The 52,233-nt window shown below is 44.5% G+C and overlaps 1 protein-coding gene and 2 pseudogenes across 1 annotated transcript; 1 reads left to right on the top strand and 2 right to left on the bottom strand.

The window, feature by feature from the left end:
- Positions 1-540: 540 nt before the first annotated feature.
- On the bottom strand, positions 541-28,628 carry LOC123997647 (annotated as a pseudogene).
- On the top strand, positions 24,130-28,066 carry LOC123996436 (annotated as a pseudogene).
- A 613-nt stretch (positions 28,629-29,241) lies between the features above and the next one.
- LOC123997115 (rho GTPase-activating protein 45-like) lies at positions 29,242-42,903 on the bottom strand. Its single transcript, XM_046301181.1, is given in 23 exon segments — positions 29,242-30,214; positions 30,345-30,459; positions 30,628-30,859; positions 31,019-31,254; positions 31,360-31,497; positions 31,644-31,832; positions 32,003-32,166; positions 32,255-32,356; positions 32,473-32,562; positions 32,690-32,811; positions 32,969-33,165; positions 33,334-33,471; positions 33,695-33,865; positions 34,096-34,287; positions 34,434-34,495; positions 34,620-34,827; positions 36,300-36,353; positions 36,355-36,373; positions 37,398-37,482; positions 37,603-37,746; positions 40,390-40,532; positions 40,534-40,796; positions 42,235-42,903. Coding segments are annotated over 23 exon segments (3,630 nt in total). The 5' UTR covers positions 42,352-42,903; the 3' UTR covers positions 29,242-29,765.
- Between the last annotated feature and the right edge of the window lie 9,330 nt (positions 42,904-52,233).

Below are 52,233 nucleotides of genomic sequence, written 5' to 3'. Positions count from 1 at the left end.
TTGCATCACATGGAACAACCTTGTCCACATCAACTCATGGCAAAACATCGGCAAATCAAAACTCGTTACTAACAGGGACCATGATTTTAGTACTGTTCTACTTGTGTACTGGGAATTCAATACAAAAACAGAAAGACGTAAATAACTAAAAACATTCCTTACCCCAGGACACTTCAACCGATGACTACCCCGGAAATAAATTAGCACTCTTATGCATAAATCTGAATGATTTATTAACGGGAAATACAAACAGGCTTACGTTTCGGCATTAACACCTTCATCCGAGCCTTGTGTAGGAATAGGTAAGAGGCACCATAACCTCCACGCGCCATGTCAATCAAACATGTCAAAATGATAGCAACTAGACATGGGCTATTAAAAACAAGTGTGAGTAAATTGAGTATAATATTTTGGGGATTTAAGTCCCTCAGTCAGTCAAGCACCTGATTCTTTTTTTGTTATAGCTGGGCTGAAGCACGTTTACACTTGTTTTTTTACGTTGAAAGATAGAATTCCCCATAAACACACTGGACAACAGAATTAGCACAAAAGTGTTACGTTTATTATGGAATATGACACTAAGATCATATTTTCAGGGGGTCAGGATTCTTCTCCGGTGCTGGCTGGCTATGCCTACAGCAGGTCCTCCCAGGGGATTGGTTGCACGCCGTTTTCATCAGGTCTGTCCTACCAGCCAGGCTGGTTTGCGGACAGACTGTCACTGGTCTGGAGAATGGACCCACTCCCAGGCATTGGCTCACCGGAGAGGGAGGTATAGATGCAGTATCAGTGCATTAGACAGACAGTGATGGAAGAATTACAGGTACGTGGGAAGATCCTTCTCCACCGCCTGAAATGGAGAATAAATAGTTGTGATGAATTGCATCCATGCCTTTTAGTTTCTCTCCTTATATGGATTTAATATAATTCCATTTCATTTGTTAGGTAAGAGCTGAACCAGTAGGCCTATCTGTGCATTAGACATCTCTAACACAAAGAAAGCTCAGATTCAAATTCCTATTCAAATGAAATTGTATTTGTCACATGCGCCAAATACAACAGGTGTTGGTAGACCTTACCATGAAAAGCTTACTTACAAGCCCTTAACCAACAATGCAATTAAGAAAATAGAGTTAAGAAAATATTTACTAAATAAACAATGAAAAAATGTAAAATAGTTTAAAAAAGCAACAAAATAAAATAACAATAATGAGGCTATATTCAGGGGGTACCGGTACCAAGTCAATGTGTGGAAGTACAGGTTAGTTGAGGTAATTTGTACATGTAGGTTGGCGTAAAGTGACTATGGATAGATAATAAACAGCGAGTAGCAGCAGTGTAAAAACAAAGGGGTGTCAATGCAAATAGTCCAGGTGGCCATTTGATTAATTGCTCAGCAGTCTTATGTTTTGGGGATAGAAGCTATTAAGGAGGCTGCAAATGAGGGTTAGGAAGGAACAGACAGAGTATTCCGTCTACCACACAACGACGTTGCTACAACGTATCCAATTTACCAGCAGAGACATTCTTCAAAAGACTCGGTTGGGAAACACGGCCTTCCATCTACCACCAACCTACCGAAGCCCAGTTCAGAGTAAATATTTATTGCATTTTCTTTTTCCAAATGGGCTGTAATTTAGAATGCATAAGATACTGTATTTACAATAGCACAACTTCGCCCTTTGTTCCTCAGTCTTCCCACTCTTTCACTCAAACCCAGACCCTTTTCTTTTGTGTAAGCAGCTGTCATATCTGTTCCGAACGATTGGGACGTTTTCCTTTATGACGTAATTTGTAATCAAGTTATGATTTAATTCTGTGTATGTGTAATTCTGTGTGATTAGTTAGGTATATAGTAAATACATAATTAAACCCAATTTTGTATTGTTGATTCAACTTGTGTGCCAGGGTTCGTGCAGATAACCAAGAATTTACAACTTTCAGATGAGACTGAATTAAGATGATGATTAATATTACCTGCTATTGATGTAAAATATTACTAGGTAATTAAAACATGTTAAGGAAGCTGTGAATTTTCGCAGCTTTTTGTTAAAAATCGCGCAACATTTCAGCACGTTGCTACTCATGCCAGGAATATAGTATATGCATATAATTAGTATGTGTGGATAGAAAACACTCAGACGTTTCTAAAACTGGTTAAATCACGGCTGTGACTATAACAGAACGTGTGTTTCATCGAAAAGTGCAGGAAAATCTGATCACTGAAAATGGAAAAAAATATCCATGCGCCTCTTCAACCAATTGTTAAAGATGACCCAGATTAAATGAGGTCGAGGTTGCAATACCTACAGCTTCCACACGATGTCAACAGTCTTGTCATTTGCCTACGATTTGTTTCTTGGTCTAACGAAGAAGAGACAGCCCTTTTCTTCAGGTATCCGACCGGATATTTTGGTTGAGATTTACCCGGACATTATTTCCAGACGGACACCAATAGAATATACATCGCCTCGTGATCAATTTTATCGCTTATTAACGTGTACTAATACCTAAAGTTGCATTACAAAAGTATTTCGAAGTGTTTTGTGAAAGTTTATCGTCAACTTTTTTTATTTAAAAAAATAACGTTACGTTAGAAAACGCTATTTTTTACGTTGTTCACACAGTCATCATAGATCGATATCTAGGCTATATATGGACCGATTTAATCGAAATAAGACCCAAAATGATGTTTATGGGAAATTTAGGAGTGCCAAGAAAGAAGCTCGTCAAAGGTAATGAATGTTTTATATTTTATTTCTGCGTTTTGGTTAGGACCGGCTATCGCAAAATCTGTCGTTAGGTGACGTTGCAGTATTTTGGGGGATACATGCTATCAGATAATAGCTTCTCATGCTTTCGCATTTTACAAATCTGACTTGGTGGATTGTTTCACAACGAGTGTAGCTTTAATTCAGTACATTGTATGTGCATTTTAATGAAAGTTTGAGTTTTATCAAAAACTATACGTGACGCACTTGAAATTTCCGCTGATTGATGTTCCCACAGCGGGAGCACTTCTCTAACAAGTTTAGTCACAAGAGTTTATTCAGAAGATAACAGCTCTATAAAAATTATTTTGTGGTGCCCAACTCTAGTTAATTACATTTACATTATTAGCTCAATCAGGTAATATTAATTACGGATAAATTATTTTATAGAATAGCATGTCATATCACTTAATCCGGCATAGCCAAAGACATGATTAGTGATGAGCTTTGGGGGTACAATGGTGTTGAACGCTGAGCTGTAGTCAATGAACAGAATTCTCACATAGGTGTTCCTTTTGTCCAGGTGGAAAAGGGCAGTGTGGAGTGCGATTGAGATTGCATCATCTGTGGATCTGTTGAGGCGGTATGCGAATTGGAGTGGGTCTAGAATTTCCGGGATGATGGTGTTGATGTGAGCCATGACCAGCCTTTCAAAGCAGGTCATGGCTACCGACGTGAGTGCTACGGGGTGGTAGTCATTTAAGCAGGTTACCTTAGTGTTCTTGGGCACAGGGACTATGGTGGTCTGCTTGAAACATGTAGGTATTACAGAATCGGTCAGGGAGAGGTTGAAAATGTCAGTGAAGACACTTGCCAGTTGGTCTGCTCATGCTCTGAATACATGTCCTGGCTCTCCGTCTGGCCCTGTGGCCTTGTGAATGTTAACCTGTTTCGAGGTCTACAGAGTGTATGATCACAGTCGTCCGTAACAGCTGGTGCTCTCATGCATGCTTCAGTGTTGCTTGCCTCAAAGCGAGCATAAAAGGCATTTAGCCCATCTGGTAGGCTCGCATCACTGGGCAGCTCGCGGCTGGGTTTCGCATTGTAGTCTGTAATAGTTTGCAGTGTCTGCAAGCGTCATGTCAAAATAGGTTCGTTGATCACCAAATATGGCGTTTCGCTGAACAACGATTTTCATTTACTCCCGTAACTGCTGGTATTTACTTCCAAAAAAAGTTATACAATTGTTTTTACAAGCAACTTAAAAAATGCCTCTTCGACACCTCCAATGTATCGAGCTGTTGTAGGCTAGACTTCCGACCTGTGAGTGGAAGTAATGAAAGATTGGAGGTGCCGAATAGGCACTTTTTCGGTTGCTTGTACATTTTTATTTACACCTTTTTTGGAAGTACATACGGGCTGTAACAGGGGATAGATGAAGATTTTTGCTCAGCGAAACTCCATAATTAGTGATCAACAAACGTATTTTCACATTATTACTTGCTGACCACACCGCCCGCGTTGCAAAATACTTTTATACATACAGTCGGGAAAAAAGTATTTAGTCAGCCACCAATTGTGCAAGTTCTCCCACTTAAAAATATGAGAGGCCTGTAATTTTCATCATAGGTACACTTCAACTATGACAGACAAAATGAGGGGGAAAAATCCAGAAAATCACATTGTAGGATTTTTTATGAATTTATTTGCAAATTATGGTGGAAAATAAGTATTGGGAGAATGGGAGTTTTAATCGCAGCTTCCTAGGTGTTAGAGAGGTCTCTAACGCACATATACTGGTTCAGGTAAGAGCCATGACAGTAGCAGCTTGCTGTAGGGACATTATGAGATACTATGTCTGCCCTATATTCACATTGTCTGCGTGCTTGATAGAGGATTGCTGCCTGATCCCGATGCCAACACCCCGCTCATCACCCTCACATGACCTTCCAACCCCCCCGCTACAGCAACACCCCACTCTGTTCAACTGAGAAAATTCATAACTAACAACAATTGTATGGTGTTGTGAGCACATGAAATGGTCAATAATGCATGCTTTTCAGAGGCAAAGAAACAAGGTATAATGTTAGGGAGGGTGATTCCAGGCCGGGCCTGAGTTTATGGTTGAGTACTGCTGTCTTACATGGATGTGTCAGTTAGTCCATCATAGGCCTATGCTGTAATTAGATTCAATGTGTGAGAGTAAAAGTCATTGACTTACGCTGGGATCACCCATCGGTCCGTATCTCTTCATAACCTGGCCCTCTCTGTTGATTAGGAACTATAAAGCCAGAGAAAAGGAACTGAGGGTTGGACATTTAAACTAATTCTGCATTTAACATCCCGTTTCTAGCTGCAAAAACTGGTAATAATCAAAATGTCTTGTTTTCGATTTCTTAACCCAACAATTCATGAATCTTAAAATAAACCTATAACTAAAGCTAGAATCCTTCATTTAAACAATGACAAAGTGGGCACCCTGCCACTGGTTTGATTTAAAAGTAAGGGTATGTGCTATGGATGCAAAGATGGACCATCCATGACATCAACATGTATAGTTTTAATCATGTTTTGAGGCTATACAGTGTTTGTTTACATTTACATTGTTTACAAACAAGGCATACACAAACTTCTATTTTGGGGTTTGACAGTTGAACTATGCTAATGAGGCATTTATAAGTTATATTTTTCAAGAATCAATGGGTATATACAGTACCAGTTAAAAGTCTGGACTCACCTACTCATTCAAGGGTTTTTCTTTATTTTTAAAAACTATTTTCTACATTGTAGAATAATAGTGAAGACATCAAAACTATGAAATAACACATATGGAATCATGTAGTAACCAAGTGTTAAACAAATATTTTATATTTGAGATTCTTCAACCCTTTGCCTTGATGACAGCTTTGCACACTCTTGGCATTCTCTCAACCAGCTTTACCTGGAATGCTTTTCCAACAGTCTTGTGGGATATGAGCCCTTGTTGGCTGCTTTTCCGTCACTCTGCTGTCCAACTCATCCCACACCATCTCAATTGGGTTGAGGTTGGGTGATTGTAGCGGCCAGGTCATCTGATACAGTACCATCACGCTCCTTCTTGGTCAAATAGCCCTTACACAGTCTGGAGGTGTGTCATCTGTTCATCTACTCTGTGTCTCGCAGAGATACGGAGGTTAGAACCAAAAATCTCAAATTTGGACTCATCAGACAAAAGGACAGATTTCCACCGGTCTAATGTTCATTGCTAGTGTTTCTTTACCCAAGCAAGTTTCTTCTTATTGGTGTCATTTAGAAATGGTTTCTTTGCAGCAATTCGACCATGAAGGCCTGATTCACACAGTCTCCTCTGAACAGCTGATGTTGAGATGTGTCTGTTACTTGAATTATGTGAAGCATTTATTTGGGCTGCAATCTGAGGTGCAGTTAACTCTAATGAATTTATCCTCTGCAGCAGAGGTAACTCTGGGTCGTCCTTTCCTGTGGCGGTCCTCATGAGAGCCAGTTTCATTGTAGCGCTTGATGGTTTTTGCGACTGCACTTGAAGGAACTTGAAAAGTCCCAGGTAGACTGACCTTCAAATCTTAAAGTAATGATAGACTGTCGTGTCTCTTTGCTTATTTGAGCTGTTCTTGGTCTTTTACCAAATAGGGCTATCTTCTGTATACTAGCCCTACAGTACCTTGTCACAACACAATGCATTTGAGCCAATCAGCTAAGAATGAAAGAAATTCCACAAATTAACTTAACAAGGCACAGCAGTTAATTGAAATGCATTCCAGGTGACTACTTCATGAAGCTGGTTGAGAGAATTTTATTTTTATTCATCCTTTATTTAACTAGGTAAGTCAGTTAAGAACAAATTCTTATTTACAATGACGGCCTACCATAAGGCAAAAGGCCTCCTGGGGCTGGGATTAAAAATACCAAAAGGGGCTGAGATTAAAAATAATTAAAAATAAATATATCCACGACTGAGTCTTTGAATGAAAAGATTGAGATAAAACTGTCCAGTTTGAATGTTTGTTGCAGCTCGTTCCAGTCACTAGCTGCAGCGAAAAGAGGAGTGACCCAGGCATGTGTGTGCTTTGGGGGACCTTTAACAGAATGTGACTGGCAGAATGGGTGTTGTATGTGGAGAATGAGGGCTGCAGTAGATATCTCCGATAGGGGGGAGTGAGGCCTAAGAGGGTTTTAAAAATAAGCATCAACCAGTGGGTCTTGCGATGGGTATACAGAGATGACCAGTTTACAGAGGAGTATAGGGTCCAGTGATGTGTCCTATAAGGAGCATTGGTGGCAAATCTGATGGCCGAATGGTAAAGAACATCTAGCCGCTCGAGAGCACCCTTACCCGCCGATCTATAAATTATGTCTCCGTAATCTGGCATGGTTAGGATGGTCATCTGAATTAGGGTTAGTTTGGCAGCTTGGGTGAAATAGAAGCGATTACAATAGAGGAAACCAAGTCTAGATTTAACTTTAGCCTGCAGCTTTGATATGTGCTGAGATGTACTGACAGTGTACCGTCTAGCCGTACTCCCAAGCACTTGTGCGAGGTGACTACCTCAAGCTCTAAACCTTCAGAGGTAGTAATCACACCTGTGGGGAGTGGGGCATTATTCTTACCAAACCACATGACCTTTGTTTTGGAGGTGTTCAGAACAAGGTTAAGGGCAGAGAAAGTTTGTTGGACACTAAAAGTTTTTTTGTAGGGCATTTAACACAAAATCCGGGGAGGGGCCAGCTGAGTATAAGACTGTATCATCTGCATATAAATGGATGAGAGAGCTTCCTACTGCCTGAGCTATGTTGTTGATGTAAATTGAGAAGTGTGTGGGGCCTAGGATTGAGCCTTGGGGTACTCCCTTGGTGTGACAGGCAGTGGCTGAGACAGCAGATTTTTCTGACTTTATACACTGCACTCTTTGAGAGAGGTAGTTAGCAAACTAGGCCAAAGACCCCTCAGAGACACCAATACTCCTTAGGCGGCCCACAAGAATGGAATGGTCTACCGTATCAAAAGCTTTGGCCAAGTCAATAAAAATAGCAGCACAACATTGTTTGAGAATCAAGGGCAATGGTAACATCATTGAGGACCTTTAAGGTTGCAGTGACACATCCATAACCTGGGAGGAAACCAGATTAAATACCAGAGAGAATACTATATCCATCAAGAAAGCCAGTCAGTTAATTATTGACAAGTTTTTCCAACACTTTTGATAAACAGGGCAAAATAGAAATAGGCCTATAACAGTTAAGCTCAGCTTAATCTGTGTGTGCAAAACTCTCATCAAGACAAAGGGTGGCTACTTTGAAGAATCTCAAATATAAAATATATTTTGATTTGTTTGGTTACTACATGATTCCATATGTGTTATTTCATAGTTTTGATGTCTTGATGTTTTGATGTCTTTCATAGTTTTGATGCCTACACTATTATTATTATACAATTTAGAAAATTGTAAAAATAAAGAAAAACCCTTGATTGATTAGGTGTGTCCAAACATTTCACTGGTAGTGTACATATAAAAATCATGAGCTGGCGCACACCTAGAAAAATTATTTTGTGTGGAGGTGCTGACAACACTCCATATACAGTATAAACTCCCAGTCATTTATTGAATAAATCACCAACGTTTCGGCATCACTGTGCCTTCTTCAGGTGATGCCGAAACATTGCTGATTTAACCAATAAATTACTGTGAGTTTATATATGGAGTGTGTGACGCTCTTTAGTTTTACTGTACATATAGTGTTCATTTAAAGTACAAAATGGATGTAGCAATTAAGGATGTAGCAATCTAGCTTTAAGTTTGTATTTGTATTACTCTAGGCCCAGAAAGACCACGATAATACGACTACCTAATTAATTTATTTGTAAACAAAAATAGACATAGGGCAGGGGTATTCAATCAGGGATCCAAGGAGGTACAGTGGGGGGTCTGGAAAATGTGCTTTTTAAAATAAATGTTTTATGAATATCGCTATCAACAGAGAATAAACACATTTATTTACATACCTAGAGTAGAGAATATGATCATTTCTTTCCAATGATCAACTTTATTTCTTTACTCCTAATATTGAGCAAATTACTCCCACTGGAGTACCTGACATAGGCTTTGAAAAAGTCCCCGTGAATAGGCTGCTGGCTGCTGGTAAGCTTTCTTGACTTGGACATTCATTTTTGCCAACACATGGCTAACCTTTTTTCAACCAGTTAAACAGCTGCTCTTAGTGAAAATACAGTGCATTCAGAAAGTATTCAGACCCCTTCACTTTTTCCACATTTTGTTACATTACAGCCTTATTCTAAAATTGATCAAATTATTTTCCCCCTCAATCTACACACAATACCCCATAATGACAAAAGCTAAAACATGTTTGTGGAAATTTTTGCAATAAGGCTGTAAAGTACCAAAATGTGGAAAAACTGAAGGGGTCTGAATATTTTCCAGATTAACTGTATGTTTGGAGTTAGCCTATTAGCTAGAAAGGTATGTTAGAGTTTACACTTCCAATTATAATGTGGGGAGGTGAATATAATGAAAAACTATCTAACAAATCTATTCCGATTTTAAAATGTTGATTACTTTTCCTTGCCGTTATCATTCACTTGATGATAAGACATGCGAAAAAATGTGTGTTTTGTCAACGTATGATTCGTGTCCCTGGGTTTTCCTGGGAGGGGGTCCCTGGGCAAGAAAAGGAGGAAGAACCCTGACATAGGCAATAACGTTGAACTCGATGGGCATGGCACTGAGCAACCTTTTCTTTCACGAGGGATATAATCTTGGCACAAAACTCTGGGTTACTCCAACTCAGCTGTGTCAACTTGTTCTGCTGGGAATAGCCGATGACTAATAAGAGATACATATATACCTTAGTGAAATTCCACTTGATGCCACTGATGAGACAAAAAAACAAGATCATTAGATGAAGCAAACATTAACACAGTGACAATAACCAAACTCATACACGTTACATTAGAACATCTACTTATATACTGCATATAAGCCATTATGCTTATCTGAGCAATAGTAAGCAGTTGTAAAAAATTAGATATCATGTGTTTTAAGTCTTAACATATGGTCAAAAATAATCATATGTGATGAGTCTAACCACTCCATTAGTAACACGTCTCTTCAATACGTCTCCACTTACTTTCCCAGGAAGCTTCTCCCCTTGGGCTGCTCCTTCAGCCACTTCCACATGGGGTGGGCGTTGGGCCCGTTCACATTGATCTTACTGAACATTGGGAAATCAGCATTGTAGGACTTGACAAAATTCTTGATCTGAGATTCAGTGCCAGGTTCCTAAAATTAACACAAAATATAACATTGTAATAACATAATAATAATCATGTTGTAAAAATGCTTTAGGTGTAGACTTGAGACTTGAAATAAATAAAAATGAGATGTAGCTACCTGTCTCCCGAACTGGTTGGAGGGGAAGGCCAGGATGCGTAAACCTTTCTCAGCGTACTTCACGTGCATCTCCGCAAACTGAGAGTAGTTTACTGGGGTTTTACTTCATTTAGAGGCAACATTGACGATGATAACAACATCGCCCCTACACACACACACACACACACACATTAAAACACAGGAGATAACAGGTTCAGGGCTTTTGGAAGGGGTATGGAGAATGATGTATAACATGATTGTGGTTATTTAGCAGGGCCAGAAACTAAACGAGTATCGCGATACTCTATAGTATAGTGGCAAGGAAACACTTCTAGAGGAAAACAGTCCTAATGTTGGAAACAAACAACACAATATTTAACATACAGCAGGTTAAGGGACCAAAGAGTTGTTTTCATTTTTGCCATGAAAAATAATATTGCAATACTGGTATCGTCACAGCCCTATTATATAGTATTTTGGAATGCCGAGTAACTTCTTCCACCTTCTCACCTGTATTTCTCGAGGGATACCTCGTTGCCATCAATATCCTTTGCAGAGAAGTCATAAATAGACGAGGCCGTCTGCCAGTCCTCTGTCGGAGCAGACTGGGAAGGAAGAGAATAAAAGAAGAGTGAGTAAAATATGAATATGTGTCCTGTTTGGTGCTAGCTCATGAATACCTGTCTGATGTGCGTGCAGGTACATACGTGCGCTTTCTCACGTTCACTGTAAAGACTAACTAAGCCTGAGCCAGAATGTCAGCGAACCTCACTCTCTCTCAAAGTGATATTAAAAAGTGATATTAAAAAGTCAATATTCTAATAAAATGCCTTGGTGCTCATCCATTCTACACCGAAATCTGTCACACCCTGATCTGTTTCAACTGTCCTTATTTTCCCCGGTGTATATATCCCTGTGTTTCCTGTCTCTCTATGCCAGTTCGTCTTGTTTGCCAAGTCAACCAGCGTTTTTTTTGCTCCTATTTTTTTCCCAGTCTCTTTTGTTTCTAGTCCTCCTGGTTTCGACCCTTGCCGAACCCACCTGCCTGTTCAAGTCTGCCTATCCCCTTGTACTGTTTGGACTCAGATCTAGTTTTCTGAACCCCTGTCTGGCCTGACCTCGAGACTGCCCTTCGTCTGGTACTGTTTTGGACTCTGACCCGGTTTATGAACTCTCGCCTGTCCCCGACCTACCTTTTGCCTACCCCTTGGATGAATAAATATCGGAGCTCAAACATCTGCTTCCTGTGTCTGCATTTGGGTCTCGCCTTGTGTCCTTATAGAAATCCATGGAATAACACATTTGGAAAAGGTGTTTGAATGACAGAAAAGCAGCAATTCATATGTGTTAACGTTACTGATTACAAGGGTGTATTTTCCCCTTCAGCAATAAACACTATGCACTTGGCATACGTCCAGAGACAGATTCAACAGCAGAAAACCTTCCCTAGTCAATATCTCCAAAACATTTTAATCAAAGTGCTGTTTTGATTCACCATTCCTCAGTAATCTTACCAATGTCGAGAGCATGACAGAGAAAAGGACAGCGGACCCTAGTAGATGCATGACTACATTTCAGTAAAAAAAGCAGTGAAAAAGCAGAAAGCTTATGTCTCACACACCGTTGACCGTGAGCCTTTCGGTGCAGCGTCCACTTTAATCCTCCAATTTATGAAACACTGTAAATAATTAACTTGGAAGATACAACATTCTTCTCTGATAGGATGCTTTTATGCTGACCACTGACAGGCAAAGGATGAGAACACCTACAGTCAGTGGTGCTCATAAAAACAAAGTGTTCTCTTCCTAGACGTGAGCTATAGCCCTGCTGTTTTCAACTCTCTAGAGACCGCAGGAGCGGTAGAGATACTTTTAACGATCGGCTATGAAAAGCCAACTGACATTTACTCCTGAGGTGCTGACCATGCTGGTAATTTATGAACATTTGAACATCTTGGCTATGTTCTGTTATAATCTCCACCCGGCACAGCCAGAAGAGGACTGGCCACCCCACATAGCCTGGTTCCTCTCTAGGTTTCTTCCTAGGTTTTGACCTTTCATGGGAGTTTTTCCTAGCCACCGTGCTTCATCACTTGCATTGCTTGCTGTTTGGGGTTTTAGGCTGGGTTTCTGTACAGCACTTTGAGATATCAGCTGATGTACGAAGGGCGATATGAATACATTTGATTTGATATTAAAGCGTAACTTGCACAGAAGAAAGGTAAACACATCTTACTCAACCTTTGGGAACTGACCTTGCTTAACACAGAAGGTTATATCGGTCAAAAAAGAACAGAACACTCAAAGTAGTGCTCCTACTCCTCTCTGACTCAATGATCAGTAAGATTTCACATCAACATTAACATAAAAGAAATGGGCGGAGAAAAAGCCTAAGGCTGAGTATTGTCACACCCTGATCTGTTTCACCTGTCTTGTGCTTGTCTCCACCACCCAGCAGGTGTCTCCCATTTCCCCCATTATCCCCTGTGTATTTATACCTGCGTTTTCTGTTTGTCTGTTGCCAGTTCGTCTTGTCCCGTCAAGTCTTGCCAGCGTTTTTCTCTGTGTTTTTTCCTCTGTCTGGTTTTTGTTCTCGTCTCCCCGGTTACAACCTATTGCCTGTCCCGACCCTGCCCGCCATCTACATCTGCCAACTATTTACCAGGATTACAAACCCATCCCTGTCATCAACCTGCCTTTTGCCTGCCCCTGTGTACTCAATAAATCTCTGAGACTTGAACCATCTGCCTCACTTGTCTGCATCTGGGTCTCACCCTGAGTCATGATAAGTATAGTATCCCTATGCTACAAAACCCCACTATTTCACCAAACTACACTGAACAAAAATAAAGTGTAAAGTGTTGGTTCCATGTTTCATGAGCTGAAATAAAACATCTTCGAAATATTCCATCTGCACAGAAAGATTTTTTTCTCAAATTTTGTGCACAAATTTGTTTACATCCATGTCGGTGAGAATTTCTCCTTTGCCAATATAATCTATCCACCTGATAGGTGTGGCATAGCAAGAAACTGATTAAACAGCATGATCATTAAACTGGTGCACCTTGTGCTGGGTACAATAAAAGTCCACTTTAAAATGTGCAGTTGTCATACAACACAATGCCACAAATGTCTCATATTAAGGGAGCGTGCAATTGGCATGCTGACTGCAGGAATGTCCACCAGAGCTGTTAACAGATAATTGAATGTTAATGTCTCTACTATAAGCTGCCTCCGACGTCGTTTTAGAAAAATTGGCAGTACGTCCATCCGGCCTCACAACTGCAGACCACGTGTAACCACATCAGCTCAGGATTTTCACATTCAGCTTCTTCACCTGTGGAATTGACTGGGGGGGGGGTCACCAGTGAGTGGGCTGGCAGCCAAGTGGGTGGGCCTATTCCCTCCGAGGCCTACCCGTGCCCAGTCATGTGAAATTCATAGATTAGGGCCTAATTGTAATGAATTTCCTCCTCTTCTTCCGAAGAGGAGAGGCGAAACGGATCAGAGGACCAATACGCGGCGTGGTAAGTGTCCATGGTTCTTTTTAATACGTTAAGGTACACATGAACAACTGACTACAAAAAACAATAAATGTGAAAACTCAAAACAGTCCTATCTGGTGCAATCACAGAGACAGGAACAATCACCCACAAACACACAGTGAAACCCAGGCTACCTAAGTATGATTCTCAATCAGAGACAACTAATGACACCTGCCTCTGATTGAGAACCATACTAGGCCGAAACATAGAAATTCCCAAAACCTAGAAAAACAAACATAGACTGCCCACCCAACTCACGCCCTGACCATACTAACTAAATACAAAACACAGGAAATAAAGGTCAGAACGTGACAGTACCCCCCCCAAAGGTGCGGACTCCGGCCGCAAAACCTTGACCTATAGGGGAGGGTCTGGGTGGGCGTCTGTCCGCGGTGGCGGTTCTGGCGCGGGACGCGGACCCCACTTCACCATTGTCTTAGTCCGCCTTATTGTCCGCCTCCGTGTCTTTCTCACCATGGCAACCCCTCTCAATGACCCCACTGGACAGAGGGGCAGCTCGGGACAGAGGGGCAGAAGCTCTGGACAGAGGGGCAGGGGCTCGGGCGCCCCTGGGCTGAGGGGCTCTGGCGCCCCTGGGCTGAGGGGCTCTGGCGCCCCTGGGCTGAGGGGCTCCGGCAGCGGCGGCGGACAGGCGGGAGGCTCCAGCAGCGGCGCCGGACAGGCGGGACGCTCCGGCAGCGGCGCCGGACAGGCGGGAGCACCTGCAGGGAGGAGACAGAGAGACAGCCTGGTGCGTGGGGCTGCCACAGGAACCACCAGGCTGGGGAGACCTTCAGGAGACTTGGTGTTAGGAGGAGCCTGAAAGACCGGGCTGTGGGGGAGCACTGGAGCTCTGGTGCGCAACCTTGGCACCACTTCCCCAGGCTGGACAACTACTCTAGCCCGGACCCTCCAGAGTGCAGGCACAGGTTGAACCGGGCTGTGGGTAAGCACGGGAGATCTAGTGCTTACTACACGCACCTCTCCCTTAGGCTCCACTCCCACAGTTGCCCGGGCACGAGCGGAGCGCAGGCAGAGGACGCACTGCACCCTACCAGCGCCCCGGAGACACAGCACGCAGAGCCGGCGCAGGATAACCTGGACCAAAACTGCGTACCGGCGACCAGACCCGCTGAGCAGGCACCATACGCCCTGGCTCAATGCCCACACTCGCATGGCACTTTCGGGGGGCTGCCCTATAGCGCACCGGGCTATGGACACGCACTGGCGACACCGTGCGCTTAACCGCATAACACGGTGCCTGACCAGTAATGCGCTGCTTATAATAAGCACGAGGCGTGAGCTCAGGTCTGCTACCTGGCTTAGTACCACACCTCGTGTGCCACCCCCCAAAAACAATTTGGGGCTGCCTCTCGTACCTGTCGCACTGCCGTGCTGGCTCCTCATATTGCCGCCGCTCAGCTCTCGCTGCCTCCAGCTCTGCTTTGGGGCGGCGATTTTCCCCAGCCTGTGCCCAGGGTCCCTCTCCGTTCAGTATCTCCTCCCATGTCCAGGAGTCCTGTGATGCTGGCCTCTGTTGTTGATGCTGCTGCTGCTGTCGTCGCTGTCCTTTACCACACCGCTTGGTCCGATTTGGGTGGGTGATTCTGTAATGAATTTCCTCCTCTTCTTCCGAAGAGGAGAGGCGAAACGGATCAGAGGACCAATACGCGGCGTGGTAAGTGTCCATGGTTCTTTTTAATACGTTAAGGTACACATGAACAACTGACTACAAAAAAACAATAAATGTGAAAACTCAAAACAGTCCTATCTGGTGCAAACACAGAGACAGGAACAATCACCCACAAACACACAGTGAAACCCAGGCTACCTAAGTATGATTCTCAATCAGAGACAACTAATGATACCTGCCTCTGATTGAGAACCATACTAGGCCGAAACATAGAAATTCCCAAAACCTAGAAAAACAATCATAGACTGCCAACTCACACCCTGACCATACTAACTAAATACAAAACACAGGAAATAAAGGTCAGAACGTGACACTAATGAATTTATTTCAATTAACTGATTTCCTTATCTTAATTGTAACTTAGTAAAATCTTTTAAAATTGTTGCAAATATATTTTTGTTCAATATCACTTCAGAACATCTTTAGAACAATATGGTATAGAATAGAAACAACATATGTGCTTATGTTTGCATTTTCGAAGCAAGAGAGGATCTGAGAATCAGTATTTTCATATGAGGGTGGTGGTGCCAGGCAATGCCTTATATGACATGCCTGACAGTGTTAGGCAACAGAATTGATTCAGTAGAGGTAATTTCACCATTCTGAAAAGGTGAAGCCAGAGGAAAATATGAACCCTTCACAATGTTTCAACTTTACCACTCACTGATGTCATCTAACAAACAAGGTAAATCATATAGCCTACTCACACATATTAAGGATATAAAGGAAGGTTCTGACACCATACAGCAGGGATCGTCAACTAGATTCAGCTGGAACATAATTACAAATAATCTGTAGACCGCAAATTGACAGCAAGAAGCCCAAACAGATACAATATTTGACTAAAACAATTATTCCAAAACCTGCTTACATTTGTATACGGTCATATACACTGAGTGTACAAAACATTAGGAACACATTTCTACATGACATAGATTGCAGGTCAAAGTTATGATCCCTTATTGATTTCACTTGTTAAATCCACTTCAAATCAGTGTAGATGAAGTGGAGGAGACAGGTTAAATAATGATTTTTAAGCCTTGAGACATGGATTGTGTATGTGTGCCATTCAGAGGGTGAGTGGGCAAGACAAAATATTTAAGTGACATTGAACGGGGTATGGTAACAGGTGCCAGGCGCACCGGTTTGAGTGTGTCAACAACTGCAACGTTGCTGGGTTCTCAACAGTTTCCCGTGTGTATCAAGAATGGTCCACCATCCAAAGGACATCCAGCCAACTTGACACAACTATGGGAAGCATTGGAGTCAATATGGGCCAGCATCCCTGTGGAACGCTTTCGAGACCTTGTAGAGTCCATGCTGCGACGAATTGAGGCTGTTCTGAGGGCAAAAGGGGGTGCAACTCAATATAAGTGTTACTAATGTTTTCAACACTCAGTGTATATATACATTTCTATTTCTAATATGCGTGGGAATACTTTGGAACAGTGTCATGTTTTGTCTTATATCATCTTGTCATTTTGCTTTTCCTTCTGTTCGTTTCCCCCTGCTGGTCTTATTAGGTTCGTTCCCTTTTTCTATCCCTCTCTCTCCCCCTCCCTCTCTCTCCTCTCTCTATCGTTCCGTTCCTGCTCCCAGCTGTTCCTATTCCCCTAATCATCATTTAGTCTTCCCACACCTGTTCCCGATCCTTTCCCCTGATTAGAGTCCCTATTTATTCCTTTGTGTTCCGTTCCTGTCCCGTCGGTTCCTCGTTTTGTATTCACCATGCTGTGATTGTGTTTCGCCCTGTCCTGTCGTGTTTTTTGCCTTCATCAGATGCTGCGTGTGAGCAGGTGGCTCTATCAACTACGGCCTGCGCCTACCCGAAGCGACCTGCAGTCTGTGGCCGCTTCGCTAGTTATTCCCCTCTACAGACTAGAGGATTTTTGTTATTCCCTGTTTGGATTTAAATAAACTCTGTTTCTGTTAAGTCGCTTTTGGGTCCTCTTTCACCTGCATGACAGAAGGAACCGACCAAGTAATGGACCCAGCGACTTCAGACGCTCGTTACACTGCCGTCAAGATCCAAGGAGCCATGCTCGGCAGACACGAGCAGGAATTGTCTGCTGCTCGCCATGCCGTGGAGAACCTGGCCGCTCAGGTTTCCGACCTCTCTGGACAGTTCCAGAGTCTACGTCTCGTGCCACCTGTTACTTCCTGGCCTGCCGAGCCTCCAGAACCTAGGGTTAATAACCCACCTTGCTACTCCGGGCAGCCCACTGAGTGCCGCTCCTTTCTCACGCAGTGTGAGATTGTGTTCTCTCTCCAACCCAACACATACTCTAGAGAGAGAGCTCGGGTTGCTTACGTCATTTCACTCCTTACTGGCCGGGCTCGAGAATGGGGCACAGCTATCTGGGAGGCAAGGGCTGATTGCTCTAACAAGTTCCAGAACTTTAAAGAGGAGATGATTCGGGTTTTTGACCGTTCAGTTTTTGGTAGGGAGGCTTCTAGGGCCCTGGCTTCCTTATGCCAAGGTGAACGGTCCATAACGGATTATTCTATTGAGTTTCGCACTCTTGCTGCCTCTAGTGAGTGGAACGAGCCGGCGCTGCTCGCTCGTTTTCTGGAGGGACTCCACGCAGTGGTTAAGGATGAGATTCTCTCCCGGGAGGTTCCTTCAGATGTGGACTCTTTGATTGCTCTCGCCATCCGCATAGAACGACGGGTAGATCTTCGTCACCGGGCTCGTGGAAGAGAGCTCGCATCAACGGTGTTTCCCTGCTCCGCATCGCAACCATCTCCCTCCTCTGGCTTTGAGACTGAGCCCATGCAGCTGGGAGGGATTCGCATCTCGACTAAGGAGAGGGAACGGAGGATCACCAACCGCCTGTGCCTCTATTGCGGAGTTGCTGGACATTTTGTTAATTCATGTCCAGTAAGAGGCCAGAGCCCATCAGTAAGCGGAGGGCTACTGGTGAGCGCTACTACTCTGGTCTCTTCATCTAGATCTTGTACTACTATGTCGGTCCATCTACGCTGGACCGGTTCGGGTGCTACATGCAGTGCCTTGATTGACTCTGGGGCTGAGGGTTGTTTCATGGACGAAGCATGGGTTCGGAAACATAACATTCCTTTCAGACCGTTAGACAAGCCTACGCCCATGTTTGCCTTAGATGGTAGTCATCTTCCCAGTATCAGATTTGAGACACTACCTTTAACCCTCACAGTATCTGGTAACCACAGTGAGACTATTTCTTTTTTGATTTTCCGTTCACCGTTTACACCTGTTGTTTTGGGTCATCCCTGGCTAGTATGTCATAATCCTTCTATTAATTGGTCTAGTAATTCTATCCTATCCTGGAACGTTTCTTGTCATGTGAAGTGTTTAATGTCTGCCATCCCTCCCGTTTCTTCTGTCCCTACTTCCCAGGAGGAACCTGGCGATTTGACAGGAGTGCCGGAGGAATATCATGATCTGCGCACGGTCTTCAGTCGGTCCCGAGCCAACTCCCTTCCTCCTCACCGGTCGTATGATTGTAGTATTGATCTCCTTCCGGGGACCACTCCTCCTCGAGGTAGACTATACTCTCTGTCGGCTCCCGAACGTAAGGCTCTCGAGGATTATTTATCTGTGTCTCTTGACGCCGGTACCATAGTGCCTTCTTCTTCTCCGGCCGGGGCGGGGTTCTTTTTGTTAAGAAGAAGGACGGTACTCTGCGCCCCTGCGTGGATTATCGAGGGCTGAATGACATAACGGTTAAGAATCGTTATCCGCTTCCCCTTATGTCATCAGCCTTCGAGATTCTGCAGGGAGCCAGGTGCTTTACTAAGTTGGACCTTCGTAACGCTTACCATCTCGTGCGCATCAGAGAGGGGGACGAGTGGAAAACGGCGTTTAACACTCCGTTAGGGCATTTTGAGTACCGGGTTCTGCCGTTCGGTCTCGCCAATGCGCCAGCTGTTTTTCAGGCATTAGTTAATGATGTTCTGAGAGACATGCTGAACATTTTTGTTTTTGTCTATCTTGACGATATCCTGATTTTTTCTCCGTCACTCGAGATTCATGTTCAGCACGTTCGACGTGTTCTACAGCGCCTTTTAGAGAATTGTCTCTACGTAAAGGCTGAGAAGTGCTCTTTTCATGTCTCCTCCGTTACTTTTCTCGGTTCCGTTATTTCCGCTGAAGGCATTCAGATGGATTCCGCTAAGGTCCAAGCTGTCAGTGATTGGCCCGTTCCAAGGTCACGTGTCGAGTTGCAGCGCTTTTTAGGTTTCGCTAATTTCTATCGGCGTTTCATTCGTAATTTCGGTCAAGTTGCTGCCCCTCTCACAGCTCTTACTTCTGTCAAGACGTGTTTTAAGTGGTCCGGTTCCGCCCAGGGAGCTTTTGATCTTCTAAAAGAACGTTTTACGTCCGCTCCTATCCTCGTTACTCCTGACGTCACTAGACAATTCATTGTCGAGGTTGACGCTTCAGAGGTAGGCGTGGGAGCCATTCTATCCCAGCGCTTCCAGTCTGACGATAAGGTTCATCCTTGCGCTTATTTTCTCATCGCCTGTCGCCATCTGAGCGCAACTATGATGTGGGTAACCGTGAACTGCTCGCCATCCGCTTAGCCCTAGGCGAATGGCGACAGTGGTTGGAGGGGGCGACCGTTCCTTTTGTCGTTTGGACAGACCATAAGAACCTTGAGTACATCCGTTCTGCCAAACGACTTAATGCCCGTCAAGCTCGTTGGGCGTTGTTTTTCGCTCGTTTCGAGTTTGTGATTTCTTACCGTCCGGGTAGCAAGAACACCAAGCCTGATGCCTTATCCCGTCTGTTTAGTTCTTCTGTGGCTTCTACTGATCTCGAGGGATTCTTCCTTATGGGCGTGTTGTCGGGTTGACAGTCTGGGGAATTGAAAGACAGGTTAAGCAAGCACTCACGCACACTGCGTCGCCGTGCGCTTGTCCTAGTAACCTCCTTTTCGTTCCTGTTTCCACTCGTCTGGCTGTTCTTCAGTGGGCTCACTCTGCCAAGTTAGCTGGTCATCCCGGTGTTCGAGGCACTCTTGCGTCTATTCGCCAGCGCTTTTGGTGGCCGACTCAGGAGCGTGACACGCGCCGTTTCGTGGCTGCGTGTTCAGACTGCGCGCAGAAGAAGTCTGGTAAATTTTTTTCTGCTTCTGCTCCTGGTCTTGCTGGGTCTCAGTCTGTTCCCTGCCATCGCATCTCTCCTGTTCTTGTTCCTGCCCTTGCTGTGTCTCAGTCTGTCCCTAGTTCTCATTTTTTTTTTAGAGTAGTACCCTAGTTTCCCTTTTTATCGTTTTTCGTTACGGTCCTGAGGAGAGGAGTTGGGTTCTTTCTCGGGACGTGCTGGACCGTTTGATCTATGATTTCCTCCGTTGCCGCCAGTGTTCCTCCTCGAGAGCGCCAGGAGGCGCTCGGTGAGTGGGGGTACTGTCATGTTTTGTCTTATATCATCTTGTCATTTTGCTTTTCCTTCTGTTCGTTTCCCCCTGCTGGTCTTATTAGGTTCGTTCCCTTTTTCTATCCCTCTCTCTCCCCCTCCCTCTCTCTCCTCTCTCTATCGTTCCGTTCCTGCTCCCAGCTGTTCCTATTCCCCTAATCATCATTTAGTCTTCCCACACCTGTTCCCGATCCTTTCCCCTGATTAGAGTCCCTATTTATTCCTTTGTGTTCCGTTCCTGTCCCGTCGGTTCCTCGTTTTGTATTCACCATGCTGTGATTGTGTTTCGCCCTGTCCTGTCGTGTTTTTTGCCTTCATCAGATGCTGCGTGTGAGCAGGTGGCTCTATCAACTACGGCCTGCGCCTACCCGAAGCGACCTGCAGTCTGTGGCCGCTTCGCTAGTTATTCCCCTCTACAGACTAGAGGATTTTTGTTATTCCCTGTTTGGATTTAAATAAACTCTGTTTCTGTTAAGTCGCTTTTGGGTCCTCTTTCACCTGCATGACAAACAGATTTCTAGAAGGCTTGGGGGCCAAATAAAAATCACCCACTGGCCGCCAGTTGGGGAACCCTGCCATATAGCCTACCCTCTGTATACCCCCATACCAAATAAATATCTAAACTGAAAACCAGACAGATGATACTTGTCAATATCTTTTCCAATTTACAGACACAATATCCTTTAACACCCTGTACTTCCATAGCTTTTTCACAGACATCAAATGACGAATGCATCATCCAGAGTATAATGACATACTAAAACAAACTGCTAAATTGTCCTAATATGCACTGTAGGTTAGGCCACTTTGCTGGTAGCAGGTTATCAGTACAAACCAGAAGGGCAGTGGAAGTAATGGTTTCATGACACATCCGATGTCCCCAGTTAATCTAATGTAGCAGGGGTGGAATAAAGTCCCCTGTAAACAAGAAAGGCAAAAACAATACAATAGCTACAATCAACAATGTTAGACACACTTGGAATTCAGTAACCTAATAATCTACATGTGTTTTTTATTAGATAGCTAATGGTAAATGTTATGATATCAAATTCATTCTGAATACGACTAACAAGGACTCCACAGCTTGCCAATGCCCCAAATATCAAGGCACAATTAATTTGCCATATTTTGTAACTAGATTGATGTAGCAATACATGGCTACATACATAAGGTTTTGTTGGTTGTGAACATAGAGAATGATAGAGGCCTATAGTGGGCATTACCATTGGCTGAGCCATTGAGGGCATCCACCATTTTTATGTAGACTAGGGATTCATATCACAGATTATTTATACAAATCTTTGTTCATATTTTCCAGAACATCTACCAAGTTTCAATACCGGGAATAAATCACATTTATCCCAAGAAATACCTTTAAGAAAATCGCACCCAGGGTTCTCCCAAAATAAAAACAAACATTCTCTGCACCACTATGTAAAGGTTTCACAGCAAGTGAAACTGATATTTAGTAATGATAGAGTAACTTTGATCACCAATGATATTGTGATTTGCGAAACAGGCCGTTCATAAATTTAGAGCGTTATCATGTTTCTCAATTGATTCAGTGCATTTCATCAGTAGGCCTAGGCTCCAATTTGCATTCCGCCCAAACAGATCCACAGATGATGCAATCTATATTGCACTCCACATTGCCCTTTCTCACCTGGACAAAAGGAACACCTATGTGAGAATGCTATTCATTGACTACAGCACAGCATTCAACACCATAGTGCCCTCAAAGCTCATCACTAAGCTAAGGAACCTGGAGCTAAACACCTCCCTCTGCAACTGGATCCTGGACTTCCTGACGGGCCGCCCCCAGGTGGTGAGGGTAGGTAGCAACACATCTGCCACGCTGATCCTCAACACTGGAGCTCCCCAAGGGTGCGTGCTCAGTCCCCTCCTGTACTCCCTGTTCACCCACGACTGCATGGCCAGGCACAACTCCAACACCATCATTAAGTTTGCAGACAACACAACAGTGGTAGGCCTGATCACCAACAATGACGAGACAGCCTATAGGGAGGAGGTCAGAGACCTGGCCGGGTGGTGCCAGTAAAAAAACCTATCCCTCAACGTAACCAAGAGTAAGAAGATGATTGTGGACTACAGGAAAAGGAGCACCAAGCACTCCCCCATTCTCATCGACGGGGCTGTAGTGGAGCAAGTTAAGAGCTTCAAGTTCCTTGGTGTCCACATCAACAACAAACTAGAATGGTCCAAACACACCAAGACAGTCGTGAAGAGGGCACGACAAAGCCTATTCCCCCTCAGCAAACTAAAAATATTTGGCATGGGTCCTGAAATCCTCAAAAGGTTCTAAAGCTGAAACATTGAGAGCATCCTGACCGGTTGCATCACTGCCTGGTACGGCAATTGCTCGGCCTCCGACCGCAAGGCACGTAGAGGGTGGTGCGTACGGCCTAGTACATCACTGGGTCAAAGCTGCCTGCCATCCAGGACCTCTACACCGGGCGGTGTCAGAGGAAGGCCCTAAAAATTGTCAAAGACCCCAGCCACCCCAGTCATAGACTGTTGTCTCTACCACTGCATGGCAAGGTGGACCGGAGTGCCAAGTCTAAGACAAAAAGGCTTCAACAGTTTTTACGCCCAAGCCATAAGACTCCTGACCTAATGGTTACCCAGACTATTTGCATTGTGTGCCCTCCCCAACCCCTCTTTTACGCTGCTGTTACTCTCTGTTTATCATATATGTATAGTCACTTTAACTATACATTCATGTACATACTACCTCAATTGGCTCGACCAACCAGTGCTTCTGCACATTGGCTAACCGGGCCATCTGCATTGTGTCCCACCACCCGCCAAACCCCTCTTTTTACGCTACTTTAGTGTTGATTTATTTCTTTACTTACCTACACACACACACACACACACACACACACACACACACACACACACACACACACACACACACACACACACACACACACACACACACACACACACACACACACACACACACACACACACACACACACACACACACACACACACACACACACACACACACACACACACACACAATCACATACCTTTTTCTCACACTATTGGTTAGAGCCTGTAAGTAAGCATTTCACTGTAAGGTCTACTACACCTATTCGGCGCACGTGACAAATAAACTTTGATTTGTTTTGTTTATATTTTTGTTCGGTATAGTAGCTGCATCAACTTTCACAAATAGCTAACTAACATTAGTTGTAAAGAAGATATGACACCCAAATCACATAAAAGGAAGCAATTGATATTCACTAGTTATTGTTTTATGCTTCATGGTGTAATGGTGTATGAATGACCTGTCTTGTAGTAGCCAGAAAATATGACAATTTGCTGTAGTTTTAGCTATGCTTCATGGTTCAATGGATCCAGTATGAATGACCAGTCTTGCTGCCACATTATATGAAAAGGCTCATTGTACAACTATCTCCTTGTTGGTCAGCTGTGTCATGACGGAGGCTACCTGGTGAGCCAAGGTGAGTTGGACCAGACCTTTGTATGAGTTTAAAAGTCAGTTCGAGGACAAACCCAGCGAGGGTCATCCACAACGGCAGACCCCACCGTACTGGTAGTACATAACGATGACCCCACAGACCAGATGTTTGTTATCTTTTCTGGTAATGTTATTGACCGTGTAGCCACAACATTGGGAGTCGCCCAATGTAGGCCTTAATATTAACCAGGCAAATGAAATATGAGTCGGCACCTGTCAGTTTGCTTTAGTCCTGTAATTGTTAAAACAATATTGAATTCCTTCATTTTCACCCATGCAGAGAAGCCTAAAGTTGTTATCAAGACCGTCAAGATGTACTGCCAGCGGATGCAGGAGGAGAACATCACACGTGCTGCACTGCACTGTAGTTCAGATGGGAATGACACCTTCCGCTAAGCAGGTGAGGTTTTCAAATGAACAACTTTGATGTACATCTGTGTACATTTAAAAATCTCCTGATGCACGGATCTCGCTGACGGGATCAAAATCGACCACATCCGTTGAAGCTGAGGCAAATTCAAATGACAAAAATTGTAATATTAAACATTCATGAACATACAAGTGTCCTACATCATTTAAAAGCTTCACTTCTTTTTAATCCAACCACGTTGTCAGATTTCAAAAAGGCTTTACGGTGAAAGCATAACATGCGATTATCTGAGGACAGCGCCCCACCCCAAAATACTTTTCCAAACCAGCACAGGCTTCACAAAAGTAACAAATAGCGATAAGATAAATCACTTACCTTTGAAGATCTTCCTCTGTTTGCAATCCCAAGGGTCCTAATTTTTCAAAAAACAAGCCTGAGACCCTTTCTAAAGACTGTTGACATCTAGTGGAAACCATAGGAACTGTAATCTGGGAGCTATTTATTTGTATATCCCATAGACAAGAAATTAAATGGACTGTGACCTCAGAAAAACATTTTCTGGATGGATTTTCCACAGATTCTCACCTGCCACATCAGTTCTGTTATACTCACAGACATTATTTTAACAGTTTTAGAAACGTCAGAGTGTTGTCTATCAAAAGCTACCAATTATATATGCATAGCCTAGCTTCTGTGCCTAGGTAACAGGTATTTTACTTTGGGCATGTCATTCGTTGGAACCTCCGAACACTGCCCCCTAGCCCTAAGAGGATTCATTAAAGGCTATTTTTTCATATCATATTTTAGTCACTAGTTGACATGGCCCCCCAAGTACATCCTGGAACTGTTTCTACAGCAGGATCTTATAATAAACATCACTGAGCATCAGGTAAGCAGATGGAAAAATTCAGATTTTTGTTGATATGATATAGTCATTAAACAATATCACAGTAATCTAATATGATTGTCTTGCTTTTCTTCCTTTTGTTGCAGCTGGTTCCTGAACACATAGTCCTGACAAAAGAGGAACTGTCTGAATTGCTGTTACTACAGTATCCTTTCATAGCATGGAATACAAACTCATATCTGGATGGAGTATAAATCCTCTATTGTATGGGCTGTATTAACAAGCATAGCCACCACAAATTATCAAACTTAAAAAATACATTTTAAAAATGATTCACTTCGATAAATTACAAATTGGTGATATTTTTTAAATATTAATCTAATACTGGATCACATTATATAGATAGTTGTGTGTTGGGATTCCTTCACCGGTCTCTCAGTCAACTGAAGGAAAGCCAACTGCCTACAGTAGGCTCCAACAAGGAGACCCTGTGGCCCGGTACTTTGGATTGAAAAGAGGCCAGGTACAAATTCATCTCATTGACCTATTGCCTAAAATGTGGTTAAAGAGATTCTCTGTTAGTTTTGTATACTTTTTAGCCAGTAGTTCTGAAAGTAGCAGTCACCAGCCAAAAGTAGTCCCTGAAAATTGTATACTATTGTACAGTGCCTTCTGAAAGTATTTATATGCCTTGACTTATTCCTCATTTTGTTGTTACAGCTTGAATTCAAAATGGATCTCACCCATCTCCACACAACAGCCGATAATGACAAAGTGAAAACGTGTTTTTAGAAATATCTCATATTCATGATGTCTTTGTGAGACGCAGAGTAGGTGAACGGATGATCCCACCGTGAAGCCGTGAAGGTGTGATGGTGCTTTGCTGGTGACACTGTCTGTGATTTATTTAGAATTCGAGGCACCCTTAACCAGCATGGTTACCACAGCATTCTGCAGCGATACGCCGTCATATCTGGTTTGCGCTTAGTGGGACTATCATTTGTTTTTCAACAGGACAATGACACAAGACACACCTCCAGGCGGTGAATGGGCTATTTGACCAAGAAGGAGAGTGGTGGTGCTGCATCAGATGACCTGGCCTCCACAATCACCCAACCTAAACCCAACTGAGATGGTTTGGGATGAGTTGGACCGCAGAGTGAAGGAAAAGTAGCCTAAAAGTGTTCAGCATATGTGGAACCTCCTTCGAGACTGTTGGAAAAGCATTCCAGGTGAAGCTGGTTGAGAGAATGCCAAGAGTGTACAAAGATGTCTTCAAGGCAAAGGGGGGCTACTTCGAAGAAGTTTTGATTTGTTTAACTTTTTTGGTTACTACATGAGTGCTATTTTATAGTGTTGTTGTCTTCACTATTATTCTACAATGTAGAAAATAGTAAAAATAAAGTAAAACCCTTGAATAAATAGGTGTGTCCAAACTTTTGCCTGGTACTGTAAGTATTCACACCTCGAGTCAATATGTTGTAGAAGCACCTTTGGCTGCGATTACTGCTGTGAGTCTTCCTGGGTAAGTTTCTCAGAGCTTTCCACACCTGGACTGTGCAACATTTGCCCATTCTTTTCAAAATTCTTCAAGCTCTGTCAAATTGGTTGTTGATCATTGCTACAACCATTTTCAGGTCTTGCCAAGTAGATTTAAGTCAAAACTGTAACTCGGCCACTCAGGAACATTCACTGTCTTCGTGGTGAGCAACTCCAGTGTAGATTTGGCCTTGTGTTTTAAGCTATTGTTCTGCTGGAAGGTGAATTTGTCTCCCAGTGTCTGGTGGAAAGCATATTGAACCAGGTTTTCCTCTAGGATTTTGCATGTACTTAGCTCCATTCCGTTTCTTTTTTATCCTGAAACAATCTCCAGTTCTTAACGATTACAAGCATACCCATAACATGATGCAGGCACCACTATGTATGAATGGAGAGTGGTACTCAGTAATGTTTTGTATTTGCCCCAAACATAACACTTTGCATTCAGGACAACAAGTTTATAGCTTTGCCACCTTTTTTGCATTATTACTTTAGTGCCTTGTTTCAAACAGGATGCTTGCTTTGGAACATTTTTATTCTGTGCAGGCTTCCTTTTCACTCTGTCAATTAGGTTAGTATTGTGGAGTATCTACAATGTTGTTGATCCATCCTCAGTATTCTCCCATCGCAGCCATTAAACACGGTAACTATTGTGAAATCCCTGAGCGGTTTCCTTCCTCTCCAGCAACTGATTTAGGCAGGATGCCTGTATCTTTGTAGTGACGATGAATTGATACACCATCCAAAGATGAATTAATATCTTCACATGCTCAAAGGGATATTCAATGTCTGCTTTTTAGTGAAGATCATCAGACCCAGTGAGACCGCTGGGTGACATATCACCAACAGGCTGGTCCAGGGAGGATTTCAATGTGTGAATATCTTGATTGCACTTTTAGGGCTGTTTCCTAACCGGTTTCTCTGCATTGTTAATCATTTCTTATGACTACAATACATTGTTTATTCAGATGTATTGGGGATTGTAGTTCATTTGAAAAAGTTCCTTCTGATTCTACTCTTGTCCCTTTAGCTACACTGCGCTGTTTGTAAAGAGCAGTGGGTGAGCCAACGCTGAGCCAATACGGTTGTTTACTCGTGGATTATTCTACAGCTGGCCTCACATTTCTTTGGATGAAGCGAGGGATTTTCTTTGTTAGTACAGGTTTGTAATTTTGTACAATAAATCTTTAAACAGACATCGTTGGAACAACACACGAATGGAAGTTGCTCACATTGATTGTGTCAAATTTCACATCACAATTGTTGTTAGGCTAATATAAAGGGGAACACAGTTAATAGATAATCTCAACTGGTGGAGTGCATGGCAAGTTTTAAAACTAGCAAGTAGAAATATAAACCATGGGGGCCATTAGGTTGAAGGTGTTAATCTAATGACCTTAGCAAAAAAAGTACAATATACTGAATCATGATAAATTAACTGTAAAAAGTTAATGTCCACATACCTTTTTCCTGAAGTGAGCCATCTACTGTAGTGTGGGCAGCTCAGACTGAGCTAGGCAAAGGGCTTGAACAAAATTCAAATGTTGTGGATAATGTTTACACCAATGTCCCTACAGGACTATTATTAAAACATTTGCCTAACCAGTGACTGTTTCCTGATTACTAAACCAGCCTTCATTCTTTGTTTAGTGGGGGGGGGGGGGGGGGGGGGTGTCTCTTATCCGTCCACTGTGTCTGCATTGTGATCAGATTAGCTGGTGCCTCGCTGTATGCAAATTACTTGACAGATATTATTTCAAAATAATATGAAATTATTTTATGACAATACTGCCTTAAGTTAAAGCTGCTACCACTAAATGGAGTTGAAGCCGGTATAATTATTTAAATGTTTTGACCCGTTTACACTTGATTGATATCCAGACCAGTGGAGGCTGGTGCTAGGGGCTATAGGACAGCCTCATTGTAATGGTTGGAATGGAATCAATGGAACGGTATCAAACATAGGACTTGGTTCCATTCATGTCAGTCCAGCCATTACAATGAGCCCATCCTACAGCCCCTACCACCAGGCTTGACTGATCCAGACAATACATGCCTGACTGCCTCAGGTGGTGGTCAGGAAGATGTGATCACATTGTCTTAATCATCTACACTTGTTCTTAAAATGTGCCCCAATCAGAATGTGGATAAGATCAGGACAAAGGGGTAGCGCCAGGTATTAAATGGGTCTATAGTTACAATGAAAGAGTTACAAGGACAAGGCATAACATTTAGAATAGCATACTCTTTATTACAAAACGTGATTAAACCGATAATGACAAATCCATCCAATGCAAGGCAAAATAATACAATTTATAAAAACACAAAATGTAAAAATGCATTTTTTTTTTCAATTTTAGTGCTGAAATAAAACCAGCAGCACTTTAAATACCTGGAATAATTGTCGTAGAAATGCATCGCGCACACAAATCACACATACAAGACAGAGATCCCTCACGACTGGACCTGATTCAAGCTTTAAAGAGCAACGTCCCTAAAGAAATATTTGAAATACAAACTGGCACAGCGATAATCTAGAAGGTATTTACTTTCCAAATGATTAAGTCACAGCTGGTTAGAACTATAATGAATGATGGCAGAAAACAGCTATAACTAAGTGTCTATGAGGGATGTGCCATGTAGTATATTCAATGCTGACATTCTATACCAAAGCTAAAACCAGGATCCATCCTCTTGAAGTACATATAAAACTTCAACTTCATATATCATGCAATTCCAGTAAAGACTTTCAGTGAGGTTGACACATTGCACAGGTCATGTTTACACAAACTCTGGCTCCCTGTCCCTCGGCACCAAACTGAGATTCGCTCCACACATGGCCCAGAACATAGTTGTTGGACTGATTCATGTTGAGCTCAGCCAGGGAGATGCTCAGCTCTTGCTCAGACACCTCCAGGTCCGGGGGCTCGCTGTCTGGAGGCTCAGGGGGGTCGTGGTCCGAGGCATCGGGACCAGGACTCTCCTGGTCTTGGTCTGGTTCCGGGTCGGTCTGGGGTACAGACTGGCTGGAGAGTTCCAGACTATCCCTGCAGTTCAGTTGGTCATCCTCTGTGCTGACCTCGCTCTCCTGTTTGACCAGGCAACGTGGGTGGTGTGTGGACCCCCTCCCAGTCTCATCCAGCTCTGAGTCAGAGTCCACAATCTGCTCACTGGAGCTCAGGGAACCTGGAAAACTTCCTGCATGGAGAAAAAGTGAAGGGCTGTAATGAAGTGGCACTGGTCACCTGGATAAATACAAGTTATAAAGATGTAACTCAAATCAAAACGTGTGGTAATTCTTCTTCAAATCCATCTAAACACCTCTTACCACAGCCCTCCTCCATCTTGTCAGAGTCTGTTCTGCTCTGTTCCTCTTTGGCTTCCTGTTCCTCTCCTTCAGCTACCACGGCACTGCTGCCCTCCTCAACATCCACACTGACATTCTGCACCAGCAGTGGGAGACAAACAGGAGTTAAAACAGGGAACTTGAGTTCAAACCTTCCAACTCTGGTATTGGTTGAGCTATTGGGTGTGGCTGAAATGAAAGCATTCACATTCTTCCTGTATGTTACAAATATTATTAACCGTCACGCAGACACACAAAAACACACCTGTTGGATGGAGATGGAGGATGGGCGACTGCTGGTGCTAGAGGATTTGGACTGGAAGATGGCTGTGTAGAAGACGATGAGAGTCTCTATGATGCGGGCCTGATGGGGGTAGTCCACTAGAGAGGACAGGGACACTGTGGCCCCTGTGGGCCGGGGCCTTATCAGAGAGGGGCCAAACACGATGCCCAGGTTACTGGGACTCATCTTATTGTCCTGCTCCAACTCCGCAATCCTGACGTCAGAGACGGGGGAAGAACGATGATATGACGGAGGTTTAAACAAGTAATACATGATCACAGTTGTGAATCCTCTTTTGTAATGATCTGTGTCAGGTAATTTTTTTTTTTTTAAAGTGAGTAAGCAATGTAGTATGCTCTTCTGAGCTGCTCACCTGCGCAGGTGACGTACGATGTAGCGCAGCGTGGCTACGTTAGCCTTGGGCAGCTCTTTCACCAGCTCCCTAAGTCTATCCACCACAGCCAGGACCGCTGGGTCCGTATCTGGTCCTAGGTCCACCAGCTCTGGCCCCTTCCCCGTCCCGGCCTCCCCTCCCTCAGTTTGCAGGCTCTCCTTGGCCAACCCCATGAGGCTGTTGTACAGGCGGAACGGCATGATGGGCTCTGGAAGCTGTAGAGGACAGAGCGGGAGATTTTTTCATTTGCAGTCATCTTATCCAAAGACAACCCATGATAAGCACAAATAAATATGGAGGCTGAAACAGCTACAAGGTACCTGTCGGAGGTAGAGCTTGAGGACGTTGCTGATGTCATGGGGGGAACACTGCGAGAGCTCCACTAGTTCCTTGCCATTCTCAAAGGCCTGACACAGCTTCTCTACACGAGTCTTCACCCCATTTACTCTGTAGATACCCTGCAGAGAGAGATGGAGACCAATGGGGAAGAGAGGGAAAATGTTGTTGAGAGAAGGATAGAGAAGGAGAAAGAAAATAATGCATTCATACAGCCAACCATTACACACCTTTCAAGAAACAGACCCTTCATCCCCCGTTCCCTCACCTTCGTCTTCAGGGCTCGTCTCTCGATCTCCGAAATGCACTTAGTGATGATGAATGGGATGCTGTCAGAGCTGCCGCTGGACACCTGGGAGAAGTCTCGGCCGAACAGCTGGAGTCTACCCTGCAGTTTCTTATGGCCACACTGGATGGCTAACGTCTCCAGGCACCGCTTATGACATGCCAGGAAACACTGGTATAGAGGACAAGGGGCATACAGTCGGTCAAGAGGTTAGAGGTCAGGATGATAACCAATGAAAGTCAAAGATGTCATTCACACAGATAAACAGACGTAATCAGCTAATCAAGCAGCCAAAGTCTATTGCTTTCAAAGGTGACGAATGAGATGGTCTTATCTCTCACCTCCTCACACTCTGCTCCCTGGAAGTACACGTAGCTGTCGCACTCCCGACACTTGGACGGGGTGCGGAGTTTACGCAGCCGATGAGTCTGGGCGGCTTTGGAGAGCCCAATGTTACGGAAAGGTCCGGTTGGAACCGCAATCTCAGGCTCCATGCCATTTATGTCTACGGATGAAGATTGATGGATAAATTGATAAATGCATGAATTATGTAATAATTGGCAAACAGAGAGGAGGTAGACCTCTGGTCTTACTTGGTGCTTCGAAGGAGGCCATGTTCCCGTCCTTCTCATCTGGATCCTCGTTGGATGACATGGTCCCAGTGGAGGAGGTGCGTGCCATTTTACTGATGTCACCTAAAACATACAAATCAACACACACACACACACACACACACACACACACACACAGCTACAGCACTGCAGGAGATGGAGGGAGACATAGAGAGAGAGACAGACAGAGGAAGCCTTACCTGAACTGGTGGTAGGAGATTCCAGGCCACCTTCCCCTTCTACACTGTCTGCATCACTCACTGTAGAACCCCACGATTTGTGGCCTTGTCCTGGGAAGGGGACACAAGGTTATCATGGACAGCACACATACCCATGTAGGTCTACATTGTTTTGTCTTGCATGGTGAGACGGCACAAGACAGTAAGAACCGCATCAGTATCATACAAAATGCCATACTCTTTCTGGCGTTTTCAGCGCTAAGGTCCTCCCCTGTCGTGGTCTCTCCGGTGCTGGGTTGACCCTCAGAGCTGCTCTGCTGGTCTGTGTTGAAGCTGTCATTAAGGGGTCGAGCTGGATGCCTGAATTAACAGATATAAAACCAGTCAAAAAACATTATACTAATGTTGTAAATCTATCACCTCTTATTTATTACTTGGTGTAAAGTGACCGAGTGCCCATAGACACCTAACAAACCAAAAAGCTTTTTATTATGCTTCGAGGCTAGGAGTGACTCACTGTGTGGAGGCTGCAGTGGCAGTGTAGGACTCAAACTGGTAGGTGACCTCAGGCTCCTCAGTGAGCTGCAGGTCTCTGACGTGGGCAGCGTACTGCTGTCCCGGGTCATACAGCTTACTGCTCTCACACAGAGTCTGGTAGTGGACCGGCAACACCACCGTCTGCATGTGCATTATCTGGTAGTACGAGATGGTGGCCTGGAGGGAAGGAGAGGAATGGTTTAGTCAATGTGGTGGAGGAGAAGGTTTAGCTTACATTCCGTCACAGGGAGTGCAAGGAGTGGAACGTAAACTAAACAGACTGGCCGCCAGGCGAAGGCGCGCTGAACAAATTGTCTGCATGTCTGTGTGTGTGCGCGTACTGACCGAGCGCAGTGTCTGGTCACTCTGTTTGATGACCTCCTGCAGCAGTCGGAGCACATTGACCTTGACGTGTTCCAGCTCCTGCTGCTGGGTGGTGGCGTCTGCTATGCATGTCCTGTAGGTGGCCTCTGCCTCTTCAGCCTGAACACACACACGGTGGTCAATTCTCAGCTTGGGTAATGGCATACATACTCAATGAAATATGGCCATAGGCATTGACAACGACTTGCAGTCATTCTGCTTTTAAGCAGATTTCCCTGGAGAGGCGAGGGAGAGAAGAGACTAGGCGAGACATGGAGAGGAGAGATGGGGGAGGTGAGCAGAGAGAGAATGGAGGAAAAACAACATATGCAGTGATGGGGACCTTGTTGCGAGCATCTTCCTCCACTCGTAACTTTTTGCCCAGAGACTTGGTGGTAGAGCCTCCTCCATCCTCCTCTGCGGCTCTGCTAGCAGCTGCTTTGGCCTTGTCGTGCTCCTCACAGCGAGCCATGTAGGCATGCTTGGCCTTTCGCAGGTTAGACTCACATTCCATCTGGATCCCAAACACATAGGTACACAGAATCAGTCTTTGGGTACAAATTGGGCAACATCTTGAGAGAGAAAACAAAGTTGTTTCTTTAATAGATACTTTATGTTGACATATTGTCAAATCATTCTCAAAACAGTAAAACGTGTATACCTGTAAACTTCATGGCAATGTGAGAGAGATAATATAAATAGAGAGATAACATACTGCATAAATAGCACTAGCAAGGAACTGACCAGTTTCCTCTTGGCACGGTACCACTGTTCCTTGACCTCCTTGCGTTTCTTCTCATGCTCGTGTTTACGCTGCATCAGAGGCTGTAGGAAGGTCTGGTTGTGCAGTGTGGTGGCGGCCTGCTGCATCCCACTGCTCTGCTCCAAGTCCTGCTCCAGAGCCAGAGAGTAGATGGAGTAGAAGGGCATGTGGGGCTGAGAGATAGGGAGTGGTGAGAGGGGAAATAGCATTGTCATCACAGGAGCCTCTTGAATTGGATGTAATCATTTTGACGAGAGTGAATTGGGTATTCCTTTCCTTAACTCCTTCTACTACAAAATACAATATCACTAGGGCTCACATGTGTGATGCTGTGCTTGCTGGACTGGTACAGTCTTTGTAAGCCCTTGGCAAACTCCACTTCTAGATGGGGAAAGATACATGGGTGAATCAACAAATCAATAATACGTTACATTCAGGTTATAAGAGTCAACCTAAATCTCCACTATTATGTGTAGGGAACTGTCTGCGGTGTGTGTCTACCCACCCAGTGAGGTCCTCTTCTCCACGTAGCTCATCAGGTCCTTCATGTATTTAGAGATGGTCTTAGCGTAGGCCAGAGCAGAGTCCACTCCCCCTTCACTACGCTGCAGCATGATGTCCACCTCCTCGGCCCGGCCAAAGTCCTGCAGGTCACTCCTCATCAGAGCTCCCTCTAGCCCATGACCCGACACCCCGTACAGGTTCTCCATAGACTGGACACACAGAGAGAAAGAGTTTCAGACCACTCAAGAATACTGCGAACAGTACCTTATTCTGTACTATGTAGCAGAAATTCCAATTCAATTATTGAATTCAATCATGAATTGAAGAGCTTACGTTGACTTCTAATTTCAACAATCTTCAAGTTATGAAATGGGAATAGAATTGGAATGAGACTGTTTATTTTAATTGAAATTGTGAAAACATTTGATCTTTGTAATTGAATTGGAATTCAATATTTTTGCATTTCCCAGTTATTGGAATGAATGCACTTAGTATAAAAACATTTGACTGCAGGATTTGTTTTTAATAATTTCAACATGTATTTCTATATTTCCAATAAAGCTGTTGTTGGAATGTTGGAACAGTTCCATGATCAGCCTGAAAGCCTTAATTAGGAATTGAATTCTTGGAAATGACCTAACATTGGAGTTGAGAGGAATTTAATTTTCTGAATTCAAAGACTGACCTTGAATTAAATGGAATTTACAGGGAGAATTTGTGGAATTAACCCCAACTCTGCTATATAGTATATTATAAACTGGGTGCTTCGAGTATTGAATGCTGATTGGCTGACAGCCGTGGTATATCAGACCGTATACCACGGGTACGACAAGACATGCATTTTTACTGCTCTAATTACGTTATAACCAGTTTATAATAGCAATAAGGCACATCGGGGTTTGGGGTATATGGCCAATATACCACGGCTATGGGCTGTGTCCAGCAACACTGCGTTGCACATAAGAGCAGCCTTTAGCCGTGGTATATTGACCAAATACCACACCTCCTCGGACCTTATTGCTTAATTATTTGGTACACCGTGTTTACCAGAGCCAATACAAATAATGATGGAACAGAGCAATGCCAAGTGGCATGTCAGGGATGGGCATGTACAATTGAATGATGGATATTAAATATTGCACAATTTAAAACACTTACTCCCTCACCCCCCCCCTTCCCCAAAACACGTGTAAATATTAGACTATAAATCTCGCCTTCCTGTTTTATACTTCTGCTAAAATATTTATTATATTCTACTGAGCCATTTACTTTATGTTCATATTCTTTTCTTTCATTATTTGTTGTAGCAATGTCGAGAAGGAACCTGCAAGTAAGTATCCTGTACATATGACTAATACAAACTTGAAACTTCCAATGAAAATAGGATTTGGCACATAGACTGTAGGCCTGTTGAATTCAGTGTGTGCAGGCCTGTTGAATTCAGTGTGTCAGTATTGGAGCTGCATTGATGAATGAGATAGAAGGAACTGTGTTATGTGGAGTCTCAGAGGCGCCCTGTGTGTGTTGTTATAACAGGAGAGCGAGGGAGAGGAACAGGCAGAGATAAAGACACACTGTGTCACTGCCAGGAAGCTGGCCTTGCTGCCCACAAACATCCGCTCTGAGAGCCGACACCTCCTGCCACATGCACACCAAGAAAGCCAAATGAACCCCCACTCACCCTGCTCTTCTCGGTTGGCAGCAGGGACAGTAGGGTACTGCTGTCCACCTCCCCCCATCAGCAGCTCTGACACACTGAGGAGGACAGAGAGAGGCCATTACACCGACAGTACTTCCATCAGAGATGGAGAGAGAGGAAGGACTAAAATAAAAAAGGGAAAATGTGTAGATCAAATAGGATTTGATCGGTTAAAGTAATGTGAAGGGTACATGTCGGGTTCTTTCCCCTCCCGGTGGTCATGGAAAGAAAAAGGAAACTAGGAAAGGAGACAAGGAGAGAGAAAAAACATCAGGAAGTGGTTGATGCCAGGCTCTGTGCAATCGCACCGGCCATATAACTTCCTCTCTGTCTTCTTTGCCCTGTTGGGGTTGTATGTACTGTGCATGGCCAGGAAGTGAACAAGCGTTCTTTTGAATTATGTATGTATATTCCTATTTACAATTTTAAAATAGACATAAAATAGACATATCAGAGCATATGTTTTACCTTGGCAGTACGTGGTAGCACCGAGTCTCTATTTTTATCCAATGTAAAAAAACAACAACACAATTTCAAAATGTTGCAACATAAGACTTATTTGAGCCAGTTAGTCGCAAATGTATTCATATTTTTTTGAGAGTGATATGTTTGCTTCCAAACGACCATTATCACACCTACACATTGTATCCGAGGATAGAAGCACCTATTCTCTGTCTGTAGATAATCTGTTGAGACAACAGACGCCAAATGGCTGCGTTTTGGTTTTGTGTCCTAGGTTACGGAAGAGAAGAAAACCACCACTACACTTCCTGTTTTCTACTGAGCCACATGCAAATGTGTCACTGTGTTTTATGCTCTAAGCTCCACTTCTCTATCGCACATATGCACACACACACGTACATTGTACTTCTACAGTTCTACTGTCGTCATACACCACCACCCCGACCTGACCACTGAGGACACATGGTCATGTCCCATTACTCTGTACCAGAGAATAAAAAGTCAAAAGAAAGAGCATTGTGACACACAGTGTCACCTTTGGTTTTTTCCAGGATCCATGAAATACTGTTATTAGCTCATGACAATACATACTGAGAAACGGATGTCCCAAAAACTTACCTGCTACTAAAAGCAACTGCAATGGTTTCAATGGCCTTCTCAAAGTCCTTCTTTTCTGTGTCATTACAAGTCTCATAGTGAAATCCTGCAATCAAAATAATGAATGTGTTCATTCTAGGCCATTTTAACTCATTGACTTTGTGCTAAAAATGGACTTTTTGACCCTAGGTAGTAGACGACTGATTGGTCCAGCCAGTAGTCTTACCTTTAACCTTAGATATGAGTTTGCCTGCAGCAGTAAGGGTCTCCACAGTGTTGAGGAGAGGGTAGGTGCTGATGACCTGTCGTAGGACCCTCAGGACCTCTCCCAGGCATTCATGGGCCAGAGGGCGACGGTTCTCCTGCTTGTCTACAGACAGAGAGAGCAAAAGAGACGGGACAGTCAGAGACACAGACAGGAGAGACCTGGATCCTGTGCCATTCCTAATACACAGCACTCCACTTGTCTACAGCCACACACAAAGAGGACCGAGCCTAACCTACCATTTTGTACATCTATCGAGTACTAGTTACAACCGGAAGTGATAGGGTTGGTGTTGGGGAGATAGAAGGCTGTGTCTGAGGTCTGTGACGGGGCTCACCGTCACAACACGGAATCCATATAACATGGAGATCATCTTTATAGACAGACGATTAGGGTTGGTCAGAGTATTAGAGGTCATTACAGGTTATTAGAGGTTGAGAGGGAGTGATTCATGACCAATCTCTGGACATCATGAATAGTAATACGGACGGCAGACAGACGGGTTGTAGGGACAGCTTGTCAGCAGTGACGTCTGCAGGCCACTTCCTCTTGTCTCTCTCACAGACAGCAGATCCTTTGGCCGGTAGAGCCCCCCTTCGTCCTCTTTTCCCCTTTGGCCCTCCATCTCAATGTCCATGTCTGTCAAAGTGGCTGGCCCATGGAATGGGACCAGGAGGCCATAGAGGGTGGTCTAGTTAGAGGGCGTGTCAGAAGGAGGATGGTAAAAAGGCTCCAAGACGCTTATTATAGAAACTGAAACTAGCTAAATGAACATGTGGCATTATGTGACTGTGTGCATAGACTTGTATGTAAATTTAGTTCCTGGATAATCTCATATCAAATATATTTCAGTTTTAGATGGTTGTGGTTTGTCAGAATTTAATTCAGAGATAGGTTCATAACTTAAGTTATCCTGTCTCAGCCTCCAGTATTTATGCTGCAGTTGTTTATGTGTCGGGGGGGCTTGGGTCAGTTTTTTATATCTGGAGTACTTCTCCTGTCCTATTCGGTGTCCTGTGTGAATTTAAGTGTGCTCTCTCTAATTCTCTCTTTCTTTCTCTCTCTCAGAGGACCTGAGCCCTAGGACCATGCCTCAGGACTACCTGACATGATGACTCCTTGCTGTCCCCAGTCCACCTGGCCGTGCTACTGCTCCAGTTTCAACAGTTCTGCCTTATTATTATTGGACCATGCTGGTCATTTATGAACATTTGAACATCTTGGCCATGTTCTGTTATAATCTCCACCCGGCACAGCCAGAAGAGGACTGGCCACCCCACATAGCCTGGTTCCTCTCTAGGTTTCTTCCTAGGTTTTGGCCTTTCTAGAGAGTTTTTCCTAGCCACCGTGCTTCTACACCTGCATTGCTTGCTGTTTGGGGTTTTAGGCTGGGTTTCTGTACAGCACTTTGAGATATCAGCTGATGTACAAAGGGCTATATAAATACATTTGATTTGATTTAAGGGAGCACATTTCAGATATTGACCATGTGATGGGTTCAAACGGGGGAGGTTATTCTCAGAACATCACAAGGATGGACTGGAAGCAGTCTTGTGGTATTGACGGTGTCACAGGTCAGACTAACGCAGTGGACTATGTGAGGGGGAAGTCTGAACGAGGTCGCTCTGCCATGCATCATTGCTTCCTGTTTAGATTAATACGACAGTCACGGGGGGGGGGGGGGTAATAAGTTAAAGTATAGACACCCTAACCATTCCATCACTTTTAGAGCAATCAACCCATGTTCCAAAGTGAGACCATTTGTTGGCCTGACTCTCTCAAGCTGAAATTGTTACATCACTTGTTGCACATCTTGTATTTTATTGCATCAATAAAATAAATGACACATTATCAGCCTGCCTCATGAAAATGAAAAAATCCTTGATCTGAGGTAACTATGACTGTTCTTGGACCGAATTCATTTTTGCACAAAAAAACGTTGGACCAGCCATTTTGCTTGAGTACAGACAGAAATTGCAGTAAACAGGAGACTGGTTTCCTGCTGGAGTGTGGTCGCCGTTACATCTCAAGCAAGAGAACTGGGTTGCTTGTGCAAAGCCAGCCAGCCCGCCCTTCCCCTCCCACACGCAACACGTGGTGAACAGGAGGGGTGAGGAGGGGAACCAAAACAGCATTGTTCTGAGCGCATGCTAACATGTGGCGCATCAGGTAGGAGTAGTGGAGAATTTAGACATCCACACAGAGAACAATAAGACTGGGAAACAATAGCAGATGGTCACGATGCAGCCAAAAGCAATCCCAATAACAAAGGCATATCATAATAGTAATACATCTAGCAGACTTTTATCCAAAGCGACTTACAGTCATGCGTGCATACATTTTATATACGGGTGGTCCAGGAAATCAAAACCCACTATATCCTGGCACTGCAAGCTCCACATTCTACCAATGGACCTACAGAGGACCACTCAATCATGTGCACAATGAAATATCTGACTAGAGTTTTGAAGATAAGTTGTCCCATCTATAAGCTCTTATGCCTCTCTAACAGTCTTAGAGGAGCCAAATGAATAACAAGACTCCAGAGACTGATCATAGCAGTTGGTTAACTGTATTTTGAAAAGCCCCCCCCCCCCCCCCTGCCCCCTTTTACAATCTAAAGTGCTTTGAGCATTGGAGAAGCACCATGTTCAAACATGGCCTTTGTGTCCTCTACCTCTCTCAGAGCTAAACCTTAGCCAGACAAAGGAGAAGTGCATAAACCTATGTGAACCTATATCCACTCACCTTCCCCCAATACAACGTCCTTCAACTTCTCTACGGCCTCAGCAAAGCGGGCCACATTACTTAACAGAGAGGGGATGTCCTCCACCTCGATGGCCATGCTCTCTGAGCTGTCTTGGGGGGTGGTGGGGGTGATAGCCCCCCTTTCCCTGGCCCTTGGTGAACACCCATGAGTGGATAGGGAACCCCGCGGCGCTGGCATGACGGCTGAGGCCGGTGGGCCTCTTCATGGTGGCCCCTGGGGTCGGGCAGCCCACCCCCACCAGCTTGCTGTGCTGGGCATTTGGGGTGCCAGGGCAGGACACGGAGGAGTCCGATGGGGCACCGGGAATGGGGAAGAGGGTGGAGGAGGATGAGGAAGGGGTGGTGTCGATAGCATCACGACGAGGCTGCTCCTGGAGAATAGACAGCTGGGTAAGAGAGAGGAGGGGGGAGAGGAGAGGGAGAAGAACTTGTGACATCTGTGGTAACACAAAAACATCAGGACAATAATGTGACTGATATTTTTGTCAGACTGTTGGTAAACAGACAAATAGAGACTTCAACAAGAGCCTGTGTTGTGTAACACTTCCTGACTCAGCTTCTTGCCACACCCTGAAACAGCTCTCCGAAAACAGAAACTCGGGCCACTTTAAGCAACATCAAGTTGTACGGTTTGATGAGACATGACGGAAAAGTGATGAAATCAACTCATCAAGTGTCCCAACTTGTCCATGGACTACAACACACCTAACATAAATGAGTTGATTAAATAATAGCTAAATCAGAGTCTAGCTGTTACAAGTCGTAGATGCAGTGATGTAGTGCAGAGGCCTGAAACATACACATCTTAAAGTCTAAACAGTATCAATGGCAGGTGCACGGTGTGGTTATGAAACAGAAAATAGCGGCAGCATCACACCCTGCCAGTAGGAGGCGCAACTAAGACAACTAGAGCAGACCTTGCATCATGTTATTCCAAGAACACCTTTTATGGTACTGTATTCTAAACTTTAAAAGTGTAGCATACTGTATCAAGCAGATACATGTTTTTATAAACGGAAATAAGTATTTTAAGGACAGATGGTCTCAAAGCAGTGAGAATAATAACACTCATTCCTTCTCATGAGGAAAATGTATAAACATCTAGGTGGCTAACTGATTGAAGTGGTAGTGTTTGACATACCTGTTTGAGCCAGACGTTGGGTCTATTGGGTTGTTTGTCCAATTTGTTCTTGGCTTTAGCCTCCTCTCTCTTAACTCTCTGGCCCGTGGAGTATGGGTTGTAACTATTCTTGCTACCACGTTTCAGCATGGTCTCTGTCCCTATTGTTTTCACATCATCTTTAGCAGGAGTCACTTTTTAAACTAGACTCATCTTGCAGGTGACGAACCAATACTGGCTTACTAACCCACAAAAATATTTTTCCAATGAAACGAAAAAAAAAAAAATGAGTCATTCTGCAGACAAAGTTATCAGTGACTAACAGGTTTATTTTGAATTGACTAATCCAACTAGTTTTAAGTATTCATCAACAACGTCCTCAAAAATTCAACCAAATATCCCAATAGTGTAACATCTCTCCCCCACTAGGCTACTTTAAATGAATTAAATGATAGGCTACTGTCCATATAAATCACCTAAAATGCTCACCTTTAGCCTTCAAAACACCCCACTAAATATGTCATTGCTGGTCCATAACCTACGATAAGTGAAGTCAATTTAATTGAGGTCAGGTCTAAACAATCTACTGAAGTTTGACATCTGTCATGCTGTCCCCCAACTCCCCTAGCTTCTCAGCAGCGGACAGACAGTATAGGAAATCTGTCTGAGTGACAGGAGGAAATCAGAGATGATGTGCTACTTACTGATGATGAGCTCTGTGGCCCGGGGCTTCCTGCTCGAGTCTTCTTCGAGATGGAAGGGGTTTTTATCAATTCCCTTTTCTTTCGGGAGAACATCTTCAACGTACCTTTGCCGTCCATCCCGACTTCTTTGAAATTCGCATACAACCCCCCCACCCACCCCCCGATTCTCCACTTCTTTGGTGCTCTGCCAGTTTACAGGCGCTGCTGTTCCATCGGTCCCAAGCTTCAGCCACGCTTTCTGCTGCCTCGCTACCACACATTGAGCGTAGAAGCTCACTGACAGCTCACCACAAACAGTCAGTGCCGCCGCGACATCCGCTCCAGTGTTTTTTTTTCTCAAGGGAAGAAAAGCGCATGTGATGTATTGCGCTCCATTTGATTGGGGCGCTCGAGGTTTGCAATACAATGTCTATAAAACATGTATACAGAACATGTATTTAGTAAACCAGTAGACTACAACGTATTCGATGCCTCCAATAAGAGTTAAATAGCTCCGACACCGATTGAGAATGCCTCACTATCCGATTCTGTCAGAAGGGTCTGGCAGCAGTCCTGGGCTGCATACAGTACGAGTTATGTTCTGTAACGTTCAATTGAACGGAAAGGGTACTGTACTGAACGACCAATTGAAAAACGAGGAGGTTGTGGGTTGGAAAAACGCTGTCAGCATGGCCACTGCCCTTTAAATACGCCACTCATTGCCTCAAGACACGCCTTGCAGCACCCACCAAACGGGAGCAAACGTACCTCAAAGTCCGTTCAAGAAGGTTGTGTGGAAACGTGCCATTCAGTATAAATCAAGCGAACTGAATGCACCTATAGTCGGACTGGAACTCACTTATATCACCGTGTTCCAGAGAATCAAAACCGTAATGTATCTTAGGTAAATTGTGACTGGCTGACTGATTTACAAATAACAATGAGTAGTTATTTATGATGCAAGGTTATTTGTATATCAGTTAGTCGGCAGTCGCCTGCAATGTTCAACAAGCAGGGTGTAGTCATAAAAAACGGAAATGAGTTGGCATTTTCTACCTCTGGTCATAGCGGCGGGAAGTAGGGGTGCTGAGGGGGCTGCAGCACCCCTTGAAAAATCGGAATAAAATAAAACATATATACTGAACCCCCATGTTTCATGAGCTGAAATAAAAGATCCCAGAAATGTTCCATAAGCACAAAAAGCTTATTTCTCTCAAATGTTGTGCACAAATGTGTTTACGTTCCTGTTTGTGTGCATTTCTCCTTGCCAAAATAATCCATCCACCTGACAGGTGTGGCATATCAAGAAGCTGAATAAACGGCACGATCACTACACAGGTGCACCTTGTGCTGGGAACAATTTTTTTTAAACTCTAAAATGTGCAGCTTTGTCACACAACACAATGCCACAGATGTCTCAAGATTTGAGAGAGAATGCAATTGGCATGCTGACTGCGGGAATGTCCACCAGAGCTGTTGACAGAGAATTGAATGTTATTTCTCTACCCTAAACGGCCTCCAACATTGTTTTAGAGTCCAACCGGCCTCAAAACCTCAGACCATTTGTAACCACCCCAGCCTAGGACATCCACATCTGGCTTCTTCACCTGTGGGGTCATCTGAGACCAACCACTAAGACAGCTGATGAAACTGTGGTTTGCACAACCCAAGAATTTCTACACAAACTGTCAGAAACCGTTTCATGAAAGCTTATATGTGTTCTCGTCTTCCTCACAAGGGTCTTGACCTGACAACAGTTCGACTTCAGTCGGCAAATGCTCACCTTCGGTGGCCACTGTCATGCTGTAGAAGTGTGCTCTTCATGGATGATTCCCAGTTTCAACTGTATCGGGCAGTTGGTATGACATCGTGTGGGCGAGCGGTTTGCTGATGTCAACGTTGTGAACAGAGTGCCTCATGGTGTTGGTGGGGTTATGGTATGGGCAGGCATAAACTACGGACAATGAACACAATTGCATATTATCGATGGCAATTTGAATGCACAGAGAAATCGGAGATATCGTGACGAGATCCTGAGGCCCATTGTTGTGCCATCCATCCACCGCCATCACATGTTTCAGCATGCAGGATCTGTATACAATTCCTGTAAGCTGAAAATGTCCCAGTTGTTACATGGTCTGCATACCCACCAGACATATCAACCATTGAGCATGTGTGAGATGCTCTGATCGACATGTATGACAGCATGTTCCAGTTTCCACCAATATCCAGCAACTTCGCACAGCAATTGAAGAGGAGTGGGACAACATTCCACAGATCACAATCAAGAGCCTGATCAACTGTATGCCAAGGAGACGTGTCGCAGCATGAGGCAAATGGTGGTCATACCAGATACTGACTGGTTTTCTGATCTACGCCTCTACCTTTTTTTTTAGGTATCTGTGACCAACAGAAGCATATCTGTATTCCCAGTCAGGGGGAAATCCATATATTAGCACCTAATGCATTTATTTCAATTGATTGATTTCCTTATGAACTGTAACTCAGTAAAATCTTTGAAATTGTTGCATGTTGCATTTATATTTTTGTTTTGTGTATATATATTTTTATTCTCAAAAAAGCAGTGCACTGGGCCTTTATACTCCTGTATTAGTGGACCTATGTGTGCAGTGCAGGAAACATGTATCTTTCTCACAAAAGTAGTGCACTGGGCCTTTACTACGGCAGTATTCAGGGCTGGTCCTGGCCATTCAGGGCTGGTCCGCCACAATCAGTTGCTAGAGCACGATGAGCCAAGGAAATTCCCCCGGCCAAACCCTCCCCTAACCCGAACGATGCTGGCCCAATTGTATGCCACGCCATGGAGCTCCTGGTCACTGCCGGCTGGGACACTGCCTGGGATCGAACCCAAGGCTGAAGCGGCGCCTCAGCACTGCGATGTAGTGCCTTAGACTGCACCACTCAGGAAATGTCGCCCTCTTTAATCTTCCTCCATAGACCGCCGCCTTTAACCCTACCTAATAAGTGAGCCAGCCTTGCCTGTATTAGCGGATCAATATAGCCCTCTGTTGCACTGGAAACATTTTCTCTCACAAAAGTAGTGCACCGTCTGCAACGAGGGGGACCTCGGACTTTCTCATCCAATGGGTTTTGGGAAGGAGGCAAGGACAGAAAGAGGACGCGAGGAGTATACAATTGAGATTCTCCCTTTGTCGCAACGGCGGAAAGGCAGGTGGGAGGAGGCGAGATCAGGTGGGAACATTCTAGCCAATGAGATGTCATGTGCGTCCACTTACACTACATGACCGAAAGTATGTGGACACCTGCTTGCCATCTCATTCCAAAATTATGGTCATTAATATGGACTTGGTCCTACCTTTGCTCCTATAACAGCATCCACTCTTCTGGAAAGGCTTTCCACTAGATGTTAGAACATTGCCACGGGGACTGGCTTCCATTCAGCCACAAGAGCATTAGCGATTAGGCCTGGCTCGCAGTCGGTGTTCTGGCTCGCAGTCGGTGTTCCAATTCATCCCAAAGGTGTTCGATGGGGTTGAGGTCAGGGCTCTGTGTAGGCCAGTCAAGTTCTTCCACACCGATCTCAACAAACGATTTCTGTATGAACCTCGCTTTGTGCACGGGGCATTGTCATGCTGAAATAGGAAAGGGCCTTCCCCAAACTGTTGCCACAAAGTTGGAACCACAGAATCATCTGTTGTATGTTGTAGTGTTAAGATTTCTCTTCACTGAAACTAAGGGGGCTAGCCCGAACCATGAAAACAGCCCCAGACCATTGTTCCTCATCCACCAAACTTTACAGCTGCCACTATGCAGTTGGGCAGGTTGCGTACTCCTGGTGTCTGCCAAACCCAGATTCCTCCTGTCAGACGGTGAAGCATGCTTTATACACCACTCCAGTGGATACTTGGCATTGCGCATGGTGATTTTAGGCTTGTGAGCGGCTGCTCAGCCATGGAAACCCATTTCATGAAGCTCTCGACAAACTACCACATCGCGGCTGAGCCGTTGTGTGTTCGAGACATTTCCACTTTACAATAACAGCACTTACAGATGCCCGTGGCAGCTCTGGCAGGGCAGAAATTTGAACTGACTTGTTGGAAACGTGGCATCCGATGACAGTGCCACGTTGAAAGTCACTGAGCTCTTCAGTAAATCCATTCTAATGCCAATGTTTGTCTATGGAGATAGCATGGTTGTGTGCACGATTTAATACATCTGTTAGCAACGGGTGTGGCTGAAATAGCCAAATCAATTCATTTGAAGGGGTGTCGACATACTTTTGTATATATTGTGTATATCAAATCAAACTTTATTTGCCACATGTGCCGAATACAACAAGTGTTGACCTTACCGTGAAAAGCTTACTTACAAGCCCTTAACCAACAGTGCATTTCAAGAAGAGTTAAGAAAATATTTACCAAACAAACTAAAGTAAAAAATAATTAAAAGTAACCCAATAGCATAAAAATAACAAGACTATATACAGGGGGTGCCGGTACCGAGTCAGTGTGCGGAGGTACAGGTTAGTTGAGGTAATTTGTACATGTACATATCACGAAATACATAACAACCTAAACATTAAAAAAACATATATTCAATAAAATAAGCCTCACTTAACAAATGAGCAATAAAAAATGGTTAAACTAATCCAAAACGTTTAGCCTCTTCCTCTCTTGCAATCATCCCCACTGCTCCGCATTTGACCCTCTTCACATTCTCACACGCCACACCCAGTGCTGCCAACTCCAAAGATGATGGATATACTGACAAGGTACATGTCCCTCCGCCCTACAAACGCCCTAATGGGAGTCGTTGTCCACAAAGCGGCACAGCAGGCTGTCTAGCTCTCGCCTATCCTTTCTTTGGATTGGTTGATACATCTCATTATTGTAATATTTTTTGAATATTCAATTTGTTTATTAAATGTTTTATATTCAATGAGGGATGTTGACAATTTCCGCCTGTATTAATGGAGAGAGATGCTATGCTACTAAGCCTTATGACATGAATGTGCATAGCAGTCTCCAAACAACTCCGATATAAAGTGTTTTTTCTCAAAGTTGCCGGGATGTCACGTGTACGCATTTGACCCTCTTCACAAGCTCACACCTTTTATTTCTCACGCATTCTATTTTCTAATTAATCCAGTGTATATTCAGTGCTTTAACTTTTCAATTGTGCCAACAAATAATTTTTTATATCAGACTATATGCGCCTGCAATTCTCCATCACCAGCATTGTAACTGCGGCAGCATAATCCGGGAAATCCTCAATTTCCCGGCCACCGCACTGTTAACAGCGGCAGTTTTAAACTTGTGATTGGTTTAGTAAGGGTCTGGGACCAAGGCGATTGGATACGTTTGTAAAGAAACACCCCTCATGATAAGAGTGGAGCAGACCGCCACGGCACACTGGATAGGGATGTTCGTTCTCCACGGAACAAACCCTTACAAAAAAATAACAAACCCTCACAAAAAAAATAACAAACCCTCACAAAAAAAATTACAAACCCTTTCAAAAAAATAACAAACCCTCACAAAAAATAACAAACCCTTACAAAAAAAATAACAAACCCTTACAAAAAAAGATAGCTGCTGTAAAAGTGCAGTAACTACATAGGCTACATTATTATGCAGTCGACTGGTATTTTGGACGCGGAAATTTCAGAATTACTGCAGTGTACTGCAGTAGAACTGCAGTAATACTGCACTGTAACTGCAGTTAGAATGCAAAATTACTGCAGTAAAAAAAATAGTTATTTTAGAAGCAGTATTTGCAGCATACTGCAATTATGCTGCAGTCTACCTACAGTTATTCTAGTGGACTGCAGTTATACTGCACTCTGACTGCAATGTTTTTTCATAAGGAAAGTTTATGATCTCAAGTGTCAAAAGAGCAGCACAGCAACATGTAGCGCTGTTTTGTGCACAATTGTCAACAAATTGATTTGCTGTCACTCCTGTTGCTGTTGCAGAACACTTCTTTTTGACAGCATATGACAATATTATAGCCTATTACTAGTGATTGAATCCACCACTTTCATGAGCCCAGATCCATAGGCTACATTATTTACCTTGTTTGGTCATTGTTTACCTTGTTAGGTTCATTAGGCTGTAACATCGAAAAGGCAGCATTCAGTCGGAATTCTGATAGAGCGACTTGGTTTGGCTCACTGCATTATGAACAGTATTTTTCCCTAACAGATTGTGAACCCAAATGTGTAACTGATTTTAGTGGAGGACAATACATTAACATATCATTTGTGTTGGGTGTAAGGGCATTTTGTCTTTGGGAGATTTTAATATCTGTTTAGTGTATTTGGTCTTTCACAATAGCTGATGAAAGTCATTAGAACAAGTAAGAGCAAGTAAAACTAAATGCATGCTCTTCAACTGATTGCTGCCCGCACCTTTCCGCCTGTCCAGCAATAGCTACTCTGGACGGTTCTGACATAGAATATGTGGACAACTACAAATACCTAGGTGCTTGGTTAGACTGTAAACTCTCCTTCCAGACTCACATTAAGCATTTCCAATCCAAAATCAAATCCAGAATCCGCTTTCTATACTTGTCATGCAGGTGAAAGAGGACCCAAAAGCGACTTGGCGAAAACAGAGTCTTTAATCCAGTAAAGTGAATACAATCAAAAAAACACAACTTTCACTCGAAATGACGAGGACAAACTGGAGACTCGATCTTGAACAGCAGGTGAACAGCAGGTTGCCTCGGGAAGGCACTTGAACCAGACAGACTCAGACACCTGCTCACCACGCAGCATCTGAGGAAAACACGACACGACAGGGCGATACACAAACACAGCACGGTGAAATCTAGACAAGGAACCGACAGGGCAGAAACGAATAACAAGGAGAGAAATAGGGACTCTAATCAGGGAAAAGGATCGGGAACAGGTGTGGGAAGGCTAAATGATGATTAGGGGAATAGGAACAGCTGGGAGCAGGAACGGAACGATAGAGAGAAGAGAGAGCGAGAGAGTGAAGAGAGGGAGGGGGAGAGAGAAGGATAGAAAGAGGGAAAGAACCTAATAAGACCAGCAGAGGGAAACGAATAGAATGGGGAGCACAGGGACAAGACATGATAATAAATGACAAAACATGACAGTACCCCCCCACTCACCGAGCGCCTCCTGGCGCACTCGAGGAGGAATCCTGGCGGCAACGGAGGAAATCATCAATGAGTGAACGGTCCAGCACGTCCCGAGACGGAACCCAACTCCTCTCCTCAGGACCGTAACCCTCCCAATCCACTAAGTATTGGTGACCCCGTCCCCGAGAACGCATGTCCATGATCTTATGTACCTTGTAAATAGGTGCGCTCTCGACAAGGACGGGAGGGGGAGGGAAGACGAACGGGAGTGCGAAGAAAGGGCTTGACACAGGAGACATGGAAGACAGGATGGACGCGACGAAGATGTCGCGGAAGAAGCAGTCGCACAGCGACAGGATTGACGACCTGGGAGACACGGAACGGACCAATGAACCGCGGAGTCAACTTACGAGAAGCTGTCGTAAGAGGAAGGTTGCGAGTGGAAAGCCACATTCTCTGGCCGCAACAATACCTTGGACTCTTAATCCTGCGTTTATTGGCGGCTCTCACAGTCTGTGCCCTGTAACGGCAAAGTGCAGACCTCACCCTCCTCCAGGTGCGCTCACAACGTTGGACAAACGCTTGAGCGGAGGGAACGCTGGACTCGGCAAGCTGGGATGAGAACAGAGGAGGCTGGTAACCCAGACTACTCTGAAACGGAGATAACCCGGTAGCAGACGAAGGAAGCGAATTGTGAGCGTATTCTGCCCAGGGGAGCTGTTCTGCCCAAGACGCAGGGTTTCTGAAAGAAAGGCTGCGTAGTATGCGACCAATCGTCTGATTGGCCCTCTCTGCTTGACCGTTAGACTGGGGATGAAACCCGGAAGAGAGACTGACGGACGCACCAATCAAACGACAGAACTCCCTCCAAAACTGTGACGTGAATTGCGGGCCTCTGTCTGAAACGGCGTCTAACGGGAGGCCATGAATTCTGAATACATTCTCGATAATGATTTGTGCCGTCTCCTTAGCGGAAGGAAGTTTAGCGAGGGGAATGAAATGTGCCGCCTTAGAGAACCTATCGACAACCGTAAGAATCACAGTCCTCCCCGCAGACAAAGGCAGACCGGTAATGAAGTCTAGGGCGATGTGAGACCATGGTCGAGAAGGAATGGGGAGCGGTCTGAGACGACCGGCAGGAGGAGAGTTACCCGACTTAGTCTGCGCGCAGTCCGAACAAGCAGCCACGAAACGGCGCGTGTCACGCTCCTGAGTCGGCCACCAAAAGCGCTGGCGAATAGACGCAAGAGTGCCTCGAACACCGGGATGACCAGCTAACTTGGCAGAGTGAGCCCACTGAAGAACAGCCAGACGAGTGGAAACAGGGACGAAAAGGAGGTTACTAGGACAAGCGCGCGGCGACGCAGTGTGCGTGAGTGCTTGCTTAACCTGTCTTTCAATTCCCCAGACTGTTAACCCGACAACACGCCCATAAGGAAGAATCCCCTCGGGATCAGTAGAAGCCACAGAAGAACTAAACAGACGGGATAAGGCATCAGGCTTGGTGTTCTTGCTACCCGGACGGTAAGAAATCACAAACTCGAAACGAGCGAAAAACAACGCCCAACGAGCTTGACGGGCATTAAGTCGTTTGGCAGAACGGATGTACTCAAGGTTCTTATGGTCTGTCCAAACGACAAAAGGAACGGTCGCCCCCTCCAACCACTGTCGCCATTCGCCTAGGGCTAAGCGGATGGCGAGCAGTTCACGGTTACCCACATCATAGTTGCGCTCAGATGGCGACAGGCGATGAGAAAAATAAGCGCAAGGATGAACCTTATCGTCAGACTGGAAGCGCTGGGATAGAATGGCTCCCACGCCTACCTCTGAAGCGTCAACCTCGACAATGAATTGTCTAGTGACGTCAGGAGTAACGAGGATAGGAGCGGACGTAAAACGTTCTTTTAGAAGATCAAAAGCTCCCTGGGCGGAACCGGACCACTTAAAACACGTCTTGACAGAAGTAAGAGCTGTGAGAGGGGCAGCAACTTGACCAAAATTACGAATGAAACGCCGATAGAAATTAGCGAAACCTAAAAAGCGCTGCAACTCGACACGTGACCTTGGAACGGGCCAATCACTGACAGCTTGGACCTTAGCGGAATCCATCTGAATGCCTTCAGCGGAAATAACGGAACCGAGAAAAGTAACGGAGGAGACATGAAAAGAGCACTTCTCAGCCTTTACGTAGAGACAATTCTCTAAAAGGCGCTGTAGAACACGTCGAACGTGCTGAACATGAATCTCGAGTGACGGAGAAAAAATCAGGATATCGTCAAGATAGACAAAAACAAAGATGTTCAGCATGTCTCTCAGAACATCATTAACTAATGCCTGAAAAACAGCTGGCGCATTGGCGAGACCAAACGGCAGAACCCGGTACTCAAAATGCCCTAACGGAGTGTTAAACGCCGTTTTCCACTCGTCCCCCTCTCTGATGCGCACGAGATGGTAAGCGTTACGAAGGTCCAACTTAGTAAAGCACCTGGCTCCCTGCAGAATCTCGAAGGCTGATGACATAAGGGGAAGCGGATAACGATTCTTAACCGTTATGTCATTCAGCCCTCGATAATCCACGCAGGGGCGCAGAGTACCGTCCTTCTTCTTAACAAAAAGAACCCCGCCCCGGCCGGAGAGGAAGAAGGCACTATGGTACCGGCGTCAAGAGACACAGACAAATAATCCTCGAGAGCCTTACGTTCGGGAGCCGACAGAGAGTATAGTCTACCCCGAGGAGGAGTGGTCCCCGGAAGGAGATCAATACTACAATCATACGACCGGTGAGGAGGAAGGGAGTTGGCTCGGGACCGACTGAAGACCGTGCGCAGATCATGATATTCCTCCGGCACTCCTGTCAAATCGCCAGGTTCCTCCTGAGAAGTAGGGACAGAAGAAACGGGAGGGATGGCAGACATTAAACACTTCACATGA

Source organism: Oncorhynchus gorbuscha, linkage group LG15 (assembly GCF_021184085.1).
Source record: "Oncorhynchus gorbuscha isolate QuinsamMale2020 ecotype Even-year linkage group LG15, OgorEven_v1.0, whole genome shotgun sequence".
In the NCBI taxonomy this organism is placed as follows: Eukaryota; Metazoa; Chordata; class Actinopteri; order Salmoniformes; family Salmonidae; genus Oncorhynchus; species Oncorhynchus gorbuscha.
This window is presented reverse-complemented; position numbering and strand designations above follow the sequence as displayed.